This window comes from Cenococcum geophilum (assembly GCF_001692895.1).
Source record: "Cenococcum geophilum 1.58 unplaced genomic scaffold K441scaffold_5, whole genome shotgun sequence".
NCBI classification, from domain to species: Eukaryota; Fungi; Ascomycota; class Dothideomycetes; order Gloniales; family Gloniaceae; genus Cenococcum; species Cenococcum geophilum.
The window spans coordinates 3,656,963-3,726,220 of record NW_027137563.1 but is presented as its reverse complement, the minus strand read 5'-3'; the positions used below and the strand labels follow the sequence as shown (position 1 = coordinate 3,726,220).

The 69,258-nt window shown below is 42.3% G+C and overlaps 8 protein-coding genes across 8 annotated transcripts; 3 read left to right on the top strand and 5 right to left on the bottom strand.

The window, feature by feature from the left end:
• Positions 1-21,972: 21,972 nt before the first annotated feature.
• K441DRAFT_693282 (von Willebrand and RING finger domain-containing protein) lies at positions 21,973-26,261 on the top strand. The gene is made up of 6 exons (XM_067652638.1): positions 21,973-22,830; positions 22,883-23,582; positions 23,640-23,869; positions 23,927-24,635; positions 24,690-24,994; positions 25,045-26,261. Exons 1-6 carry the CDS (start codon positions 22,218-22,220, stop codon positions 25,908-25,910), a joined length of 3,423 nt encoding a protein of 1,140 aa, XP_067508626.1. The 5' UTR covers positions 21,973-22,217; the 3' UTR covers positions 25,911-26,261.
• A 2,724-nt stretch (positions 26,262-28,985) lies between these two features.
• Positions 28,986-30,558, bottom strand: K441DRAFT_628484 (uncharacterized protein). Its single transcript, XM_067646197.1, has 6 exons — positions 30,174-30,558; positions 29,879-30,117; positions 29,576-29,816; positions 29,397-29,421; positions 29,202-29,343; positions 28,986-29,148 (listed from the first exon to the last, which is right to left on the bottom strand). The coding sequence occupies exons 1-6, from the start codon at positions 30,441-30,443 to the stop codon at positions 29,046-29,048; spliced, it is 1,020 nt and encodes a 339-aa protein (XP_067508625.1). The 5' UTR covers positions 30,444-30,558; the 3' UTR covers positions 28,986-29,045.
• A 349-nt stretch (positions 30,559-30,907) lies between these two features.
• K441DRAFT_603383 (uncharacterized protein) lies at positions 30,908-32,629 on the bottom strand. Its single transcript, XM_067645302.1, has 4 exons — positions 32,563-32,629; positions 31,631-32,509; positions 31,172-31,581; positions 30,908-31,117 (listed from the first exon to the last, which is right to left on the bottom strand). Exons 2-4 carry the CDS (start codon positions 32,499-32,501, stop codon positions 30,965-30,967), a joined length of 1,434 nt encoding a protein of 477 aa, XP_067508624.1. The 5' UTR covers positions 32,502-32,509; positions 32,563-32,629; the 3' UTR covers positions 30,908-30,964.
• Positions 32,630-33,650: 1,021 nt separating this feature from the next.
• K441DRAFT_603380 (glycosyltransferase family 69 protein) lies at positions 33,651-35,819 on the top strand. The gene is made up of 2 exons (XM_067645301.1): positions 33,651-34,436; positions 34,486-35,819. Exons 1-2 carry the CDS (start codon positions 33,833-33,835, stop codon positions 35,511-35,513), a joined length of 1,632 nt encoding a protein of 543 aa, XP_067508623.1. The 5' UTR covers positions 33,651-33,832; the 3' UTR covers positions 35,514-35,819.
• Positions 35,820-36,130: 311 nt separating this feature from the next.
• On the top strand, positions 36,131-38,243 carry K441DRAFT_653564 (cytochrome P450). Its single transcript, XM_067647556.1, has 3 exons — positions 36,131-36,382; positions 36,453-36,868; positions 36,925-38,243. Exons 1-3 carry the CDS (start codon positions 36,175-36,177, stop codon positions 37,867-37,869), a joined length of 1,569 nt encoding a protein of 522 aa, XP_067508622.1. The 5' UTR covers positions 36,131-36,174; the 3' UTR covers positions 37,870-38,243.
• K441DRAFT_684571 (uncharacterized protein) lies at positions 38,074-39,794 on the bottom strand (the record flags this gene model as incomplete). The annotated part of the gene is made up of 3 exons (XM_067651795.1): positions 38,074-39,441; positions 39,493-39,608; positions 39,740-39,794. The coding sequence occupies 3 exons, from the start codon at positions 39,792-39,794 to the stop codon at positions 38,074-38,076; spliced, it is 1,539 nt and encodes a 512-aa protein (XP_067508621.1).
• A 269-nt stretch (positions 39,795-40,063) lies between these two features.
• On the bottom strand, positions 40,064-42,661 carry K441DRAFT_653561 (uncharacterized protein). Its single transcript, XM_067647555.1, has 6 exons — positions 42,331-42,661; positions 41,994-42,265; positions 41,675-41,941; positions 40,550-41,614; positions 40,383-40,496; positions 40,064-40,326 (listed from the first exon to the last, which is right to left on the bottom strand). The coding sequence occupies exons 1-6, from the start codon at positions 42,422-42,424 to the stop codon at positions 40,216-40,218; spliced, it is 1,923 nt and encodes a 640-aa protein (XP_067508620.1). The 5' UTR covers positions 42,425-42,661; the 3' UTR covers positions 40,064-40,215.
• A 3,117-nt stretch (positions 42,662-45,778) lies between these two features.
• K441DRAFT_703114 (HEAT repeat protein-like protein) lies at positions 45,779-51,491 on the bottom strand. The gene is made up of 9 exons (XM_067653451.1): positions 51,256-51,491; positions 50,291-51,177; positions 49,155-50,241; positions 48,865-49,107; positions 48,589-48,820; positions 48,234-48,541; positions 47,653-48,179; positions 46,798-47,606; positions 45,779-46,745 (listed from the first exon to the last, which is right to left on the bottom strand). Exons 1-9 carry the CDS (start codon positions 51,381-51,383, stop codon positions 45,894-45,896), a joined length of 5,073 nt encoding a protein of 1,690 aa, XP_067508619.1. The 5' UTR covers positions 51,384-51,491; the 3' UTR covers positions 45,779-45,893.
• Positions 51,492-69,258: the final 17,767 nt, after the last annotated feature.

Genomic DNA, 69,258 nt, shown 5'->3' with positions numbered 1-69,258 from the left:
CCACCTAATACTAAACAAGTAAGGCCTATTAACTACCCCTAAGGAAATTAACCAAAGACTAGAAAGGATCTAGGCAGCAATTAAAAATAAGCTAGAAGAGTACTGCCCAATCTTAAAACTGGGCCCCTATACGCGATATATATGGTCTATATAATGCGCAGTTCTAGTTGCCAGCTAATAATAAGTAAGAAGGAAATATATAAGTAGCCACGACCCTAAAGATAAGAGATAATATAAAGATATAAGAAACTAGCTAAAGAATACCCTAAAAAAGAAGTAAGGAATAACTGGAGACGGTTTATAAACGAGTATACTTTTAACCCAAGCCTCCCCTATAATAAGGGCCTTTAGGATATAGCGAAATAGGTAAAGAAAAAGGTAGGGCGCTTAGCAGAAGACTTATACCTACCACCCCTATAAAAAGTAGGAGAATTATAGGCCATAAACGATAATAATAAGAAGGTAAAGATCCTTATAGAAAGGTTCTTCCCCTAACCGGCTTTAGTAGACCTTAGTAATATTATAGGTAAAACACCAGTGACTTACCTGTGGGTTAACAGCGACATAATAATAGAGGAAATGGCTAGAACTATTAGCCGCCTTTTAAATAATACAGTACTAGGACTAGATAGGATTCCAAATAAGGCCCTAAAAACCTGTAGGCTACTTATAGCACCTTAGCTTATAGATGTAGCTAGAGTATACTTTACTATAGGCTACTACCCATGACTTAAAAGATCTATAACAACGGTTATCCTATAAAAAGAAGGTAAAGCAGATTACTTAATCCCAGGAAGCTACCGCCCTATTGCCTTAGAAAACACCCTTAGTAAGATCTTAGAAAGGGTAATAGCGGAATATATAGCAAATACGGCAGAGGAACACACCCTACTACCATAAAGCTAAATAGGGGCAAGAAAGAACCGCTTAACACTATTAGCACTTACGCTACTTGCTACTACCATTAAATCTACATAGGCGATGCGAAAGGACTTTATAGTATTAATGCTTAGCCTAGATATTAGTAGTGACTACAATAATATACCCTATAAGCGTCTCCTATATATCCTTAGGGTAAAGGGCTTCCTAGAATAGATTATACAATTTATCTAAGGGTTTATAGGCTAAAAAGAAATATTACTAGTCTTTAGCGGATACCAGAGCCCCCCTATTGCAGTTGTAATAGGAATACCATAAAGATTACCCCTCTTGCCTATACTCTTCCTTTTCTTTATAAGCAACCTGCTTAACTCTTTTAAGGAAGGGGCAACCTAGGGGATAGGCTTTGTTAATAATATAAACCTAATTATATACGGGCTAACAGCCGTAGAGAACTATAGAACACTAGAAAAAGCCTATAATACTTATATAGAGTGGGCAAAATGTTATAGAGTCCAATTCTCACTAGAGAAATACTAGCTAATCCATTTTATAAGAAAACGCAACTAATCTATAGATCTCTAGCATATAATTTATATTTAAGGCTTTAGGGGTTAACCAGTTTAGGGCCTAAGGGTATTAGGAGTATAGGTAGATAGTAAGCTCCGGTAGAGCGTATATACGGCGTAAGCGGCCTATAAAGGCTAAGCATAGTTTATTACTTTATCTAGGATTGTTAATTCTATATAGGGTTTATGCTTTTAAAGGTTACGCCTACTATATATAGCAGTTATCCGGCTAACTATAATATATAGATCTAGTATCTGGGCCATTAAAGAAACTAAGAAGGGCCCCCTAAAATTACTCCTTAAACCACTTTAAAAGGTCTAAATAGCCTGCCTTTAGAGTATTATAGGTGGGTATAAGCGAACGGCCACAGCACTGCTTAAGAAGGAATCCAATATTCCCCCCCTACAGTTATATATTAAAGCCGCTATAATATAAAGAACGTAAAATAAACGTAACTCTAATATTATAAAGTATATTAAGACACGCCTAAGTAAACTATGGAGGGACCCTAGGGTGCCCTATAGGAGAATAAACTAATAACCCTAAAGTAGGGAAGAGATATTAGAGAAATAGGTAAAGAAAGCAAAAGAAGAATAGTGCCGCTTTAGGGCCTAGGCCTATATAGAGAAGGAAGGGAGACGTGTAAGAGGTTAGTAAAAATAATAGTAAGATAAAGAAAGGAGCTAAAGTAGAATACGTAAGAATATTAGGAAACTATCTACCGTAATATAATACTGGTTGGACTAACGCTAGAGAGGTAAATAGGAGTTAAAGGTATAGAGGCTAACTTAGGTAAGACAAACCTAAGCTATAGCATNGTTAACGCTATAGGGGGTAAATANCTAAGGGCTCCGANAAGGCCTAATAAAGGCAGAAAATATAATAGCAATACTCTTAAGAACAGGAATAATAGGACTAAAAGATTGGCTTTACTGGGTGGGTGTCCTAGTAGGTAGCCTAAGATGCGAATATAGCTGGCTAAGACAGACACTAAAACACGTAATACTGCTATGCCCCCTACGCACTAATTAAGAAATAATACTCTTAGTAGCTGGCATAGAGAACTATAATATACTACTCTTAATATAAAAAGGCCTTAAGGCGGTTACCTAGTGGCTTATTAGTTAAAATATGCTAAATTAGTTCTAGGTTATAAGGGAAATAGTAATAGAAGGTAAGGGGGCGAGCAGTAGGTGCCCCCTAGTAACTCTATAGTAGTAGAGTAAAAGTTTATAATACTAGCGCGTCTATAGGCTTATTACGGCAGCAGTGGTTCCTAAGAAGGTTAAATAGTAAGGTAGTAGAGCACCATAGGCGACTTGTAGGCGCTAAGTAGGCGAGTCCTAAAAGGCGGGGAGATGGATTACGGGGTTTTCTTATTTTTCTTAAATAGAGTTTTCTCCCCATATATAAATAAGGAGTAGTCCGCGTAGGCCTAGTAGGGATCCAAATCGGACATTAAGTAATAAATTATTATTATATTTTCTACCTTTATTAGGCCTTCTTAGAGCCCTTAGGTATTTACCCCTTATAGCGTTAACTATACTATAGCCTAGGTTTATCTTACCTAAGTTAGCCTCTATACCTTTAACTTCTATTTACCTCTCTAGCGTTAGTCTAACCAGTATTATATTACGGTAGATAGTTTCCTAGCGTTCTTACGTGTTCTACTTTAGCTCCTTTCTCTATCTTACTATTATCTTTACTAACCTCTTATACNTCTCCCTTNCTCCTCTATATNGGCCTNGGCCCTAAAGCGGNANTATTNTTCTTCTNCTTTCTTTACCTGTTTCTCTAATATCTCTTCCCTACTTTAGGGTTATTGGTTTATTCTCCTANNGNGCACCCTAGGGTCCCTCTATAGTTTACTTAGGCGTGTNTTAATNTACTTTATAANATTAGAGTTNNGTTTATTTTATATCCTTTATATTACAGCGGCTTTAATATATAACTATAGGGGGGGAATATTAGATTCCTTCTTAAGTAGTGCTATAGCCGTTCGCTTATACCCACCTGTAATACTCTAAAGGTAGGCTATTTAGACCTTTTAAAGTGGTTTAAGGAGTAATTTAGGGGGGCCCTTTTTAGTTTCTCTAATGGCCCAAATACTGGATCTATATATTATAGTTGGCCGGACGACTGCTGTATATAGTAGGCGTAACCTCTAGAAGCATGGACCCTATATAGAATTAATAATCCTAGATAAAGCGATAAACTGTGCTTAGCCTTTATGGGCTGCTTGCGCCGTATATACGCTCCACTAGAGCTTGCTATTTACCTATACTCCTAATACCCTTAGGCCCTAAACTGGTTAACCCCTAAAGCCTTAAATGCGAATTATATACTAGAGATCTATAGATTAGTTACATTTTCTTATAAAATAGATTAGCTGGTATTTCTCTAGTAAAAATTAAACTCTATAACGTTTTGCCCATTCTATATAAGTATTATAGGCTTTCTCTAGTGTTCTGTAATTCTTTACGGCTGTTAGCCCGTATATAATTAGGTTTGTGTCGTTAACGAAGCCTATTCCCTGGGTCGCCCCTTCCTTAAAGAAGTCGAGCAGGTTGCTTATAAAGAAAAGGAAGAGTATAGGCGAGAGGGGTGATCCTTATGGTATTCCTGTTACAACTATAATGGGGGGAGGTCTTTATAATAAGCCTATATAAGATTAACTAAATTATTAATAATAGAGAGGAAAGGCTAGCTAAGGAAACTAATAAGGAACTAGTTAAACGCCTTCTTTTTACTATTTATATAGACTATAAGGATATATTCTTAAAGCCGGCCTTAAATAAGTTACCTCCCTACTAGATATATAATTATAAGATTTAATTAGAAGCTAATAACTTACTAGGCTATAGCCCCCTCTACTATTAATTAATAGATAAGCTAAAAGTAATAAAGTAGTACTTAATTAATAACCTAGATACGGATTAGCCGCTACAGCAGCAGAACACGCCCACTACTTACCCAATAAAGAAATACCCACTCCTAATTAAATCTACGGCATAATATGCCCTAGAGCGAATATATGTATCATAGCCAGAAAGCCTGTGCGACCTGGGAGGGTTGTAGTAGACTCGAAGGTGGGTCAATATATAGAAAAACGCGACACTATAATAAACCCATCAGGGGGCGACCTAACCACAACACCTAAAGGACAACGACTAGAAATGGCAAAAACTCGTAAATATCCTAAAAGACATTAAGGAAGATCTAGGGAAGGAAGAAGACGAACACCCACGCGTAGGGGTAGCGCGTGCGGCTTAATAGGTAGGATAAATCGTACGGGAGCTATGGACAAGGCACAATAGGAACTAGAACGCCGTAAAGGATAGGCTTGGCCGCATTAAGGATGCTATAAAATTATAGGGTATACTAACAACGTACATAACAAAGCCCTTATGGGCCAACGTTGCTACCGGCGCCCAACCGGCGCCCCTTTAGCGCCTCCCTAGTATAGCACCGGTGAGGTCTATAGTTAGGATCTAAATACTAGAGGTAATAGGAGCAGAGCCAGAACAGCTCCTTATATTAATTAGAGTATATATACTAAAGGTAGTGGTAGTAAAGGTCCTGCATAGCGGCGACGTAAAGGTTATACTCCCTAACTAACAGGCAAAGGACCAGGCCATTACCTAGGGAGATACCCCTAAGTATAAGATCCTCCGCTAGGACTTCCTAGTTAAAGTAATTAGAGTACCCCTTAATATATAAGTAGAAAGCGGGTGAGGCGCCATAAACTTATAACTTATCTAAAAGATTATAGAGGCCACTAGAAGACTAGTCTTAGGTATTATAATATCTAGAGTCGTATGGCGCTATAGAGTACGTACTATATATATAGGGGTATTACTAGGGTTCCAAAAGGTTAAAACACGCGGCACCCTAATAATTAACCTACTAACTTAGGAGATGTAGGCGGCAATAGTATATAAAGGAATAGTTATAGATAGCCTCTGGTATAAAGCCCGGCTATACTATAGCGCAGTCTAAATCCGCTAATGCTTTAGATGCCAATAGTGGGGCTATACCTAGAGCGCATGCGGGAGATAGGAGAGGTGCGGACGGTGCGCTAATATACACAAGATAAAGGACTGCCCCAGGAATAAGGGAGTTAGATATATAAACTGCGGTAAAGAATATAAAGCATGGCAGAAGACGGCATATAAGACCTTTAAGGTATACTTAGAATCTACTAAGACAAGATAAACCTAACTACACTAGGTCATAGCCACGCTGTGGGGAAACGTATATGAGGAGAAGGAGCTAAGTATGACAGGCAACGGCGGCTAGATAGTTATATAAAGAAAGAGATTTAGGGTACCCACTTTAATGGGGGCACCCTCTGCTTAACTAACGGTAAAGTAGAGCGTGGGACGCCCGTAAGGCAGCATTAATGCCGCCAGAGACCCATCCTAGCAAAGAATCCTAATGGCAACACCCTTAACTAAGACACCTTAGAGGCGAATGGAAGACACCTATAAGTTACTAGACTAACTAATACTATAAAAAAGATTAATATTAGTATAATATAACTACGGATACTTAAACTATAAAGTAATACATCTTTTATTTAATAGCCTAGACCTAAAAGAATATTAGATAATCGCCCTATAGGAACTGGTATATAATAGGTAGATACGCAGAATATACTAACTAAAAGGATACTACCTTCTGTATAAACTAAACCTAGCTACTCGCATATGCTTTCTAGTTAGCCATTATATTAATATATAGGTATGGAGCTACTATAATATTAGCTATAATATTAATAAACTATAACTAGTTACTGATAGGGGCTAAATTAGTATAATTAATGTGTATAACCTAAGTGATAATAAGCCCTAAATTGCTATATGGGAACTACTTTAATAGGCTATTAACATAGTAGAAGGCGAGGTAATAGTCCTAGGGGACTTTAATATATACCATATATTGTGGGGCGGGTAGTAGGCTATAACCGAAATATAGGCGGCCCACCTACTAAATGAGCTAGAAACGCGGGGCCTTGCCCTAACTACCTTAACTGGCGAACCTACTTGGAAAAGAGGAGCCTAAGAAAGTATAATTAACCTTATATTTATATAAGACTTACTTATAAACTGACTAGAGTTCTACGGACCAGAAGATATATAGGCAATTACCGCAGACTATATACCTATATGGATAGCGCTTAACGTTGCCGCACTAGCGTAGCGAACCCGCTAGAGATACGCCACTAAGAAACTTGACCAGGAAAAATATACCTAGGAAATTACTAATAGGCTAGCAGTAATACCTTAAGCATCGCTAGAAGATATCTAGAGAGCTATAGGCAACTGCCTAGAAGAATACTGCCTAAAAGCTAAACCTAGCAAACATGCCCGCCGTGAATGGTTGCTAGAGGCAGCCTAGCTACTTATGGGCGTAAGGAGGGTAAGGTGATAGTATATAGTAATAGGCGAAGCCCACTACTAATAAAGCTTTAAGGCCCTAAAAAATAGGCTTAAGAAGGTAATACGGAAAGAGGGTAGAAATAACTGGCGCCAATTTTTAGAAGAAATTACTATAGACTCCACTAAACTATATAATAAAGGACTTTGGTATATGTTAAAGTGGAGCAGGTAAGCCGCTGAAGAGACGCTAGGGGACCCCCACCTACCTATACTCCGCCGGTTAGACTAGGACTAGTATATAAATAATAATAAGGAAAAAATTAAAATACTAGTAGAAAGGTTCTTCCTAGGAGCGGGCCAAGCAGACCTTAAGGACATTAGTGGCTAACTACCCCCCCCCCCCTCCTATAGAAATAAGCTATATAATATTAGCAAAAGAAATAAAGGACGCTATATAAAAGCTTCTTATTGGTAAAGTGCCAGGGCTAGATAAGATCCTAAATAAGGTAATTAAAGCTGTGGTAGAAGCGATAGTAATACTACTGGCTAAGGCCGCAACCGCCTGTCTTTAGAGAGGCGAACTACCCAAATGCTTTAAAGCAATAACTATAGTTATCTTACGAAAGGCAAAGAAAAAAGACTACTCCCTTTTAGGAAGCTACCGCCTAATTGCCCTAGAAAATACCCTAGGAAAGCTCCTAAAAAAGATAGTTATAGAACGTATATAAGAAGCGGCGGAAGCATAGGAGCTACTACTGTGGACATAAATAGGCGCAAGAAAGAAACGATTAACCCTCTTAGCCCTCTCTCTAATTACCTTTAGTGTCTACGCGGTATGGCAAGCGTACCTAGGATGTATTATATCTATGCTAAGCCTAGACCTAAGTAGAGTCTTTAATAACGTATTATATGAGAGACTTTTATAGATCCTAAGAAATAAGGGCCTACTAGACTGGATAATTAAGTTTATCTAAGCCTTCCTAATAGGACGTACTACGAAAATTATAATTAAGGGATATAAAAGCGAGTTAATACTAACACCTATAGGTATCTTATAGGGTTTACCCCTCTTACTAATCCTATTCCTCTTCTTTATATCCGAACTACTAGAGATATTTAATAATAGCCAGGATATAATAGCCCTAGGATTTGTTAACGATATAAACCTAATCTTATAGAGAAATATAGCAGCAGAAAACTGCATTAGGCTAAACTAGGCGTATAATAGGTGTATTATATAGGCAAAACGACACGGTGCCAAATTTGCACTAGATAAATACTAGCTTATCTACTTTATAAGGAAAAGAAGGGTAGGTAATGACCTAGCCTTAATAGTAAATATCTAGGGCTGCGTAGTAAAACTAGAAGCTACCCTTAAGATCTTAGGGGTCTGGGTAGACTTTAGACTAAACTGGAACGAGTATATTACATAGGCGACCCATAGGGGAGTAGCTGCACTCTCGGCAGTATTACAAATTATTGCCTTAATATAGGGACCCTCTTTTAGACTTATACGTCTACTATATATAGCAGTTATAAGGCTAACAATACTATACGGCTCCTAGATGTGGGGCCTAGGACTAGGCGGCAAGGTGCTAGCAAAAAGCTCCCTAGCGCCACTAGCTAAGCTTTAAAACTAATGCCTGCGTAGAACCATAGGAGCCTATAAGAGAACACCGCGCGCCGTACTAAAACGCGAAGCGGTAGTTCTACCACTAGACATATATATTAATATAACTGCTATATAGAGAGCAGCTACAGTACAAGGCCACCTAGTAAAAGAAAAAATACGCTATATGTTAAAATGTATACGAGGAACGAGACTCACATAAGAAGCGAGGGCCCCTTAAAGGAGAGCCGCGCCCAAGTATACTAGCTAGGAAGCTCTCTACCTATAAGCGGTAGAGAGAGAAAAGGAAATGTAGAAACTACTAGCCCACTAGGCTAAGACCCGGCGCCATACTAGTAGAGCGCCATAACGGCGATAGAGGATAGGAGGTTACTAGCATAGATGGAGATCCACTATACTAATCGCAAGATAGGCAGACCTTAAATGGAAGCGATAATGGAAGGAGGCAGCGAAAACATAAGACATAGCCATATGGAACACCCCATAGTTGACACTAACCCTCCCCCTATATAAAGGACTGACAAAGGTAGAATCTATAGCCGCCTTCCTACTATAGATAGAGGTCTTAGGCCTAAACGCATGGCTCGTAAGCATCTATGTTCTAAATACTATACCTTAATGTACATGCGGATGGCCCACTTAGTTAGTACGCTATATACTGCTATTCTGCAGCCACCGCTTAGCAAGGGACTAGCTACTTACTAGCGTAGGCATAAATAATATTACCCAGATGCTCTCTATAAGGAGGGGCCTATATATAGTAGCAAAATAGCTTATAGGACAAGGAATCCTCTAGCAGTTCTAAATAGCATATAAGATCTAATAGGAGGACACTACAGGATACACCCCTTTCCAGCCCCTTAGCGACTGGTTACCCCCCGCCTAGCCATAGGCGGCACACTAGCAAATCGCCAGACCCTCCCACTACTCCCTCCCCCTAGATCTTCCGATATACCTAGGAAGCATGGTACGTAAGGTAGACTATAAGACACAAGGATACACTAGCTAGGCGAAGGCGGAGCGCGTAAGACTAGCTGAAAGGAAATACCTAGGTTTTTCCCCTTATAGGGATTCTTTTCCTACATAGATAGGTAGTAGCCTGCATGGACCTGAAAAGGGACCGAATCGGGCAATAAATAGAACAAATAATAATAATAATAACCTAGATAAAGGGTTTATTAAGCTAAGTTAAGCCCTTTTTACTTCCCCTATTTTATTCGTAAAAAAGCCTAATAAAGGCCTTAATTTTTATATTAACTATTAAAAGCTAAATGCTATTACTTAAAAGAACTAGTATCCTATTTCTTTAATTAATAAAACCCTTATACGTTTAAGCTAGGTAAAGATCTTTACCAAACTTAATATCCACCAAGCTTTCTACTAAATTAGGATAGACCCTATATCTAAAGATTTAATAACATTCCGTACCTATTATGGTTCCTATAAATATAAAGTTCTTTCTTTTAAACTAATAAACGGACCGGCTATATACTAAAGGTATATAAATAATATTCTTTTTAATTACCTTAATAAATTCTGCACGGTATACCTAGATAATATTCTTATATACTTAGATAACAAACTTAAGCATTAAGTTTATATTAAAAAGGTCCTAGAGAGACTACGGAACACAGGCTTATAAGTTAATATTAAGAAATATAAGTTTAGGGTAAAACATATAAAATACCTTAGGTTTATTATAACTATAGAAGGAATTAAGGTTAACCCTAAAAAGGTAAAGGTAATCTATAACTAGAAGCCCCCTTATATAATAAAAGAAATCCAATTCTTCTTTAGCTTTTATAACTTCTATTACTAGTTTATCTATAACTATAAAATTATAATAAAACCTTTTATATAACTAACTAGGAAAGATATATCTTTTATCTTTAATAATAGCTATATAGAAGCCTTTAAAGAGATAAAGGATTAGCTTATTTCTTCCCTAATCCTTTATTACTATAACTTAGACCTTAAATTAATGCCGAAAAAGGACGCCTTTAATAGGGTTATAGCGGGAATCCTATTATAGTTATATCTAGACGGCAAATAGTACCCTATAGCTTTCTTCTTAAAGATAATAGACCTAGCTAAGTGTAACTACGAAGTATATAATAAAAAAATACTAGCTATTATTTAATTACTCTCCTAATAGCGCGTAGAGCTTAAAGGTATAAACTCTTAAATTAAAAAATATATAGATTATAAAGCCCTAAAGTACTTTATAACTATAAAGCTGCCTATAAATAATAAGCCTAATAGGCTAAAATACTCTTCTAATTCTTCTTTATAATTATATATTATTCTAGTAAGTAAAACTCTAAGGCTAATGCCCTAACCTAAAGAAAATAAGATATAGGACCTTAGGATAAGCTAAAGACCTAATATTAGACGCGCGCCCTCCTTTATCTAGAATAGCTTAACTTACGGATCCTTAAGGAGCTAGACTTTTAGTAAAACGAGCTAGCACTAATAGAGGAGTCCTTAAAGGAGCTAATAGGGCTAATTAACCGCCTCCTAACTATAAACTATACGGCTAATGCCCTAAGGGCCCTTCGCGAATAAGCTATAAAAGGAAACCCTAATTTTAAGACGGAGGAAGGATTGCTTTTATACCAGAAGTGGCTTATAATCCCTAATATTAATAATCTACGGACTAAACTAATCCATAAAGCTTATTGCTAAGTCTTTACGGTATACCCTAACAAGAATAAGACCTATAAAATTATTAACTACCGCTACTATTAGCCAAGAATAGTTATAAATATTAATTAATATATATAGAACTGCGAAGACTACTAGAGAGCTATAATCCCACGGAATAAAACCCTAGGATTACTTAAGCCACTCCTAATACTAGAGCGCTCTTAGCAGTATATCTTTATAAACTTTTATAAACTACCTAAGGACCGTAACGGATACGATATAGTTATAGTTATAGTTAACCACTTTAGTAAACACCTATTCTTAATTCACTATTATAAGAACATTAATACTAAAAAGGTAGCCTAGCTATATGTCTATTATATCTATCAAATCTATAAACTATTAAATACTATTATGTCTAATTATAGGCTATAGTTTATATCGGCCTTTTAGAATAAGTTTACCCGGATTTTAAATATTAAGCTAAAGCTTTCTACAGCTTATTACCCCTAGATAGACAGTTAGATAAAGATTATAAATTAGTACCAGAACTAAAGGCTTAGGTCCTTTATTAACTATTTCTAGGATAACTAATCTAAACTATAACCCTTAATAGACTACACGCAAGCAACCCTACCCCATAACTCTATAGGGTTTACCCTAATTTAGCTAAAAATAAGATACTTACCCCGTATAAGCTTTAACTAAAAAAGGCTAGAAGAACCCTAAACTATATAAGAGAAGCTATCCTATACTAAGGCCCAATAGTACGCCAAATAATTAAAGGAAGCCTAGACGGTAGCCTATAAAACCCTAAAAAAAGCTTAAAGGTTAATAGAACAGCAGGCGAACAAACACCGTTAAGAGCCCGATTTTGCCCCTAGTAATATAGTCTAGGTTATAATAAGGAATTAGAAAACCGAACAACCTAGATATAAGCTAAACTACTAGATAGCAGGACTATATAAGGTTTTTAAAAAGATAGGCAACTCGTATAAGATAAAGCTCCCAGATTTAATTAGGGTTTACCCTATCTTCTCGCTAAATAAGTTACGGAAAGCTATAAATAACCTATTACCTAAATAAAAGAATAAGCCTCCCCTACTAGTTTAAGTAAACGGTGATAATAAATAGGAGGTTAATAAAATACTAGCCTATAAAATAGTATAGGGAACGCTAAAATACTATATCTAATAGAAGGGCTATAATCCTAACCCAACCTAGTACCCTATATAGAACTTTATAAGCTGCCCCTAAAAGCTTAAAGAATTCTATAATTAATACCCCAATACGCCTAAACCCCTAAAGTACCTAAATAAATAGATAGAATACTAGTATAATAAAAATAATAAGTTACCGGAAGAATATAGGGATAAAAACGCCCTAAAGCCCTAATACAGCTATCTGCCAAATTCTGCTATATTCTACCGTTTTCTGCCAATACCGTAAAATTTTAAATATCTAGAAACTTCGACCATAGGTTAAAGTTACCTAATTAGTTAGATCTATACTAAGACTTTTAGCGGCTACTCTTTCTAGCCTATAATTGCCCTTTATACTTAGTCTAGACGTACTTATATCCCCTTTATCTCCTTATCTTATATTTTATAATCCTATATTTATAAACCTAGTGCTACCCTATTTCTAACTAAGCCTAAGGGCAGGCTTTCTTTTAAAGAGGGGGGTAATATAACGGNGCTATNGCACGTTACCTGCNAAATTCTGCNATATTCTGCTAACCTNNNATTAGCCCGCCNAAAGCTAGCGCCTTAGCGGCTTACTCTATATATTTATTTACATCGGTCCTAGTGACCCCTTTTTCTTCTCTTTAGCTTAGTATCTTTATAATACAGCATTCTACAAGCTTTAGTTTAGAGGCATTTATACAAGCCATAATATAATTAGTGCGATACTATAGAGAATCTAGCCCTATATATTGGCGCGAAAGTAATACTAATATAGAATATCTAGGTTAAACTAGGCTTAGTAAACGGTACTGCTAGTATAGTTAAAGATGTTATATAAAAGGGACACGCGGATATTAAAAAGGATTAGCCTTAGTTACTACTAGTTATGGTAAATAGGTATAACGGACCTACCCTATTTACTTAGCAGAATAGTAAAAAGGTTATCCCTATATTTTCTATACTTTATAAGTAGGAGGGTATAAGAGGCTCTTACTTACGGCGTTAATTTCTAATTACTTTAGCTTTTACTCTTACTATATATAAAAGCTAGGGCCTAATACTTAACCAGGTAGTTTTAAATATTAAGGAAAAGAATAAAATAGCTAGGCTAACCTATATAGCAATCTTATAAGTTAAAAAGCTTTTAGGGCTTATATTTAAACGTAGGTTTAATATAAAATAATTTTAGTTATCTATAAGTAATACTAAAGAGGTATAATAAGAAGATTTTGCACGGAGGCAGTATTAACTACTTATAAACGGCTTTTCCTAATTAGGAAATTATATACTAGCTTAAAGGTAAGCGGAGAATATAGTATTAATTTTAGTTTCCTAACTTTTAAATCATCAGGATTTTTTTTTTGGGGCTCGTTGTTGCGGTTTACGGCAAATTGCCGCAAACCGTACGGTTGCGGCAGGTGGATATGGTCGATAGCAATTTGCGTAAAACGCACGTTTTGTAACAAGTTTGCAGCACCCTAATAGCAATTTACGCGTTTTATAATAAATTTATAGCACCTAATAGCAAATTGCGGCAAAATGCTACCCTATAAATAAATAGTGCGCAAACTGTACGAATTGTACAAATTGTAAAAACTGTACAAATTATAACTATATAAATTATAATTATATTATATAATAACCAAATTATTACATATTTCCATAGATTTCTGTAGTATACTTTTAAATATATTTATATTATAACTATATAAAATNTAGAGCTATCTACTTTAGGCGTTAAGGGGAAGCCTCTCGCGGAGGCTCTAAATCATCTNCCTACCTACCTGCCTGCCTGCCTGCCTGCCTACCTGCCTACCTACCTGCCTACCTACCTGCCTACCTACCTACCTGCCTACTTACCTGCCTACCTACTTACCTACCTACCTACCTACCTGTCTGTCTGTCTATACCTACCCGTCTATACCTACCTATTTATGCCTACCTATCTGTGCCTACCTGTCTATGTTACCTTGATTTAATCGATCGATTGAATCGTTTATCGTGTTCGCTGGCTGGTCGTTTAAACGGTTATCGTGTGGCTTTGGCGACGGTTGTATGGCGATAACGACGGTCGTCTAGCTCTAGCGACGGTTATCTGGCTCCGGCGACGGTCGTCTAGCTCTGACGACGGTTATCTGGCTCTGACGGTCGTCTAGCTCTAGCAACGGTCATCTAGCTCTAACGACGGTTGTCCAGCTCTGGCGACAGTCATCTGGCTCTAGCGACGGTCGTCTAGCTCTGACGATCGTCTAGCTCTAGCGACAGTCATCTAGCTCCGGCGACGGTCGTCCAGCTCTAGCGACGGTCATCTAGCTCTGGCGACGGCCGTCTAGCTCTAACGACGGTCGTCTAGCTCTAACGACGGTCGTCTAGCTCTAACGACGGTCGTCTAGCTCTAACGACGGTCGTCTAGCTCTAACGACGGTCGTCTAGCTCTGGCGACGGTTATCTGGCTCCGGCAACGGTCGTCTAGCTCTAACGACGGTCGTCTGGCTCTAACGGTCGTCTAGCTCTAGCGACGGTCATCTGGCTCCGGCGACGGTCGTCTAACTCTAGCAACGGTTATCTAGCTCCGGCGACAGTCGTCTGGCTTTAACGACGGTTATTTAGCTCTAACGGTCGTCTAGCTCTAGCGACGGTCGTCTAGCTCTGGCGACGGTCGTCTACTAGCTGTTGTTTTGGTGTCTTCCTAGGTAGGGAGGATATAAGAAAGGGTAAAAAATAAGGTGGCTACCTAGGTGTATATAGGGGGTATACTTAGCAGAGGTATGTATAGAGGCTATTAGGAATATAGCGGGGACCCAATAGTAGTGTGTCACGCGTATACACATAAAGGCTTTGTGTAGAGCTTTGTATAGAGCCTCTATATATAGAGCTTCGCGCAGAGCCTCCATATGCAGAGCTTCGCGTAGAGCCTCCGTATATAGAGCTTCGCGTAAAGCCTTGTATAGAGCTTCGCGCAGAGCCTTATATAGAGCTTCGCGTAGAGCCTTATATAAAGCTTCGCGTAAAGCCTTATATAGAGCCTCTATATATAGAGCTTTATATAGAGCTTTATAGAGCTTTATATAGAGCTTTATATAGAGCTTTATATAGAGCTTTATATAAAGCTTTATATAGAGCTTCGTGCAGAGCCTCTATATATAGAGCTTTGTATAAAGCTTCGTATAGAGCTTTATATAGAGCTTTATATAGAGCTTTATATAGAGCTTTATATAGAGCTTTATATAGAGCTTTATATAGAGCCTTATACAGAGCCTCTATACCCAAAGCTTTATATAGAGCCTCGTATAGAGCCTTATATAAAGCTTCGTGTAAAGCTTTATATAGAGCTTCGTATAGAGCTTTATATAGAGCCTCTATACGCAGAGCTTTATGTAAAGTATTATATAAAGCTTTATATAGAGCATCGTGTAGAGCTTTATGCAGAGCTTTATATAGAGCTTCGTATAGAGCCTTATATAAAGCCTCTATACCTAGAGCTTTATATAAAGCCTTATATAGAGCCTTATACAAAGCTTCGTATAAAGCTTTATATAGAGCTTTATATAGAGCTTTATATAGAGCTTTATATAAAGCTTTATATAGAGCCTCTATACGCAAAGCTTTATATAAAGCATCGTGCAAAGCTTCATATAGAGTATCGTGTAAAGCTTTATATAGAGCTTTGTATAGAGCTTCGTATAGAGCCTTATATAAAGCTTTATATAGAGCTTCGTATAGAGCTTTATATAAAGCTTCGTGTAGAGCTTTATATAGAGCTTCGTATAGAGCTTCGTATAGAGCTTCGTATAGAGCTTCGTATAGAGCTTCGTATAGAGCTTCGTATAGAGCTTTATATAAAGCTTTATATAAAGCTTTATGTAGAGCTTCGTATAGAGCTTCGTATAGAGCTTTGTATACGAATTCGTATAGAACTTTATATAGAGCCTTATACAGAGCCTTTATACACAAAGCTTTGTATAGAGCCTTATATAAAGCCTTATATAAAGCTTCGTATAAAGCTTTATATAGAGCTTTATACAGAGCTTTATATAAAGCCTTATATAGAGCTTTATATAGAGCCTCATGCAGAGCCTCTATATTAGGAAATTTTTTTTTAGGCATATTATTGCAAGCGAAAATTGGGGTCTGTAAAACCTACGTAAGTCGCAATTTTGGTAATTTATGGCGATTTGCAGCAATTTGCTACAAATATATAGATAAGGCAGGCGCGTATATAGGTAGCCTATGTGTTTATAGCAAATTGCTACAAATCGCCGCAAATTGCCAAATTTGTGACTTACGCAGGTTTTGCAGACCCCGATTTTCGTTTGCAATAACGTGCCCAAAAAAAAATTTCCTGATGATAGCTTAACCGCGAAATCTAATTTTCTAAATTTTAACCCCCCTATCTATTCTACCTTCTTACCGCTTCTGGAGCTATTAGATATACATATAATAGTATATAAGGAGAATTAGCAGTACTACTGGATTAATATTACTGCCATCTATAGCGTTAATTAATTTTTAGAATTTTTAGAATTTTTTTTCTAAAAGGCGGAAATGTCGCTTATATAAGGAGTTATGTGACCTCTAAGAATATATAGACGATTGCAATAATTCCTAACTAAGAACCCTCTTTCTAGCCTTATAGCCTTACTTAGTTACCCTAGTGGCTATATAAGGCGTTTTATATATATCTAGTAAAGCCCTCTATAAGTAGGCTTGGCTATACCTCTAATATTAATAAGATTAATAAGGGGTAGTTGATTTTTTTTTAGTTTTTTTCCCTAATTAATTTCTAGTTTTCTTTTATTTGAATTTTAGTAATCTAAAGTCTAGATTTACTACCTTATTTAAAAAGTCACTACTTTTACTACCTTTATAGTGTTTTAAGCTTCTTTACCTATTAAACAAATAGATAATTAACCCTAGTTAATAAACGTACCCGACTAATAAACAAACTAATAAATTAAATTAAAAGTTCGGAATGTCTAAATAAGGTTCTACTAAGACGCTAGCTAGACCCTAACCTAGACCCTTTCTAACCTATTAAATTCTAAAAATAATAACCCCTACTAAATTAAAAATTAACCTTATCCTTAATACGCCATCCGATTAGATTTAATAGTTCTTTATTATCTAAGATATAGCCAAAACTAATAAGGTATAGCAGTATATCGACCTATTTAAGAAGAAAGACGATCTTCTAAAGCTATAACTACTAAGTTGGCCTATACTAAGGGACATACTACCTACGGCTATATTAATAGCAAAGCTAGACCTAAACTAGCTTACTATTTATAACTAGCTCTACACCAAATATAAAAATAATTTACGCGTATACTAGAAGTAAAAACAGGCTATAAACAACACCAACAACTACATCGTTCGTACTATATTAGTAGCCTACCTTCGACTTATTAATAGCCTTAGTAGTTAGTTATATTAAATATTTAAGGCATCTCTACTACTATAGTAGCCACTACAGTAATAAAGATACCCTATATTTTAGTAAGTAATTAAGCCCATCTTATATAAGAATCTTATACTATTAGTACTTACTAAATTACGTACTTATAGGGCCTCCTTCCATCTATAAATACTCCCTCCTTTATACTTTTCTCTTTTCTTTTCTTCTTCCTTATAAGAGCTAGTAGTGCTCTAATACTCCTCCTTAGTCCCTACTAAGGGATCTATTAGTTAACGTGGCAATATAGATAGTATTAAACAAGGAGACGGGTAAGAAAGAAGACAGAAAGGACGGAGGAGCCTCTAGTAGGTGTTAGTTAAGCAACGTTAATGGCTATATTATAGCTATCTAATCTCCTATATTTATAGGCCTCCTCCTATCTATAAATACTCCCTCTATATCTTTCTTTCTTCTTTTCTTCTTCCTTATAAGAGCTAGAGGTGCTCTAATACTCCTCCTTAGTCCCTACTAAGGGATTTATTAGTTAACGTAGTAATATAAATAGTATTAGACAAGGAGATGGGTAAAAGAGAAGATAGAAAGGACGGAGGAACCTCCGGTAGGTGTTAGTCAAGTAACATTAACGGCTAGTTTTTATTACCCAAAAATTGCGTTATATAACGATATTTAGGAACGCAAATATATACCCCGTTCTATACTTATACCACTACTAAATATTTTAGATTTTATACTTAGAGCTACTTATAATAGGTATTCCTAGGAAATCTACTAGTTTAAAGCTCTATAATTAAACGTTATTAACGTTTTATAGGGGTCGTTAATTAAGCTCCCGGGACACAATTTTTAAAGTTTAATACTATACCAATATTATAACCTTCTTGCAGTAGCTAAGCCACCCCCCCCCCAAATCTCCTCCCCCTTCTCCTCTCCCTCCCATTACTCGACGCTGAGCTATTACGTTGTTACTAAGCCATTACGTCGTCGTACGTCCGAACCGTGGTTGATCGATTATGTTAAACGTCGCTACTGTGGCCGCACCGCCTCCGCCCGTTAGGGGGAGGGTCCTAGCATACAGTTATATCTCTTCTTACGCGCGTATTTAATTAAGTTGGGGTAGTAGACTTACTTTAATTCTAGCTATGCGGCGATTTAGTTATTAGGTATTAGAAATATTTAGTATATAAAGCTTTAAATTACAATTACAATTTACTATATTAGATCCTACGTAAAGGGCTCTATATTAAAGCTCTGCAGTCTAAATATATACTAAATTTATAACTAATATAATCTTTAAGCCTAGCTTAAGTAGGGCGCCTTAGTTACTGCAGTAGATCCTTACCTAGCAGTAACTAAGGCGCCTTGATCTTACTACTACTTCTAAATTAAGTAAAAGCTCTATATAGGGGGGTCCCAGGGGGTCTCCCCTTGGAAAACCTTATCTCTATATATATTAATTAAAGTCTATATAATAAAGCTCTAAGTTAAAGCTTTGGGTTAATTAATTGGCTTATTACTTATAAACTCGGGTTAAAATTTACGTTGGGGGACCAACGTTCCGCATATTTTTCGATTAGCAGAGCGCTTATACTATGTAAGAGTACATATATTGTAAGAGTATATATATTAGGTCCCGCCGCGCTTGCGACAAGTTCGCAAGCACTCTCAGTCTTTTTGGCCGTATGGCGACGTGGAGGCGGGCCACGTTACATATATTAGATCCCGCCGCGCTTGCGAACAAGTTCGCAAGCACTCCGTGTCTTTTTGGCCGAATGGCGACGTTAGGGCGGGAAACGTTACATACTACGACGCTAACACTACGACGCTAACGGACAACCCTTTTTTTAATAGCTGGAATTTTAGGTATTTTCAGTTTTTATTTAGTTGTTTTAAACTGTTAATGTGGTTATGTCTCTAGTTGAATTGTAATGCAACTGATTGCGTGCTACGACACTGCATTACATTCCATGCACTGTATGCGAGTGTTTTCGGTTTCTATACAGGCTTGATAATCGACTATGGTCTTAATTGGGTGAAAAGGTATTATGCTGCAACCCATAGTTCGCTGGGATAATTATAATTACAGAGCAAACGCAACGCGGATAGGTCGGAACGTTAGTGTTGATGTATCAATACATTCGGAACATCGCAAATGACCTGCTTCCTTTCATCGACTTGTTTCCTCGGTTTTCTAAGATGCGTAATCGCTTCCTTGTGGATCTACTAAAAACGCGCGCTTCAAATAGTTGTGGCTCAATCGAGTTCCAGCGGTCGAAACACCACGAGGGCAGTGCCTGTGCAGTAAGCGGCGGTTCCTCAACGGCGGGCCTAGCGTCGAGGGATGACTCGGGGAATTGGAGTAATTTGGGGATCAGCAGGATAACATCATAGCATCATAACATCACAGGGTAACGTCGCATGGCGGCCACGTGCAGGATTCTAACGGCGTTTGCGTTAGATTATCGGACGCTCCGTATTAGAGTTTTAGCCGAACTCAGTTAGATCAGCTCGCATTTGGTTACGGGGCAGGCACGCCAGAAAATCGCTCATATCTGCTCCCTATATTTCAAATTCTTCAACACAGCGTCTGAGCTTATGGGCGTCGCTTTTACTAGTGTTAAATAAAAGTTTTATAAATAAATAAATTTCCTTTTTGCAAATTATGCTCTAACTATAATAGGTATATCTATGTTTTTTTTAGTATATTAGATTCTTTAAGTAACTATTATCCTTATATAGATTATATCCTTATAAAGTATTATTAAAAGACAAGATATAACGTTATAGAAAATAACTTAAATTTTAAAACGCATTTTCACTAATTACATAGCCCTTCGGCCGGTAGGGTTCTACGATAATTGGACCGTGCGCGAACGCCAGAATCAAAAGTACGCGTATGATCACGGGGGCTTGATCTCATTGATTCTATTGGCCGGTACTTATGGATAACCGTAGGACCCATTTTACCAGCCGAAGGGATATCTAATGTTTGATATAAGATAGCTATAACGTAGCTACTACGTAGAGTAGGTAGAGAAGCTAAAGGCCTTTTACCTCGTGGTATTTTTAAGATACTTAGATGTGGAAAAGGTGGTGAGGTTTGGCAGTGTTGTAATAGTACGTACAGTAAAAACTAGTCAGTATGATACGGGTTGTACGTATCGTTATACCAAGGTATTGCTATACATAAAGTCATGTGTTGAGTTAATAAGCAGGAAAAAGAAGGTAGTCCGAAAAGGGCATAGGGTATCTACCTTAAAGGGCCAAATAGCTTCCCTTCCATAAAATATTTCTTCTGGTTATATCGATTTTGGTGGCAGGAACTTAAAGATATCATTAGAAGTCAGTTTATCGTAAAATATACTAAAAAAAGGTTTGATTAAGAGATGTAGATTATAATACAGAGTATATCGTTATAATCAAATATCGTACTAAAGAGTTTTTACTGTATATAGAGTTGCTAGTTTGGTGGTTTGATTTTGTGACGGGAAGCTCTCAGACGCTTCTCTGAGAATTCAGGGGGTAATAGGGAGCAGTACGCACGTGCTCCACCCCCATTCTCCATGAGATAAGCGTTAGACGATAAGGATGGAAGACGGTGCGACTAACCGACTGCGTGGTGGTGAGAAAGTCAAAATGCCATTCTTTGGGGTCTTGCTGCGGTCCCTGCTTTTCCCACGCTGCGAAGAAGACGATCGGTCCGCGCGAAGGAGGTGCTTGGGAGCAAGCTGCGGCCTGACTCGCCGCGCCGACTAGGTAGCTTAGACGACTCGCGCTGCAGAGACTACCTTGGCGGCAAGAGTCTTTGACGAGATGCCATCTGGGTGTTGAGTTTCCAGGCGTCGCTGCATGGCAAGCCGAAGCCGTGGCGATGCTTCCTCTGCGTGGCCCTGGCAGCTCTGCCGCGTTATTAACGACTCTCCAGTCTGACTCGCCCGGGCCCTGAAGACTCTTGCTGGCGCAGGTTCACGACGCTGCATAGCGGGCCAGGCGGCATGGGGTCTTTGAGCGCCAATCCTTTCTTTTACCGGCGCCGCATTCCCCCCTCCCCCAAGCATCAGGTTCAACCGCTGACCCTGCACGCCACGCAAAGCCCTTTTTGGAAACGTATTGCTGCAGGCCTGCCCCCCTTCGGGCCCCTAATCGTCTGTAAAGTTGGTAAAGTTTACTCTCCTCTAGTAGTGGCGGTCGGGATGCGAGACGAGTTGGTCGGCCGTGCTCCCTCCCCATACCTTGACCATGCACTTCCTCCGGAAAGCCGAGTACATAGAACCACCGCAATCCCCGCAGCAACTGCGCTATTGACTTGAGCGTTTGCTATTGATGCTGTAATTAACTCCACTTCCCTGCTCCACCGATATCCGCCCTAGTAGTCTAATCTAGGGTGCGCCTCCTAGTTCCCAGACTTCCCACGGCGCTGCTCCAGCGATCACGGCAACCACAGTCTCGATGCTGAAACACCGCTGAGGAAGCGAACAAAAGCCTGGTCTCTAGCTTCCACCAAGAGTTCCATGTCGAACGGGCTCCATCAACCCTCTTCCGGTCGTCATCCATCGCGAAAACACCAATATTCGAGCGAAATCAAGTCGAACCTCTACACACTCGGCCTCTTGGGCAACAAGACGAGGAAAAAGCCCACTAGAAAGCCCAAGGGTGTCGAGTTCCGGGCACCAGTAGTCCACGACAGTATTGCTCCCGCTTCGTCGTTTGTTCCACGCTTTGACCTGGCTCATATGTTGTCTTATCCAGGCTTCCGACCTCGTTCTCGCTCCTCCCAATTCTCTACCGACACAGCAAAACCCTCCGCCTCACATTCATCGAGAAGTATTTCGGCTCATTCGCCCTCCGTCCCGCGCTCGAGCAGAGGTATGGCCGGTGTGCTCGACCTGGAAAGATCTCGGACCCGGCGGGAAAGGACATTTATTGGGAGCGAATGCACCGTCTGCGAGGAACCCCTGGAACACACTCTCCGCGGCGAACGCATTCTACAGCTATCGTGTGGCCATGTCTCTCATGAAGCCTGCTTTTATGAATATATCCGTGAATTTGAATCGCAAAATTGCCCAACTTGCAATGCGCCATTGGGACTAGATACCAGCAGGGGAGGTAATGTTCTGGACCTTGGTAAGTAGTAGATTAACCCCTGTCGGTGAATCCTCGTCTGACAACTCTGCAGAGAAGCTTAGCACCATAGTCCGATCGGTGCAGCATAATGAGCCGAGAGACTCTGGGCGGACCGCACAAAATACGCTAACACCGTGGGATACCCAGACAGTACAAGATCATCCTAGGACTCGTGATGGCTCTGATTCCCAGGGCCGCCCCCAATCACAACAGCAGCATCACGATCCCAGGGACAGTCGCCAGCGGGAGAGTAGCCATAACCGCGAGAGGTCAGAGCGGATGGGATCCATGTCGCGCCAACATATGAGAAACGACAGTGGTGCAACCGGAGTGGCGTCCTCAGGAGACTACGCCGATACCCACAACCCCACCGGACGAAGACACGATTACGATGTACAGTCCATGGAAACGAGCCTTAGCAGCCCCCGAGGCCTACTCAAGAATCCTATCCCGGCACCTACCGTCACTGTGCGTAGCGAATTCCCAACTCTCAATCGTTCTCGCCAGCAGCAGAGCTTGACTTGTCTGGTAACGGTGGAAGTGCTAGAAGGGAAATGGAGGCCAGATCCAGAAGATATGCGAAGTGTACCCCCAGTGCCTTCGGTTCACCCGAGCGAGAATTATGGGAGGTCAAAATCCCCAGCTCCAAGCAGAGCTTTTGAACAAATGTACGAATCCTCTGAGGCATTGGACGAGATAACCGAAGATCTGCATTCCCGCGTAGACAATTGGCACGGCCTCGACTTTTCAAGGTATAACACTCCAGACGATTATCTTTTTTTTTCTTTTTTTTTTTCTGACTTGCGCAGGTTTGGTAAGCTTCGTCTACATGGTCATGTCCGGGTTGGAAAGGATCGTCAGTCATGGCAGGAACTGGAATGTTATCTGTTCTCTGAGATGCTCATCTGCGTGAAAGAGAAGAAAGCGGCACAACCGCCGCACTGGGATGGCACCGAGTCAGTTAACAAAAAGAGCAAATGCACTCTGAAAGGTTCTATTTTGATTAAGAAGCATCTTAAGCAAGTCGAGCATTCGTCGGGTAAGTTGTATTCGCTGCTCCTTTAGATTAACTACCGTTGACGTTAGTTCGGAATAGATGGCGCAATATTGACCCTAAGTCTCTCTGTTGTTGAATTACCCTCGTTTCATCTTCAATTCCAAAATCGTAATCAACTTGAATTATGGAGACGAGCCCTCATGGATATAAACGTGGAACCACTGCGCAGAATGCAGGATTACGACCACGATAACTCTGGGACAGACGAAGAGGACTATAGGACATCTAAAAATAAACGGGTTTCATCGGTAAACTCATCATATGGGGCAGCTAGATCGAACAACACAGCCCCAACAGAATACACAAACTCTCGTGCAGGAATGGCAGATCCAAGGCTTCCGTCTCCTATTCATGTTCCACTCGACATTGTGGTTGTGATTCCGGTATCTTCGTCTATGCAAGGGCTTAAGATAAACTTACTCCGAGATGCGCTCAGATTTCTCGTTTCAAATCTTGGAGAAAGAGATAGGATGGGCCTTGTGACTTTCGGATCTAGTGGAGGCGGCGTTCCCTTGGTTGGGATGACTAGCAAAGCCTGGAGCGGTTGGCAGAAGATTTTGGACTCCATACGCCCGGTTGGACAGAAGAGCCTTCGAGCCGACGTAGTGGAGGGTGCGAATGTAGCGATGGACTTGCTGATGCAGCGCAAATCCACCAATCCAATCTCCAGCATACTACTGATTAGCGACTCGTCAACTTCCGATGCTGAGAGCGTCGATTTTGTGGTGTCAAGAGCTGAGGCTGCTAAGTAAGTTTCAACCCTGTGAATTTATATATTAACGAAGTCACTGATCTTGTACAGGGTTACGATACATTCCTTCGGTCTAGGATTGACTCATAAACCAGACACTATGATCGAATTATCAACACGAACCAAGGCATCATACACGTATGTCAAGGATTGGATGATGCTTCGGGAGTGCGTAGCAGGATGTCTTGGGTCCCTTCAGACAACCTCGCATCAAAATGTGAAACTCAAATTGAGGCTTCCCGAGGGGTCTCCCGCCAAGTTTGTTAAGATAAGCGGTGCATTACAGATTACGAAACGAGCAACCGGACGAGACGCGGAAGCTTCTCTCGGGGACCTGCGCTTTGGAGATAAGAGAGGTATATTAATCTATTGACTAGCTATTGCACGTTTCTAACAACCATTGTAGATATTCTTGTGCAGCTGGCGATAGCACCCGACACGGCCTCGCCAGAACAACTACCTCAAGATCCTTGGGAGACGATAGTATCGGGCCTAGAAGCACTTGGGGGGCCTTTGGACCAAGACGATCAGCGGAGCCTAAGTGTGGAAGAAGTACCATTAATCCAAGCTGACCTAACGTATGGCGACATACTACGGGAAGGCACAATCTCTCATCTGCCTCGGCCATCCCTCCTAGCGATCACGATGCTGCCTTCTGTATCAAAAAAGAATTCAACTGGTCGTCCTTCTACGCCTCTTATTCCGCCCCACCCATCTGTCGTCCAGAGGCGGATGGAACTTCTAACATCTGACATGTTAACTCGGGCGCTAACTCTAGTTTCCCGTGGTCAACATGAACGCGCTCATCATCTTCTAAGTGAGACTCGAAGTATCTTAAAAGGCCTGGGTAAAGGGGGTCTGCCGCCGCTACCACCTCCAAGTAATGCGCGTGCGAGCAGTGGCCAAAATTCTAGCAGTGCTGGACAAGCGTCACCAATTACAGAGAGCTCCGAACGGCCACGGACTCCGTCGCCACATGCGGAGAATCCCTTCACTCCTGCCGCTGGGATTGATGCAACAACAATGTATGCACTCGATGCAGAACTAGAGTCATCACTGGAATGGATCAACCATCCAGCCGTGTTTGGACGGGATTCTCGAAAGGCGGTATTACAAGCTATTGGTGTAATAAGTTCGCAGCGAGGTTACACATTCCGGACTCCATCGGAATCTTTATGGGCTGAGCGAATCACGGGCATCAAACGGCTATCTGAGCGTTCTCGAGATTGGCGCGAAGCAGGGGATGGTCAAGCTCTCATGGAAGAGACTTGAAGGACAGGTATAACATGGGGCAGCTTACGACCGTGATGATCCTTGTATATCTGTAGCATATGGAAAATAAACTGGGTAAGGGAGTCTTCTGATTGCTATTTTTGGGATCAACTCTTTCTTTCTTTTTGAATTGTTTTATTGGTGTAGGTTAAAGGAGGCACGATGATACCACACAGTCGACCTTTTGCGATGGAAATTTACGACGTGCATTAGAGCGTCTCGGAAGATACCAGTGGCCACAAGCGAGTTTGATATATTCATGGATTTCGATTTATTTTGCCTCATTATCGAGCCCTCTTTTGATGGAAGGGGTTGCGTAGACCAATTGAGCGCTATCTTGTGACTATGCACGGGGGACATGATATCATTGTGACAAGAGGCCGGGCCAAATTCAAATCATGATTGAGCACACTCCCGGCGTGTTTCTGCATGCACACTAGACCTCCATAGGGCGCTGAACCAACAACGTTTGAAGGTCTCAGGAGTCAACGATATCCCAGCGGCGACGCCCTAGCGAGGGTGGAGGATTGAGATCCCCGCCGGGAAGGCCCGAGGTACAGCCCTACAACAGCCTTGCATAACTGGTCTCATGCCATTATACTGACGTCGTGCGGTTTGTATGTCACCAACTTCGAGAGACCATAGGTCCACAGTGTTTAGTATTACCACCTTTGATGGGCTTACGATGGGCTTTGGAAAGCCAGCGTTGCTTCGTCACGAATGTAAGCATACGGCTGTCCCAAGAACAAGGGTCCCGAGCGTCGAGAGCGGCTGCGGCCCTAGCATCCCGTCCCGCTCATGGCTACTAAAGCATGTGATAAGCATAGAGATAAAAAAGAAATTAAAAAAAGAACACACAGGAAGAGGCCAGGGATAGCGAGAAGCACATAGAGCTACGCTCGAGTCAACCGTGCCGGAAGGCCATAAAAAAAAGCCATGACAGAACATTGTAAATGTACCGTGCGACCACAGATTTGGTGAATCTGCAAAAGGGTATCACCGCTACCCGGTTCTGTGTGCCTGGACCTTTCCAACACTATCTACTTCCCGGGCGGGATTCACTCAATCTAGAATCCGCGGAAGTGGTGTCGAGGGATATCAGATTGCTTATTTTGCTAAAGAAGGCGCGGGTGCTCTGTGCCACGGCCCAGACAGCGGAACGGCCGCGTCTCGAGGAACCGGTATCCGAAACCCGCCCCAAACGCTGGAACCCTCCCCATTTCCTCTTTGCTACACGACAGTAGCGACATGGCGCTCTGACTGGAATAACGGAGGCACGTCGTTCGTATCACTGCCTTTGCCCGGCACCTAGGCCGGTCACAGAAGTACAAAAAGGATTTCTCAATATCAGGAGCGACAACCCTCCGGGAAGCTCAAAGGATTGACTTTTTATAGGTTACTGCAACAATGTCTGTGGCTGAGGCTTATCGAATCATAAAACCGACCCGCGTATTTGGGATGCGTGCGTCCCAAAAATTGTCCGGAATCACGGTCTTGTCATTACTACCATAGATGTAGCTACTCTGATCAGCGTATTACCCCCCTCAGTGAGGATAAGGGCATCTCGTATCTCGATATTGCCAAAATCGAAAAAGAAACCCAATACCGTTTATGCTCGGGCCCTTCGCGGGTGTCTGGGCGTGGTGCTCGTTGGAAAACAAATGCCAGCAAGCAAAAAGAAAGATGTGCGCAGCAGGTCACAAAATGCTGGAAACGGCATAGTTTTCCGTGGTTTCTTGGCCATGAAGATGTTTGGCAGAGTGGGAGGACAGTGTAACAAGTGGAGATGATTTGATGAAAGTACTGTACCCCAGCCTTTCATGGAACCCTCAAGCCCACATGCAGCATCACAGTGATTGCAAAAGTAGACTTCGCTTTTCCAAGTCAACCATATGCAATAGCCGGGGGTTTGACGCCAACGAGCTCGTTCCGAAGCCCTGTCCACCATGTCGGAATTGGGGGTTCGGTGAAATCTCGCGATTGCTCTTGCACTCCATATATCCGGGTCTGTGCATCGCGTAGGAAACTGGCCGTCGATCAAACAGCTGCCACTAGTTTGGGGACCTTCGCCATCCGGCCGCTAGGCAGAGGATGAGGGCGGGTGGAGTGGGTGACAGGCGAAGATTCCACAACGGGTGCCGAGAGACGGGCCACAATAGCTTGACCCTAGCGCACTTGTGGTGACGTTACTGGGGTACATGCAGCGTGTTAATTTAACAATATCAGCTAGACTAGGAACAACGCGTTGGTTTACCGAAAGGGGGACCACTTGACAATTGACTTCTAGACCTGGCAGCTTTGGCACCGCTCCACATCCTCACTCTTAAATTGCACGATGCTTTTCACCTCAATTGGGTCAGCTTGATTGATGGACTGACTATGAGAGCCCAAATTGTCCTTGTCACCTGTCCTTTGCTAGCTGCATATCCCGTTCGTCGCACGGGGGGAGGCTTTAGAGAGCTTCGTCTAACCCTGAGCCAATTTAAAAAACGAGGCATCGTTAAGGAGAAAAGGCAGCCGTTACGCTTCCTCACAGAAAATGGTTGATTGTCACATCGGCCCACATGAAAAGAGTCTCCCTTTGCAACAGTACTGCCCGCGGACCCTGCCATCCATAGAGCGCTGTAGACTTCCAACCTACAAATGCGCCGAGAACTACCCACAAAGCCCGAGACGTAGTGTTTTAAATATGTGATACTAATGTAGTACAGACATGCTCTTCAATTTGCTCAACTTTACTGATTCTGCATATATTACTGTTCAAAGTAACTATAATTGTAAAATGCATCCAGATATCCATTTCTGAGCCGGAGGCCCGCGCACTCCGTCTTAACGAGAGCATATTCTGGAAGATAGATGTGTGGGAATCTAGTTACTGGTTGTTTCCGGCGTTTTTGCCGCTGGCTATTTGGGTATGGATCGTCTAGTCTATACTGAATCGGGGAGTCTAAACATTGCGTCTGTCGTGAACGATTGCTTCACGGAATAAGAGTAAATGAAGGCGGACCGAATAAATTGAGGCTTAGACTCGGGAGGTTCATCAAGTAGTACCCGCGGGCGGAAAAAGTATCGTGCCCTCCAGACTACCAGCGAAGCTGACCAAAAGCTCTTCTGAAGTCATCCGCTGACCTAGGGTTAGTATTGCCCTGAAGACTTACTCTGCTGAAGGCTGAACATACCATAGCCCAAAACGCCTTGACAGTCAGATATTTCTCTTTTCTCACGCGCTTCTGGGAGCCTGGGAAAGTGTTAGTATACAAACTTGGGACAGCGATAGGATAATCTTCCTGCCATTCGCGTATTTTCTGCTGTCGATTATGGTGAGAGGGATGGGTAGAGAGAAATTGCGGGGGTTCGGCCCGTTCGCTCTCTTCCATCCGTTGCCATATTCCTACTGCTGCTTCAGGATTGTAACAACTCTGGGCCATCATCACTGAAATATATCAGGAACAAGATTGATATAGGGAAGCTCAATGGTGGTCGTACTTAGACCGATGTAGTCAGCTTCTGCCTGCGAAGCTATCAGCTCCAGTTCATGGATCTCCTACACTGTGATCATCTTCCCCGGAATGGTAGTGTCATTACGACTGAAAAATATGGCATCTATATCCTTGCACCCGAAAGAACTGATCGCCGCGCTCAGCGGGAAAGTAGGAATCACGTACCTCTTGTTTCCTGCTCCCCGGACGAGCAAACGCAATGTCCGTCAGCGTCATACTGAAGGACGGTGGGATGCCGTAGAATAGTGATATCAATTGAGTAAGGATAATGAGAAAAAGTGAGCTGCTCATTCGCTCCGCAGCATGATGTGCTAAGTTGTGCGCGATCTCGTGACCGAGGACTACAGCCAGGCCATCCTCGCCCGCGCATATCGGCAGTATGCCAGAGAAAACGAATACCTTTCCTCTATTTGGGTATAAGCCATCGCCTCACTTAGCCCCAAGAGGAGGAAACGGTATTGCACCTACCCAGGAAGGACGAAAGCGTTCTTCTGTGGATCATCAATCACATGGACCTCCCATTTCTCACCCGTTAGCCCTGATGAAGGTATAAGCCTGTCAAGGACCTTCTGAACCTGACGTGTGCGTGTATCCCATTCCGGTAGTATCTGGTCTTGGTATTCCTGCATGATAACCTGATATTGCTCTTTTGCTGTACCTTTTTCCAATTCTGGGCTCACAATATTGAAGCGGCGACGTCCGGAGACCTATTCATACCAAATTGTTAGCATTTGTCCTTCAATTAGGTAACCAGAATACATACGGGCACCACCTCAAGGTTATATACATAAAATCCTCCAACCGCGCATCCGACGCCCGTCACCTCATAGAAAAATGTCGGCCGACTCGCCCATCTTTGGAAAAATGAAGATCCCTGTTGGAATCTCTGATACCTTGAGCGCCCCCCATTGTAGGTTCTTCGTGCAACATTATGTCTAGATAGTTGGAAGAAATGTAAACGCGTAACAGGCTGGGAGGTTTGAAGTAATGGTGCTTTGATCGTTGCACTGCGAAGGATACGCGTTGGAAACATGTTGAAGGTGGGCTTAATGAATAAAGCCTACAACCATTGTGCCAAATGGGTTGCGCAAGGCGGCCGTTATGGGGACGTCCTAAAGTTGAAGTTTTGGCATTCCTTAACAGAGTTGTGGACGTGAAGCTATTAATGGGCTGGCGAGCTGGACTTAAGGACTTATCGGTTGGCTAAAATAAACTTGGAAACTTTTGCCGAGCTCCCTCGCTAAGGAGTGGGAGCGATTCTTAAAGAAAAGGGCAAGGGAGGAGCCCCAAATTTAACGTAGAAAGGAGTGGCACGCAGCTTTGAGTATGTTGTTATTCTTGCATGGACCATTTAACCAATATAATACAAAGGCCAAGCTTTAGCGGAATTCCCCTTTTGGAAGGATTAGAGCATGCAAGAGAGGTTGGAAAAGAAGCTCTCTAGCCTGAGGAACTCCCATCGGCCCATTAGTTTGCATGAACCTTGCCCCTCCCCCTCCCCCCTCCTAACCCTTTGGAACTGCCCTTTAAGTAAGACTATCGAACGATGCTACCTCAATCCTCATTGATGTGGAGGCCATTGCTGATTTCACAAGGGTCCGGAGCATCATAGATGGTGCAATGTTCCCAGTCTTCATCGTTCTGGATCTCTACTTTGAATAAGAGAGCGTCGTATACGCTGCCGAATCTAAATTCGACGTAATGACGCTATCCAATCGAGGTTAGCCAATAAATATAGAGGAAGGACCTCACATCACATACACCATTTCGATCCTTTCCCTGCACGATTCTGTCTACAGCTCGGGTCTTGCCCCGACCTCGGGCGACACTGAGGAGAGAGCTTTCTGTCCAATCTTCATCAGCACCCACAGCACGAATGCATCGTGTTGCGCCCATGTCTATCAGGCCTCGGAGCAAGTCGTTGGAAGAATTGGGGCTTGGGTCTCGATCAACAAAGATGATGCGATCCTGTCCGGGAATTTTGATTCCATTAGCAGTTGCAGCGATAAACCTTTGGCAACTGTCACCACTCATGAACTTGATAAGTGCCGTGGTTTTCCTAGGCTCGTAGCTGATTTGCTCGACCTTTCCACCCCAAACTAGGGATTGAATTGTACTGAGGTTGGACGATGAAGAAAGATTCTGCAGGATAGCAGTACGTGGTTGAGCAGCTGATACCATGTCAGTTGTTAACATCTATCCATTGAGGGGTCTACATACGATCTAGTCTCTTTTCACGTTTTGGCCATGCAGCGAACTGCTGGACCCCGAGGCTTTCGGTCTTCTTCTGAGAACCTTTCGATACATCACCTTGAGGGGATGCTTTAGGCCCAGTTGATTCTACAGTCATTTTTGTCGAAGACGTAGATGTCGCATGTCCCGCTGGTGTGGATTTATCCCTAGTGGAAGACCGAGGTGCCATGACTTCATTAGATTTTAAAGAGGCCCTTGTCAAAGCTGCAGGTGCTGCGAATTTAGGGCAATCCGAAACCATTTCCGTAGGAAATCTCTGTGTGGAATTGGTTGAGGCAATGCGTTCCGGAATTTTCGGTGAGGTGCCTAGCGTCACCTCACATACATGCCTCGCTGAAAGAGTTGATTCTGTAGAAAGGCTTAGTGCAGTAGAACGCGACTGTTGTACTTGACTGGTCTGTTGTTGGACGGAAGGAGCTATGACTACGCTAGGAGCTGTTGCTATGGCACGAGAAGGTCTCCCGGTTGGCTTGGAACCAGCAAATATCATATTACTAGCATTATGCTTACCCAGAGCTGGCGATGCGAAGTTGGTACGCGTCATGAAGGGCGTAGCTCGAGGAGGCAATTGATGCGTGCCACTCCTTGCATCTTGAGGAGAGTATACAGAAGTAGCCGTGTTAGAACTAGTAGGTCTCGATGAAGTGACTGGTAATGCAGGTCGGTTATGCAACATGGAAAAAGGCGCCGTTGCCCCATGGGCAGATGATGCGAGCAGTTCCGATGCGGCAGTGGGAGCGGGCTGAGAAGATGGGGCAAGTGCCGTAGATTGGGGACGACTGTCAACGGGAGAATGCTTTGGTGCATCGTGGAGATGAGCCCACTTGGACGCTTGCATTTTCGTGTCTATGGTTGGAGGTCAGTCGAGCCCAGTTTCACAGGAAGCCAGCTCACCTTACTTCGGTTTGGCGCAAGCTGAATGTTGCTAAGAGCCGCCTCGGCCTGTGCCTCGTCGCTTGTGTCGATCACGTCTTAGTCGTTCTACGTCAGTAGGAAGTGATGAACCGGAATCGCCGAGTTGATTGCGAAGTAAGAGCGAGTTAACCTCACCGGCTTGTTTGAGTTCCTGAAGTAAGGATATGGTGAAGTGAAGCTGGATATGATTATGAATCTCGGTTTGGAAGTAATTTGAGAGGCGAAATGAAGGACGGGCCGAAAGTTCAAGTGGCAGAATGGGAAAATAGAATTATCTGAGAAAATCGGGCAGTTTCTCTCTTGAAGCGGATTTAACTTATGAGCCTACACATCTGGCTAGGAAATGACAAGAGAGGCAAATCTTTACTTCATTTGTAATTGATTTATACTCACTCCAATATAGTTACTGCCTACATCAGAGTTTCTTGGAGTAGCTACTCCAGCGTCTACCTCACACAAGACTTCTAAAGGTGTTTTAGCAGTAATTTCCACAGTTCTCTTGAGCATCCATCCACTTGACACTGGCAAGTTCTTAGCGCTGTTTGATAGTCATGTTATCGAAGTAAGCCTATCGTACAGCCTGACACGCCCGTAGAAGGAACATGCTTCCCGCGGTCAAAGCTGTTGGTAATGTCCACCTTCAATAGTAGCAGCCATCGCTATCAAATATACGAGAAAGTCGACGTGTTCATTTCTCCGCGCTCCCATCTTTCCGCCAGTCCTGTAGCTAGCACGTTGAGAGAAGCGACAGTAACGCGGTCCGATGCTTCTAGAATGCCGACTTTTGATGTAGAGTGAGGCATATGGCAATGTCAGTGGGATTAAGGATGCCAGTTGGTGTCAAACGAGTGGAATGAGAAGGACACGAGAGTGTTTATGTACTGAACCCTCGTCTCCCCTGCAGTGAATAGTTGTTGTTAGCTAGCGGAGAAGAGCCGCGTGCGCGTTAGTTTATGTAGAACGGCCACTAACTGAAAATGCAAGATCCGCATCTGTTCTGGCTTGTCAGCGAACCTGAATTATGCGAGCTGCAGTCTTCGCGGCTATTATATGAAATAACGGAACGCTAAATCCTAGAGCATGCGCAGTCCGACCGCACTATTCTTGTTGCAAGTTCCCGTGCTGCACTGCCTCATAGTCATACCCACCCAGTCGTGCTTCTTCTCACTGACACCTTTCAACACCCATACCGGTACCATCCAGGAGTGACTACTCTCATGCAGATGCGACAGGTCGCGCATCCACATCTCGCGAATGCCTTTGATGGCATCTAGACTTCGTCGCTCGGAGCAGGACTATGAGTTGCTCCCACGATCCTCCTCAGAGTCCGGTCGCTCCCCCCACGACTTGTATGATGCTAGCTTCGATCATCCAGCACAGCGCCCTTCGCTATTACAGATACCGCCATGGCTACGCTTTCGGCGACGCCGCAGAGCAAGCAGCATTAAAAGAAATATCACGTACAGAAGGATTTCTGGCCCGCGGAGGCGCCGACGATGGGCGGCACGCTTGCTATACTGGTTAATAATTGGGCTGCCATACTTTATTGCTACCCTCATCCTTTTTGTTGCCGTATTTCGACCATCATATACCCACCGGCCGGCTCACTACGAAGAGCTCCGCGTCAGATCCTCCCTTACCTCCGTACCCGGACGAGTGAACCTACGTAATGAGAAAGTTTTTATTGCCGCTAGCATATACGATGAAGGTGGAACTCTCACTGGAGGAGCGTGGGGAGAAGCTATACTAGAACTAGTAGATCTACTTGGACCAGATAATGTATACTTGAGTGTTTATGAGAACGATCCGGATTCGTTGTCAAAGGCTGCTCTCGATGATTTTGAGAGTAAGGTGAATTGTAAGATCCCTTAAAAAACATATTACAAGCAATCCATCTAACGACCTAGGCAACGCCTCCATCATCGCCGAACATCTCTCTTTCGACAGTATTCCACGCGTAACACTCCCTTCTGGAGAAAAACGGGTCAAGCGTATAGCCCTCCTTGCCGAAGTCAGAAATCGGGCTTTACGTCCCTTGGAAGACATGAATATCACATTCGACAAATTACTCTTCGTCAACGATGTCATATTTGACCCTGTGGAGGCAGCTCAACTGCTCTTCTCCACAAACGTGGACTCCGCGGGAAGGACACAATATGGCGCAGCTTGTGCGGTGGATTTCATCAATCCATTCAAATTCTACGACAGATTTGCAACGCGAGATCTTGAAGGCAACAGTATGGGGATTCCTTTCTTTCCATGGTTTACAGATGCTGGCTCCAAGATTAGTAGACAAGACGTTCTAGATCAAAAAGATGCCGTGCGAGTTCGAAGTTGCTGGGGTGGTATGACTGCTTTCGAAGCCAAGTGGTTCCAGGATTCAGGGATGGATCGGAGGGAGCTCTCTACGAAGCGCAACAGAAGCTCTTCAACAACCTCACCACTTCGTTTCCGCTTTGAAGAAGACACATTTTGGGATTCTTCGGAATGTTGTCTCATTCACGCAGATCTCCAGTATCGTCGAAGTGGCCGTGACATTGTCGCTGATAGTGGCATTTACATGAACCCATATATCCGCGTAGCATATGACGAAAAGACCCTGGGCTGGCTCGCATTGACCCGGCGTCCAGAGCGGTTGTATTCCTTTGTCCATAACATTATGGATCACGTGGCCGGGCTACCATCCTTCAATCCTCGAAGAACCGAAGAGCCCGGCGACAGGGTCACTGAAAAGATCTGGAAATATGACGACCCCAAAATGGCGCTCTCCGGAAACATCACTACAGGGGGGTTGAAGGGTTCGTACCAGGAGGTTAATCGAACTGCTGGTCCGGGCGGTTTCTGCGGTGGCAGAAAGCTTTTGCTCATCAACGAACATCCGCAAGAAGGCGAATCGAAATGGATCAATTTACCAATTCCAATTCCTGCAGTGTGATCACTATCACACATTTACCCCATTCCTTACTTTAGACGACTATGCACGACTTTAACTTTTATGTCGACTCGGCACTGTTTTAAAACGCTTTTTTTTTTAACTTTGGGCATAGCGACGGCGTTTGTAGGATGTATAGCATTGCTATGCTGATTCTCATAAGCAGTTACCCTCTTCAGGAATTGTTTCAAAAAGAGTGTAACAACCAATGTTAGGTAGAGGTTAGAGGAAATATTAGCTACAGTGTGATTTGGAACGTGGGGCACAGTTCCTTGATTAAAACGAAAGATTCAAAGCTGTGACCAGTAACTTGCCCTCATAGTAGACTTTGAAATGGTTGAACGCGTGATGAAATGTACGTCTTGCCGGTGATGCTCGCCTCGCGCACTCGAAAGGGATTGGAGTTGCCTCTTGCAGCACTTCATACACACAGAATATGCCATTCCCAGCCCAAACACCCGTACGTCCGACTTCTTAATAATGCAGAGGCCCAACAAATTTCACATGCTAGGGTGGACTTTAGCACGTCACCAATGTATCCAATAATGTCAGACATCGATTAGCCAAAACGGCCGTCGTGGACGCCACGCGAGTATTGCTCTCCCCTTTGTAGGATCCTTCTCTCCTGTCCCTCCTGTCTCGGTGTATCACAGCAGTTGGTGTTATGGAATTGCATCTCATCCTTTCACTCGCTTTCTTAGCCATCCTCTTATATCTAATTTCCGGCGCCATCTACCGCCTCTATCTCTGCCCTATCTCTAGCTTTCCCGGTCCGCGTCTAGCTGCTTTAACCTTCTGGTACGAATTCTACTACGATGTTATTCGACGAGGGCGATATACATGGGAGATTGAGAAAATGCATAGGAAGTACGGTTCGTTGTACACATAAAAAAACCTTGCTTCCTACCGTCTCATACCAAATATCGATTTGGTGATTACCAGGTCCCATTATCCGTATAAATCCCTGCGAACTCCATACAAACGACCCAGAAATCTACGACCAAATCTACGTCGGCCCCACCAGGCGTACAGAGAAGTGGGAATGGTCCGCAAGAATGTTCGGGACAACCCTCGCTACCGTGAGCACGACTAGTCATGAATTGCACCGGCTACGCCGGTCTGCGCTTAACCCGTTATTTTCAAAGCAGTCGGTCATGAGAATAGAGCCCGTTATTCAAGAGGATATAGATAGACTTCTCAGGAGGCTTAGAGAATTCAAAAATACTCGGAAGCCGGTAAACTTAGTCGATGCTTTTACCTGTCTTTCTGCAGATATTATAGGGAGTTTTGCCTTCGGGCGTTCTTATGGCTTCTTGGAGACGCCGGATTTCAATCCAAGATGGCACGAATTCATGATGGTCTGTTTTAGAGTGCCTTATACTACGAATTCGAGGTTAATGCCCTGTGTATTTAGGACCTAAGCCGCAACAGCCATCTCATGAAGCAGTTCAGCTGGCTCTACACCGTCCTAACGGTCCTCCCACAGAGACTAGTGTCACTCCTGCACCCTCTTACAAGAGAGCTCTTCGCACTTCAATCCTCCATTGCGAGTCAAATCCGCTTGATCCAAAGTACCACACATCAAAGCACCGAGAAAGACCAAGCGGACCGGTCTCCAAGTGAGAGAAACCATCGAACACTTCTCGGCCACCTCAGCACCACGAGCCTCCTGCCGCCTCATGAACTTACTGTTCGGCGCCTTATGGATGAAGGCCTGACCCTTATTGGGGCCGGCACTGTCACCACTGCCTGGACACTATCAGTAACGGTATATTACCTCCTCTCCAATCCTACTAAACTTTCCCGACTCCGCGGTGAGCTCGCCACCCTTGCCAAATCCCTCGGTTCCCCCAATGTGATTTCCACCCACAAAGTAACCTGGCGCGCACTGGAGCAACTACCCTACTTGACGGCCGTGGTTAGCGAGGGCCTCCGCCTTAGTTACGGTATATCACACCGGCTCGCACGCATATCCCCCGATGCGCCGCTCTACTATCGCCAACACAAAATCGACCCCGGTGTGCCTGTTAGTATGACACAGATGCTGATCCACCAAAACGAATATATATTTTCAGATCCACACTCTTTCAGTCCAGAGCGGTGGCTGTCTGGATCGCCTGAAGGTTTAGCGCGTATGAAGCACTTCCTTGTCCCTTTTAGCCGCGGTACACGCCAGTGCGTCGGGATGAATCTGGCGTATGCTGAGTTATTTCTTACACTCGGTGCACTTTTTGGGGCACAGGGCGTTGAGATGGAGCTAACCGGGACATCAAGGAAGGATATTGATTGTGTGCATGATTATTTTAATCCTGCGCCCAGCAGTGACACTAAGGGTGTGAGAGTTCTGGTGCGGTCATGACATAACAGGTAAATGATCTCCAGTGAATGCTGATAACACCGGGGATGAACATAGGAAGGATAGGATAGAGTAGAACGGTGAGAAAAGCTTCAAGAACAAGATGAACAGATTTGGAGCTTCAACGCCATGCAACATAAATTTTTGACTTACAGTCCATACCGTAGATCGACTGCTGTATATCCGTATCTAAAAGAACAGCAGGAGCTACGCGGTCAAAGCTGAACTAGCTCCAAGTATACCCATACCCACAAATGCAAATACCATACATAAATTGCGACTATGCGTCAAATCCAAACTCTCGCCAAAGAGCTGGAGTGCGACACTCGCCATAATCCCGGCCGTAACCGCAAACATTGCTCCATAAACACCCTCCCCCGGTGCACTATCTCCATGCCCTGCCAATCGGAACCAAAGCGCCGCCACCCCGGCGCCTAGCGGCTGGGATGCACCTCCAAGAAGGGATGACCAGAACATAGCTTTCCACCGGCTGTTTATAGCAAGGTAAAGAGGAAGAGCCATAGCGAAGCCTTCAGTGATGTTATGAATAAACAGGGCGAGAAAAACCGAGAATCCGAGGCGCGGGTTGGCATGGTTGGTGGCATAGGTTATGAAGCCTTCGGGAAGCTTGTGGAGGGCAATGGCAATAGAGGTTTGCAGACCTATCGAGAGGAAAGCATTTGTCGGGACGTGGTGGTGGTGGGCATGTGAATGATAGGCGGAATGGGTATTGGACTGATGGGAATGCGTAGAGTGTGTAGATATGGAACTTTTGCTCCGAGTGTTGCGGAGGCCGGAGTAGAATCCGGGGTCTAGAGACCCATTGAGTGTCGTTGATATTTCATCGCTGTAGACCTCGTGGGATGGGTGGTCTGCATTGGGAGGATTGGATTGAATAGGTGCAAGAGGAGCGTTTTCGTCGACGTCAGGTAGGAGTGGTTGGCGCTCGCCTGACACGGCAGGGACATGAGGTGTCGTCACACTGATACCTGGCGGCCGTGATATGCTAAGATGTAATCTAGATCCTCCTCTTGCCTGCACTATCTTGAAACATTCTTGACCACATGGATCCGAATAGCCAAAACACTGTCCGTTTTCATCGCACAAAGCTTTTGAACCAGACACAAGCTGGGAGACTTTTGCCGAAATTTGCGTCTGTAACGAGTGTCTTCGTGACAGCGTAGGGAAGCCGGCTTCTTCCAAATTAGTACTATGAGATGGTTGCTGATGGCCACTGTTGGGTGTCTGTTGGCCAGTTTCCTGATGTGCGGGATACGATCCACTACCCCTCCATCGATGCGACATCCTCCGTCCAGCTAAATCGTTTCCTCGGTGTATATTTTTGTGAAACTCCTCATCTGGCATCTGGTGTGAATCTTCGTTATCGTGAGAATGATCACAATCAACCACTGAGTGGGGAATGTAGTGATGTAAAACACGAGAGACTACTTGAATCCCGATAACCCCAGCTAAGAAACATCCTATTAACGTCCAAGCAGCAGCTCTAGACGAAAACCCCCCTCTCTGCAAAGAAGACTTTGCTGATGGCAGCATGCTGTACAAAGAGGAGAAGATCTAGCAACGGTGAACAGGGAGCAGTATATGGATTGGATAAAGGTGACCAACCATGACACCAAAACTTAGACTTAGCGAAGAAGATAGAAACAGGTTGCTGTCCTGAATTTTGAAATGTCTTTTACCCGGTAGAAGTCGGATTAGAATATCTACGCATATTATAGATGCTTTTTCCCGCTGTTAGAGTGCTATGTGCATGGAGGGATTTTAGGTATGCCGTTCGCTCACCCCCAAAGATGCACGCTGAGGCAAAATATAATTAGCGGCCTTTGAAGAGCATGAGTCTGATGTCTCGCACCTATTCCGCTTACGGCTGTCATGATCCATCCTCGAGTGTCGTTATCCAACATCATCTTGGATCAAGACCAGGAGTTCCTTTTTCTGTGGCGTAAACGGATGGGCGTTTCCGTTGGCTCCGGACACTCAGATACTAATTACTATAAAGGTGTTAAGGATACCAAGTTTGATAATGGGGTTGAAAGGTCAAAGGATCGTTGAACGTTCAACGTTCAAGGACACCAAGCTTGGCACCGCAGTCCCTGCGATTAATAAAGTCTTGTGCTACCACCATCTGCTCGCCATCACCACTTATGTCCAAACTGTCTCCGCAAAACAGTGTATTGGTGTTTTCACTAGAAGTGATTGTAGGTTTATTCTAAATGAATAGGGCGCGAAATGGTTTACTCCAATTGAGCATTAATTATGTCTATTTGGTACACATTGTATGGTGGCCTCAAAAAGGCCTAGCCCGACCAGCGCAGCTGGTCCGAAGTCTTACATCTCAGGTTGTGGCCGCGCTTCAATATTTCGCACCTCAGCCTTAGCTTCTCCCCACGATGCTTGATTCCTCTTTGCCCAGTCAATATGACACCTGGCGAAAGCAACCTGAAGCAGTCAGTAATGATTCGAGATTAGTCAGGTGCTTGGAATCTCGAGCGTACCATGTAACGCTTCAAATCCTCTTCCTTCTCTTGCTGAAACCTCTTGAGATCTTTCATGACTCCCATACTCGCATCCTTGGTGTCCTTCTCAGCAGCCTCCAGGGCTTGCTCGAGCTATGCTAATATCAGTCTACTGTTTGACTGACGAGAATGTTTGATGTACTCACTTGCACCAAGGTTTCGCGCGTCTTCCCTATCTGATCTCTCCTTGTCCGCTCAGGGTCTACATCGGCCATGCCTTGGAAAGCATGACTTATCCTACCAAAAATCTTGCTCGTCACGAAGTTTCCACTCGGGCTCTTTTTATGACTACCAGGTGGTGAGGTGGTATCTGAGGGTGCGGGAATCCCTTGAGACGCTGAAGGCGGTTGTGTATCTCCATGTGTGGGAGGGAAGTCTGAATCTATTGATGCTGTGTCCTCCTCTCGCTTTTGCCTTTCCTGACTGTTGCGTTGTGAGCCAGAGGATACAGAACGCCTTGGTCCTGGGCTAGAATGCCCACCGGTACCACTAAGATGTTGTTCCAGCCGTCGTGCTTCCATCTCGCTCCTTTCCAGCGAATCCAAGAGGTTCTTTTTTTTCTCGAGTTCATCCTTCGTCATCTCCTCCTGGACGCGCTTGAGCACCCGATATCGGAGTACACTCCGCACTACACCCGCAAACTGCGCACTTTCCCGCATTGGCTCGGCGAAACTTGCGCTGAGTGAAGACGATAGCTCAGCCGTGGCAATGTAGGTTGAATCCACTGCCTGTCCCATCTTCTCGATAGCTGCCGCAACTGTATGTGACTGCTCCGACAGTGAAAATGCATTGTACCGAGCGCCAAGCTCAGCCATGTCCTCTCCCCAAGATGTGAGGTGTGAAAGTGTCCTTCGGTTGGCTTTTTCCATGCTTCCCTGAAGAAGTGCCTCCAATTCTCGAGATGATGCCTCAAAATTGACAAAATACGGATCGAGTTCCTCTTCGGATAGATTTTGAGAGGATGGGGGAAAGCGCCCGAAGACCTGCGGCCCTGGTGTTGTATGCGCAGCAGGTGATGGTTGAGCGGCGTAGCTAGAAGCGGTAGGTGTTCCAGTCATGGTAGTCGCAGCATTTGCTGTCCTTAATCTCGCCGAGGATGATGGGATTGGAAGGTAACTGTGAGAAACCGTTGGATTTGCTGTATCGAGCGGTGGGGCTTTCAGGACGTTCTTTGGTATCGAAGCTACCGGATGAGAGTGAAGCACTTCGCTCTGATGAACCTCTATTTAGCTTTCCCTCAAATTTTTGAAGGTAAATAGAAAATAACTAACCCAGCTTGCATTCGGGTCAAGGAACCTCCACCACACTCCGTCTTCTCGGACCTCTTTCATCCTCCTGCATCGGTTGAGAAAGACCGCTAACATTCGCTTTCTCAGTTCAATAATGCCGGCATCTTCTTTTGCCTTGGTTGGTTTTGCAGCATAGTCGGCCATTGTATGTTTCTCGGGTATAGGAGGAATAATTAAAGTCGGATGGAGGTTGACCAGTGTTGACCTGAGAGATGCGAATTCAGAATATCTTCGCCGCACTTCTAAATCCTAATATCAAAACTCAGCGAAAGCCGTCGAGAGATTCATCTGGGACTCATACGCCTGTCCTGATAGTGTATGCAATATAGCTTCCCCCACTTTCTAGATTCTTCCCAGCATAAGTAATGAGGATTGGGAGATCAGGATTTTCATAGAGTATTTGCTCAATTCGGCTGTCATAGCCACCCTTCCTTGGCTCAACACGGGCCCCCCTAGGATGGTCCTCATCGTAGTCGACATCACTCATATCTCGAGGCTGTGAAATGAACTCTGGGGATTCATTGCGGGGTGAGGAACTCGTAGACGGTGGGGTTGTCGGTCGATGGAAGCCTACTGCGCATGTCATTAGAGTTAGTTGCTCAGACCACCAATGAAGTATAAGAATAGTACAGGCTTACGTCCTGGGGGTGAGCCCATGGGAGGCGCATCCGAGCTGTTTGAATCATGACGGGCAAACGAACCGTAGGGGTTATTGTCCTCATCGTCCCACATACTGTTATGTTGTCAGAAAGATGGCGGGGTTACCTGGGTTGGAAGGATGGTGTCTGCGCTGTTAATAGCGATTGTCGTGCATGAATGAATCGTAAGGTGCCCTTGGTGGAGGTTTGACAACTTGGTGGAGCGCAAGCAGGCTGGAGAGGCGAATGACGTTCCTCAGCATCAACACGACGAACACCGAGTGCCTCGAGCATACCAAACGCTCCACAGCTATTCATACAAGTACACCCATAACCCTGGGAATATTAGGGCAGGCATATTTGGGGTCAAGTTTTCATTATCTCACTGCGCACGTGAAAACCTCATAGTCTTGCTAATTATTCCATTTCGTAACACTTGTTTACGGGCATCCCGCTGAATGACTTCCGTAACCACCCAAAGACGACACGCTCGATGGTGCCCTACCTGATACTACCTCAGCACTACCGCTCAGCCGTAAAATATCGTCCACCCCCTCACTACACCGATTAACTACTTCAAAGAGATCGATGCTCCGTCCGGGAATTTTAGTGGAGTAACTACCCACGTGTAGGCTATCTATCAGCGTTGAAAGCGCACTGGACTGTGAATGACTCCTGGGCCTTGAGGATTAGCTGCGCGAAAGTTAGGGTCAAGGAAATCAGGCTCAATGCGTGAGCCTAAAGCCACACTCTGGACTCCTGTACGTGGCGGAGTCGTTGGCACTTCGAGGCTAGTCTTTGGCAAAGAAGACTCTATTCCTAAGCCTAAACACTCCCCTTATAATTCCGGTCAGAGCAAGGCCATTTGTTCCTCATTGCTGACCTTAGGGAAAACGTACTCTTCTACGAACTCTGATCCTACACTTTCCGCCTGTGGATTTCGCGGAGAGAACTCACTCTGCAAAAGTGGCCGGATTTACGGTGCTCAGCGGTCGGCGGTCGGGGGAAAGGAGCTGCGTTCCAGTGTGAGGATCCGATGTTAAGATAACCGACTGCGACATTTGTCTTGGGCTGTTCCGTGCGTCAAAATACCATGAAGTATGCTAGGGTAGTTCGATCATTGTGATGAGAAAAACCGGGTGTCAGCAAGCCTCCGTACTAAGAAACGCTAACAGTTGAAGGACTGCCCCTTTAGATATTCAGTTCTGGGTCACGGAGGAGCTTTACTCGTTGTCAATCGCCTAATATCTAAATCTCTCAACTTCCCCCTCTGCAGTCTCGATTTAGTAAATGCATACCTCTGTTGCCCATTCCTATCGTGCTCTATCCCTCGTCTTACTATTTGTCCCGGGAGCGGACGAATTTCATCCATCTCATATTGCTGCTCAGCAGTTTTTGGGATTCCTCGAAAATTTCGGGACCGTGACTGATTGCCTTGTCGGTCGTCCCGTTTGAGGAGGGCTCTGAGGACTGGGCTCAGGAGCTCTGGTGCTGGTTCTCTCCGGCTAGTATCTTCGTAAGATTTTGTTTTGGCGTACTTGTCCGTTGCCTTGCAGACTGTGCCCGCGATTCTCATTCAAGGATGACTCAGGAGAGTCACTCTGATCATCCGGATGATCCTGTCCTACAACTCGCTGGCCAAATATTTCTTGAGGTAATTCTGCTACTTCTTCGATGTAGTTTGTGTGGGCGTGTTCAGGGGTTCTGTTTGGTTGGCGTGGCATTCCGCCGGCGTGCTGCAGTGGATTATCTAGAGGTAAGCCGGCTTCGTGGATGAAAATAAGGCGTTCAGGATAAGATGGCTGAGATTAGTGAGGAGGGTGCCAGAGATGGCGAGCAGTCCGCTCTGTATAGCTAGGCCCCAACCCCCTTCCGTGATTTCCTCTTTTTTTTGTCAACTTGTCGACCTCTTCTTCCCGTCCATTTATGGACGAAATAAATTCCAAGTGCGAATACAATAGCAACAGCAGTACCTCCACCAGCACCCATTTTTAGGAAGCGATCAGAGCTACTGATACAAAATTTTTGTGAATGGTAATATCATCACAGCTGTAGCGTCGTTATTTCAAGAGAATTGGGCCAAAAATTCCGGTTCCCTAGGAGAATTAGAATCACAAACGGTTCCGCCATTACTAAAGAAGCGTTAAATCATTGCCGAGTATTGCGGTTGTCGAATCTTCCGTTTGTTAACATTTAACGCAATCTATTCGTACCGCAAACCTGCATCGTGGTGGGCAATCAACCAACTATTTGTTACGTCGGCCATGTATATCCATGCTGTATTACTTTAGTATTACATGGTGCGTCATTTCAAATATTTTACCACGTGTACCATCCATCCCGAAAGGTTGTTATTATCATCCTTTCTCTGCTTAGGCACAGCTTACTGGTTTGTGGTTTGTAGTTTCAAGTTTGCATAAGACAAAACCGTCCTCCCTCTGCCCCCTACCACCCTCACTACACCACCTTCCAAGGTTGTTTTTCCATGTGCTCCTTCCATCACCGCACCCGAATCTCACTCTACCTGTTATCTCCCCAGCCTTAGGATTCCCTCCCCCGTAACCGCCCACCAATTCACAGCTCACCTCCAAACCCACGAACCCCCTATGCACAATACCCCTTTCAATCCAGCGCTGTCGATGGCCCCACCACCTTAAGCTTCCTCCACCACCACAATATGTCCGCTACCACTAGCGTGAGCAATCGCCCCATCATATGGCCTCTTCCGATCAAGAACTCTCCGCGTATCCCTCATCAGCCGCCCCATCATCCACCACGCAAGCAGACAGACAACGGTTACGGTAACGAAAAGGATCAGAATGATGACACTAGTGCGCTTCATCCTGGCTTTCCCACTCTGAGAATCCCTACTCGCCCTTTGATCTTGCCTTAGCTCTCCTCCAAAGAGGTGCCGGAATTCTCTCAGTTTAAGGAAGTGAGTGATCAGATGGGACCAAACACCGATCCTACTTCAGTCGGCTCACTCTTCTCGACTATAGTCTCCGGTTGGGTACTTTCGTCCGTGTACTCAGTCGTGCTGTCTGGGTACCTCCACCCGTCGTAAGGGTCGTGCTGTAGAGGAGGAGGCGGCGATGCTGGCTGACGACTGCTGGATTTGACTACCGTCTTGGTGGGTTGTTTAGAGATTGAAGCCAGCGTGGCGGTCTAGAAGATGGCCAGATATTTTAGGGAAAGACATGGCTGGCCTGTTCAAGAGAAAGAGTATGGTTAGGAGACAAGCCTCTTGATTGATTTCGCGGTATGACGGAGGCTCTATAAGGTGTTACACGGTGCTAATAGTTTTGGTGTCGTTGCACAAGAAAGGAGAATTGAACACGGAAGTTGCGGTGGGGTTCTGGTAGGCATTCAAGATATAATTTTGAACGTGTTATTCTGACAGCTGTGAATGCGAAGACGAAAAGCATTCCGTTGGCATAAGGGATTTTCCCTTCAATTTCATCAATTCACTGTGCTAAGCAACGTCATACTCGAGGACATTATGGGTCCTGGCACTAGGCCTAATTATGAGTTAAGATAGACTTTTTAACCTTGACCCCAGCATCCTAACTCCCATTAACGACCATCTCTATCTTTTCTTTTACCAACGCCAACCTTACAAGCACCGAGTACGCCAAGACCGCTTCAACTCTATCAATCCAAAGTTCATGTATCCCACTCCTTCCTGCATCCGCAAAGTCCCTCAACTTCCTCCTAATCTCTGAGCCTCTTACACTCACTTCCCTTGAGCGCATTCTCCAATTCAGCAGTACCTCCGCCCCATATATCACCCGCATACCTAGCGTAAACACTTCTGCTTTGCTGGCCCAGCCCAATGGGCCATCTATTTCCACCTTTCCTGTCGCGGCTAGAAGTGAAATACCGTCCATAACCCACTTTGTGAAATTCTGGGCAAGATTACGGGGAATGGCTTTCGAAGAGACACTTTTCAAGACACGAGACCAGATTACAATCTCCCTCGCCCCGTCAATAAATAGATTTTGTTTCTCTTGTACGAATAGTGCCGTATCTTCCTTTTGTGCACGCGCTAATGTTTCCTGAAACGAAATTTTAAACAGAGCAGTCTCTTCATCAAATCCCATAAGACGGCGCATAGCCCCATCGCACAGCTCTGGAGAATCCGGGTAAACGCGTGCAAGGTATTCGGCCAGCCGTTGGCTCGCAAGAAGAGGAATTGCATCTCTCATGCCTCGTCGATATCGTTTGCCCATGATGACTCTGGTAGCAATGCGGGAGGCGAGTTCGCGGATTTCATCATCGTCATCGTTTAGGATATCATAAACTACTAGACCAAAGCTGAGTAATGGAGATGGCATTACGACAGATTCATTCTCCATTGTCCAAATATAGCGCAATCCAGAAATGGAGAGCACGGCAGCGTGCCTTGTTGAAATTGACTAGCAAATAGCAGTTAGCTCGAATGTTCCTGTTGGAGTGGAAAGGTAATACATTTGACTCATGAAGTAACTTTTGTAGTGTACGAACGTACTGCGCTTGGTCATGAAGAATCTTTTGGTTCCAGAATTGTAGTAGCCGAAGCTGATGATCCAGAAAAAAACCTTGGAGGCGTATTGCACTTTCCATACATGAGGGAGGTCCATAGAGACACTGGGTCTTAAGACTATCGAACGTTTGGCCAGCGGAATTTCCATCTAGACCTGCGAAAAAGCCACGTCGTACTTCATCTTCACTAAGGAGATTAGCTAAAACAGATTGAGCAGTCGATCTGACCTCGAGGTCCTTTGTGTTTAGCGAGAGCCGATATATACTAACTGGTATTTCGGGGTTAAGGGTGATAACTACTTCAAAGGGCGAATGGTTAAGCATCTCTCCCAACTCGTCAAGAATTGCGCAGCAATTGTCCGGATCGGCTTCTCCAAGTTCATACAAGATGCTTTGTAACGAGTCAACCTTATTGCCTGAGGCTTCGCCCACCGTGAAATGGGCTGTGCCTGCAAGAATGAAATTAATGACCAAATAGTAGCTCATTGACCTCCAAAGAAGAGCTAACGCAGACGTGACCCCGGAGTGTTTATTGTAGCATAAGGCCTCGAATTGGGTATGGACCTCAGCGGTGAGCTGTCGAGTATTCTTATCGAGGATTTCTATCAGTTTTGGCGAAGTGGTGTTTTGCAGTATCATCGCCTTCTGGAATAAATTGATCAGGTCCAAATAAGTGGCTTTTATGAGAGGGCATGTGTTTTTTCGGAAGATATCGTCAAATCTTTCTAATAAATCCTCCATAACACAACACGCACCTGTAACAGTTAGTACGCAACGAATATTAAATGAGCTGAGCCTTACTTGTGGTGGAGCTGTGTGAAGACTCTATATGAGTTATTAGGGAGTATTTTACGCATAAAAGTAGACCATGAAACGAATTCTGCCTCTTATCCAGAGAAGATAGCATGTTTCGTATCACACTGACGCATTCTGTTTGGCGAAGTCCAGATGCGAAAGTACGTGCAGCCATGTCACGCACATGCCAGTACGGACTTCGCGTGAGATGCAGGATTAATCCACGAATTGTTTCGCGATTTGTTTCTGGAGGTGGAGCCTGTTGAAGGATTTGCAAAGCAGGAAAAACTCCCTCGGTGGCGCGAATCATAGATGTTGACACACTTTTGTGCACTTCTACTTCAGACCTGCCTCTAGAGTCCCTTGGGACAAGAAGCTTGGCCACGATCTCAAGGAGGTTTGGGTAATTGCCATAGGAGAGGCGTGAGATCTTGGCTAGCTTCTGCTCCTTCCATTTTTGAGTGTCGCTACTCCCGAGCAGTCTATCAAGCAAAGCTTTGAAAAGCATCAGGCCGCAGTTCCGAATAGGCCAACTACAAAGAATAAGTAAATTATCGTCTTCACTCATCCAGCCTTTCGTAACTTACTTCTTCGACCCTAACTTGCTTGCAGCAAGATCGAGACCTTGTCCTATATACGACTCTGAAGATTGCCCTAGTTTTGTGGTCGTAAAAATTTCTTTGAGACAGTTCAACGCATGTACCTGAGGTAGCCGGCTCTCTTGAATGTTGGAACTTTCAGCATCAGGAGATGCCTCGACAAAAAGATCTCCCATAGCTTTTCTAAAAAGTCGACCGCCAGGCTCAGCGCTTACGATGCCTGATATTAATGAAGGTATGCCGGCTGAACGGCGGGTTATCATGGAAGCCTTATTACGAATACATAGGAGCGCGTCCTGTTCAATCAGTTATCTCAGATAGAAGAGTAGGAATTCAGCCTTACTTGATACCAAAGGTTCGGCAGCTCTTGGATTGAGACATTATCCATTCCAATGCAGCGAGAGCAGCAGGCAGCAAATGTCTGTGACACTGTAGAGAATGCGCCACGATGTCGAAGTTCCGCCAGCTGAGCAAAGCATAGCTTTCCAAGAATATTGAAATCCGATGGTTCGAGAATGGAATCTCTTGACGAAGTACACACTGAAGCTTTAGATATTACGGCCCGTAGGAGAGCACTACGTTTGTAAGCAAAGTAGGGTGAACTTGATAGGTTACGCACCTTGCTTCTTTAAGAGCCCTCCACGAATAACTTAAAATATCCTTGGTATTTATCTCAAGTTCATCTTCTAATTCTTCCGGAACATGGCCTTCGGGAGCATCACTACACAGTACCTCCCTAACGCAGGACCAAATGGACTCAAGACAAACGAAGATGCGCCGGTGTATGTCCTTCCACGGCTGGATTTCCTCTCGCGAAAACGTGTTCAGCAAGGGGTAAAATTCGGGTAGATCGACGATATATCTAGCTAGCATTAGTCAAGCTACGTCAAGACGCGCCGTGATTCATACCTAAAACTAGCAAATATACCGTGTACTGGATATCCGTTAACGGCTGTTGATAAATTTCTGCTCGCGATTGCTATTGTTCTTTCCAACTGCTCTATCAAATGAATTACAACACCAGATTTGGTACTCCACCAATGCTCCTCTGTCTGCTTCATTTCTCTGTTTAATTGTAATGCGACAGCACACTGTGAGAAGGCATATTCGTACGCACGTGCTACGCCATCAGCATGATCTGCTCGGCCTGTTCGAAGCATCATTGTCTCCGCTCTTCCTATGAACTGAACAACATTTGCTAGCTCAACATACCGAAACCTCGTAGGCCCTAATACTAAAGATGAACACGTGCTGGTAGTAGGGACTCGGAGTGTCACAACTGTTAAATCTTTGCCAAATCTTTCAGACTTCAGCTTTAGATTCAACGCTGCCCCATTCCGTACATCGTCAAACGGATCGAGCATCAGGTCAAACAATAATCTAACAAGCCGAGGACTAAATACGTCCCATTGGTGTTCCCATTTTAAATATCCTTGTGCTTGCTTAGAAAGATTCCGATGTGGAATGCTGGAATCCAACCCGGACTTCAGCACGAAATTCAGTGATTTCAGTGCTAATATGTGCCGTTGATAAGATGATGTCGGCCGAAGTTCCAGGGAAAGAAACTGGAGGTACCATGAAACGAATTCTGTATGGCACTGCAACTTATCGAGGATTTCGCATGAAGACAACTCATTGCCTCTTCCGGCTACTACCCCTTGGCTGCTGATCGGCTTTGGAGAAGTCCGGTTGTTTGCAAGAGCTTTACTTAAAGTAGCGATCGATGCTCTTAAGCGGCCGAAGAGACGTTGCATGAGACTTAACAATTCTCCGCGAAAGTTTGCATCCGTTTCTGCATGGAGATGTGAAAGGTGCCGCTTTAGGCACTGAAAAGTGCCACTGGTGATTGGTCTTGTGACAGCGGTAGAAGATACGAGTAAAGAAAGGGCAGCAAGCCTTACAGCCGGTAAGGTATGGGCTAAAAGACGCCCAAATAAAATATCCGGGATTTTCAGAGCCCCTCCTTGCACTTCAACGGTTTTAAAGGTCTCGTAATCTTGGTCCGTCAGTGGCGGACTTCTATCAGGTAAGGGAGAGTAACCAACCGACATCCTCGACCAGTCCCAACTCTTTGCCTACCTGTAGGGCTGCGAACAGGAGCGTTAATTCGAAACAGCCGTTGGCAGTAAACACGCTTGGATTCGGTGAGTGGATGGTAGACTTTATTCCTAGGTGACGATCAAGTTGAAGATGACATAGAAATTGCAGATAGCCGTCCAGGCCAAGGCGAAATACTTCAGGGAAGACATGATGTTTGAATTCGTTAATCGCCTCCGGAGAATCTCGAATGCTGCCCTCTAGCGGTTCTATCCACACCGCAAGTACTCCTGTTTTCTCTTCTGCACATCTTCGCTGTGGAGTGGATTTGGTGAGGAAATTCGTGATAAGGTGACTGGCTGCGGGCGCAGTGTCATGATGCCGTACCCAAGCAAGGAATTGACGCAACAAGAGCTGGTACGCGCTCAATCCTCCATCTGGGTCGGTGCCATCCCCGGAATAATTCCGATGAATATCAACGAGCTGGTTGATTGAGATAAGATCTTTTGATATGAAGTGAGCCAGTGCTTGCAGCGCTGGCTTAATTTTCGTGCGATTTTGGTATTTGCAAATAATATCGAGAAGTCGGGATACCGCGTCATCTTGGAGGTCAGAAGATTGCGGCGGGGCGTCTTTCAAGAGCATCCCAGTTAGGACGAGTAAAACCTGTCTCATTGACTTTGCTTTCGCATTGTCTGAACGTTCGAGGAAGATTTCAAAAAGCCTTGTCCACAGATCATTCTCCCAGACAATACCGTGAAACCCCTCATCTGTAGAAAGCTGACAACGTTCAATAATGGCACAAAGTGAATTGCATGCTGCAGCACGATGTGCAGCTGAGATATTCACAAGCGCGGCCGTTTGCAAAAGGCAGTCGATGACCCCTTCCAATTGCCTGGCAATAAACAAATGTCAGTAACTAGAGGTTGCTGTCTTTGTAGTCAACTGGCCTTCAGGATTTCACAGATCTTACTTTACTTTCTCAGAACTGATGCTCTCAGAATTGTCACCATCTGGAACAAGTTTAGACACACTTTTACTGAGTGCGCGGAGAGTATCCTCATCCACAGGAACAGATCGTGAGCTTAGGGAACCAGACATCTTTTAATCGTGTTAAGGTTCTGAAAGCATAGGAATAAGTGCTAAACCATTATTATCTCAGTGCTACAGTTATGATAGTTTTGTATGGTCCATAAGAGTCTCAGAAACCATATCTGTATTTCCTATAAGCGCATCAATCAGTCTCGCATATTCATGGAGGTGGTGTATCAATAAAAAAATATTTTTGGAGGGGACGAGGCCTTACTTCACCCGACCACGCTAAGAGCTCACCTAAATCTCGCTTAATCAGGCCCACCATAAAAAATTCTGTTTATCCCGTAAAAATTTTAACGTGAGCGATAACGTAGGTGATAGGGTTATGGCGGTCGGCATAGTTATGATCAAAACTACGCACAGAGGAAATTGTTAGGAACCGTCATAACCCTATCGCTCACGTTATAACTTTAATAAAAATTATATTAAGTAGTGGTGAAGTTATTAATATATATAAAGTTAACTGATTTTGGTATAATTTTGGGTGACGGGCTGTTCGGCCGCAAATCGCCTCTACACCAATCCGCGCGCCTTTTAGTGTCACCCGTTTTGTAATTAGTGGCGGCTACTACCGTGGCTCATTTGAATCTGTAATTGAGTCGACTGTTCGGTAAGGCTCCAGATACGGGCAGTCTCTGGGCACATTCATCCCACACATTCAAGATTAGTAAGCGCTTACTAAGTTACGCACGGGCCACTATCGCGAACTTAATTTAAATAACAAAGCACTATTTACATATATAATACTCCAATATTCGGCCGTCTATTTTAATAGGATCTTTTCCCTTTTTATTACTACGCGTTCGCTTAGCCTAAGGGGACCTAATAGCAAGTATACTAGCTTTATAAGCCTTATACGCGTCTATAGAAGCTCCCTATTATAGTCGCTTTAATTTTAATGGAATAATAATCTCTTTTAGCTTGGTATCACTAGGACCCTTATTAGTATTACTTAAGATTAATATAAAATTACCACGGGCTAATTAAGTATAGGTCCTCCAAGCTCTAGTGCGCGCCGCTCTGCCAAATTAATAGAGTAGGAGAGGTGGCGGCTCTTAATAATTGTTAGATGCCAAATAGTTCGCGATAGGCTCCTTCTTACTAATATTTTGGTGAGGGTCGTCTAATATGGTACCTTGGAGTACTTCCGCGTTATTAAGCCACAAGTCGTTGTTCTTTGCTTCTAAAATAACCACCTTATCCTCTAACCCCCCTAAAACTTCGTTATATAGCACCAACGGCTCGTTAAACGGTTGCTGCTTATCCTCCTTAATATCCTTATCCTCCTTAATATCCTCATCCACCTTAATATCCTCATCTACCTTAATATCCTTTTGCTTCTGGGCCTCCTCCTACCTTTTCTTTTAGAGCTTTTACTTGGCTATTGTGAGGGGATCTTGTAGACAGGGGGCTATAAGGACACGATTGGAACAGGATAGATTGGTGAGAGAGACGAATCCTTAAGGAGGTAAGACCTTTGGGATCGTGGAGACTATATACTACGGGCACGTACCTTTGGTACGTAACCGGTGACCATCCAAGGGGCGTCCGGGGGTTGTCCTAAGGGCAACCTAAGGTGTCCGCAATAATATCCCTTACATTACCCCCCCCCTTCTTACGGTCGGCCCCCGATCGCTATTACCTTACGGTAGGGAGATTATAAGGGCTTATCCCAGAAGAGGTTCGGAGAGATATTAGAGAGGTGTTGGTATACCGCTGTATATTATCTATCTATCTAACCCCTGCTTTAAACTTCTAAAAAACCTTAATAAGGAAAAAATATAACTGGAGAAAAGACGCGAGGATTGCTAGGAGACCTATTGGAAGCCTACTAGAAGCATGCTGGTGACTACCTAGGCTAATATAGGGATTTTTATACAACTCTGCTTCTAAGCCTTTATGCCGGTCTATAATTAATCATGAGTATTATAGGTAATTTGGTGTTTTAGTATAGTTCCGTAGAACCTTTGGTATGGGATTTAACGTACGAAGCCTTGGCTTGCCGTCGTCTTTAACTGCTAAAATATGGTCTATAATCTTTTCTTATAATCCCCTACGTCACTGACGCATTGCTCCCGCATTTGCCCTTAGGTTATTAGATGCGGTTAAGGTATTAATTAGTTAGTTAAAGAGACTTGTCTCTTAAGATTTGGTGTATATGGTTTTAAATCTAGTAGTCCTATACCGTATATTTAGTGTAGCTCTACTGCCTAGCAAATAGGGACATTTTGCGATAGTAATTATAGCTATTGTATAATTATTAAAAACGTCTATAACGTTATTCTTTAATACTGTAGTATCGTTTTAGGCCTAATTTAACCTATATGCGTCTTTGATTTAACATCTTAATTGCCTTCCCCCAGCCGCGTAGTTAGTTTTTATAAGGAGGTAATGGTTAAATAACTTATACGCGTGTTTCCTTTCTTCTAAATAGCGCTATTATAACGGAGTTATATTGGTAAGGTTGCGGCTATTTACCGGAAGGGTATTGGAAGGTAAAGTATAAAGACACTTTGCTTATTAAGCTGCTCCTTTTCTTAAATACCTTACTTCTCGCCATCAACCGTCGTCCAATTTTAGACGTATCTTCAATATATTATTAAGATTTTCTTCTTTTTCATTAATAATTTAATATACCTCTTTATTCTCCTACTAACTACTCTTTTAAGCAAATTCTATAGCGTATCCTGGCCCTACCTTTATATATGGAACCCTAACCCCTACTAACCCGCAACTAGTGCTGGTCCTACCTAAATAATTTTGCCTGTATATCTTTAAAAGACTAGAAATCTAATAACAGGATTCTGGAGGCTTGTAATAAGACGCACTACGTTAGATCTAATACCTTTAGTCCTTATAATTAATGCATACGTACTAAGAGCGGTAGTTGCGTTAAGGTGAGTTTTTCTATTCTTAATAGATTTCCATTGCTAACTTTAAGCTTTAATAATAGCCTGGGCCTAAGTGGCGACGTTCCTTTAATGTCCTTAACTACTATATTGCCTGGGCTCTCTCTTATTTTAGCATAAATGCTAAACGACTTAGCTGAATTTAAGACTATGCCACGGCTATCTATACTGCCTATAATTCCTAGTAAGCTAGCTAGTAACGCCTAATATAAGAGTAAGGTTAGTATACTGAGGATAGGGTAAGGGATGGGGGTAATAAGAAGAAGGTTGCCGTCTACTATAGGAAGGAGTTCGCGTATACGCGTTAAGTTTTAAAAGAGCATAATATAATGCGGTATTAGGTAGGTTACCCTTCGGGTACCTAGCGGATAGGTAACTAACGGTTGCCGTAGCAAGGTCTTGGTGGTTTTGGACTGTGCTAGCTAGCTAACATCTCTATTTATTTTAGGCTTAAGCGTGTCTTTATTAACTATAAGCTTACGCCATAAGAGCTTTGTTGGTATTGGTTTGGACCTAATGTTAGTATTAAGCGTTTAAGAGTCTCTGCTCTAGCTATACCTTATTATCTTACCCCTGTTTTTATGCCTACTTATACGCCTACTAAGACATCTGGATCCTATTCTTGTTAGCCATCACTTGGTGGCCCGATGGATACTAATCCTACTCCTGATAATAATGGGGCGTAGTGGCTTTTTAGATTGGGCATTTGTGGTTTGGACTTTTAGGATTTGTTCTTATATATAGTAGCAATTAAGGACCTTAATTAGGTGCTTGGGAAGGCCTTGGAAGGCTTTTAGGAAGGGCTTAGAAGCCCTAGGAATAATATTTCTAGTATAAATTAATAAATAGGAATGCAATTCTAGCAAAATGCCCTATTAACTCTATGCTATATATATAAAAAGGCTAAGGACCTGTCCTACCTTAGGCTATATAGCCCTAATCCTTATGGTTTCCGGAGCTTGTCCGTTCTATATCTGATTTAACCTATTTACTCTTTTCGTGAGCTTTCTTTATAGGTTGCGATAATACTATAGTATTAGAGCGCTTTCTGCGATTTATAGATTGTAGACCTTAGTCCTAATATTCTTTTAGAATATCTTCGTAATAATTAAGGTAATCCTCTAGTTCCTATATAGAGTCCTTAGCAGGCTAGCCTAGCCATTTAACTTTAAATTAAAGCTTGTTCTTAATAGACTTATGGTATAGTATAGCTTTAACCTCGTACCGCTCGCCCACCACCTTAGGGTGTTTAATTAGGCCTAGATGGAAGTTCTTTTCTAGTAGTGGTTTATGCTATAGCTCTAGTAGGTTTATGTGAAACACTAGATGTATATAGGCTATAGATGGGGGTAGCTAGAGACAATAGGCTAGCTTACTAATTTGTTCCTTAACTTAGAAGGGACCTAGGTATCTTATATTAAGCTTCTTTGATGGTTAACAGGTCTTAATATTTGTTAAATGTAATAGAACCTTATCGCCTACTCCGAAATACTTATCCTGGTGCTTACGGTTGTATTAAAGTCTCTGCTGCTCTTAGGCATCTTATAGGCTTTACTTCGCATACTTTTATTGTTTTTTCTATTCCTGGAGGTATCCTTATACTCTCTGGTAGATGTTTTTAGACTTCCCGGTAGGATCCTATAACTAATTATGCGGCCTTAGCTAGTAATCGTTGGGTATATTATTAAACCTAAATAGTTAGACGCTATAGGCAATCTGGATTGGTGCATACTTATATAATATATATTGCTTTAAATTGTAAGCGTACTCCGTGTACGGAAGTAGCTCGCACTAGTTGTCTTACTAGTAGTTTAAATATATCTGTAGGTAAGACTCCAGTTCCTAGTTCTGGTGTTTTGTTTGCCTATCTATCTGCGGGTAGAAAGCTGTACTATAATAGTAGTCTATCTTTAAATGGAAGTATAGATCCGACTAGTACTGGCTTATAAAGACGCTGCCCCTATTAGTAATAATAGAGTGCGGCTAATTTACTTTAAGAAAGCATTTCTTCTTAATTAGGTTGGTAAGCTTTTGTGCGTTAATTGTCTTATTAATGGAAAGGTATTAGACGTACTTTAAAAACCTATTAATAAGTACGAGGACTAAATTGTATATTCGTCCTTAGCTATCTTTAGATGGCGGGAGATCCGTAATAAAGTTTATGGCGTAATGTTACTATGGCTTACTAGTAGGGGGAACTAATTTAAGTAGACCCTATAGCTTATACCTACGGATCTTGTATACTTAACACTTCTTATAATAGCTAATATACTCCTTTGCTTCTTAATTAAGCCTTAGCCAATAGTATTTACGCTAAAGTAATTCTACTATCTTTGCTTAACCATAGTGGCCGCCTAGAGGATTATCGTAATTCTTTATAAGAATCTTCTATTGTAGATTTGCTTTTTATGGCACCTAAACCTTGCTACCTCTATGTAGTAGGCCCATCGGGTTTAGTTCCTAATGGTAGCGCCTAGCAGCTTCCTTTCCGTTATATTTCTAGTCTACTTCCGTATTAAGAATAGCATAGAAAGCGTCCCTCTATTGCACCTTACGGATGAGATCCGTTAACCCTTTGGATGGTTCCTAGGTAAAAGCTATTTCGTCCTATACTGCTTTAAGTATAAGACTAGATAGTACCATGGATCTTGCAACTCTTTAATGCGTATATATTAGGAAGGCCGCTATGAAATTAAAGTCCTTTAGTTATTATAGGGCTCTAAGTTCCGATTGCTCTATGGCTTTGCTATTAGTTTAAGGGGATAGCTTAGTAATTAGGGATGGTGTATTACTAGGTTCCGAGAATATATTGGGAACGTCCTGTCTAGGTATATTTGGACCCTTATTAGTAACGGACCGGGTACTAGCCGGAACGTTAGTGGAAACTAATAGGGCTTATACCGCCTAAGACTTAGTATATGGAGCTATGGGTGTTTAAGCATCCTATACCTAGAGCTTGTTTTATAATATAGGGAGTAAGATATCTATTATCTGTTTTCCTTCTCCCGTTTTAAAGCCTTTGGTATAGTCTGGCCGTTATAACAGTCTATTAGTAGGGTTATTTTCCCCTAGCTTATATTTAATTTTAAAATTAAATTGTATAAGCTCCTCTGCCTATCTAGCTTGTTAAGGTATAAGCTCCTTTATAGTTATAAAGTAGCGTAAATTATGGTGATCTAAGAGTATATAAGTGGTATAGCTCGCGTGCTTAAGGTAATGTTGCCACTATTTAAAGCAGTTGACTATAGCCAGTAGTTCCTTATCGTGGGTATAATACCTAACTTTAGGTCCCTAGAATTTTCTGCTATAAAATGCTACTAGTCTTTAATAGAGCTAGGTAGCGTCCGGATGCCTATTAGGTTATAGTAGGATACTAGTAAGGGCAAAATTTAATATATTAGTGATTATTATTAATGGCTAATCTAGGTTAAAATGCCGCAGTAATAGAGCTTCCGTAAACTTTATATAAAGTTCCTAAAAGGCCTCCTAAACCTTTCCGGGCTATAACTATGGCTTATACTATTTAGTTAGTCCCTTCTTAGTTTTCTTCCTTACCGCCTTTAAGCTTTTTACTCCTTAGGTTGGGTCTTAGGAAGCTTTTATAATATAGTTGGATAGGTATCGGGCGACGTCTAAGTAGTTATAGATAAAGCGCCTATAGAAATTGGTAAAGCCTAGGAACACTTAAACATCCTAATAGCTCTCTAGCTCTAGCCACTTCTAAATTGTCTGCACCCGTACTAGGTCCATAACTACACCTATAGGCGTTATGATATAACCCAGGAACTTGACCTACTTAGTATTAAAGATATATTTTAACGCTTTAGCGTAGAGGCCCTAATTATCTAAACGTTCTAGTACTTTGTGGACGTGTTACTTGTATTAATTCTTGTCTTTTAAGTAGATTAAGATGTTATCCAAATAGATGACGTATATGCGGTCGACTAGTCCCCCTAAGGCTCTGTAAATATACAATTAGAATGTCGTAGGCGCATTAGCTAGCCTAAAAGGCATCACTAGATACTTAAAGTGGCTGTATTAGGTCTTAAAAGCGGTTTTCTACTTATTTCCTTCTTTAATACGGAGCCTATAATAGGCGTCTTGTAAATCTAACTTTGTAAAGATCTTTGCCCTAAATAGTCGATCTAGCATTTTACTAACTAGTAGTAGTAGGTAATGGTTCTTAATTATAATCTTATTAAGACCGCGATAGTTTATATATAGCCTTATAGTTCTATTTGGTTTTGGGATAAAGAGGATCGGCGCGCCTAATGGTAACTTACTGGGCTGGATCCATCCCTTTTCTAGTAAGCTATTAAGGTACTCCTATAGGATCTTAAGCTCTTTACGCGAGAGGTTGTAAATAGAAAGGTTTGGTGGTTATTTACCTTCTTTTAGATTAATTACGTGATCGTACTCTGAGTTCTATGGTAGGACTTTAGCTCTCCTGCCTGAAAATACCCTTAGTAAGTCCCTTAGGCCTACTGGAATATTTAATAAATTGGGGTCGCGTTTGTTCTCCGCGTTATTATTAAGTAGGTCCCGGAGCTCCCTTAGAATACTTGCGGGCAGCGTTATATGCTATAGTAGTTGCTTATATATAGTTGCCACCGTATATTAAACCGTTTTATATAGTAGCTAATAGAGGGTAGGGAACTCCTTAACGTAGCGTTTGAGGTACTGTAGTATACTCTTTGCATATTGCTTGAGCTAGAGTAACCCATGGCGGTTAAAGTATCTTATAAGATCCTTAAGATTGCTGCCTCCCTGTAATGTCTCCGCGACTTATCCGGTAGTTCCCTATAGGGTCTCTATTATAGAGGGGTTATTACCTATACTAAGCTCTATACCTATCTTGCTATTAAATAGGGGTTAGATCTGATACTTCTTTAGGTATAGAGCGTATACTATTTTGCCTAGGGCTATATTTTTAGAATGTCCTTTAGGCTTGTTAGTAATATGCGCCCTTCCGAATTTTTATTATTCTATTATTTAAAGGCTCCTGTTTTAAAGTGTATCTTAAGATCTACTTTTGTAAGCCAAGGGTATCTAAGGATAAGGTTGTAACCTATGAAGTTAGCCGCCTAGAAGGGTTACGGGCCGACCGCCTTAGTATAGTTATATATATTGGCTACTAACACTATAAGCTTATGGGTACTATATAGCTTAATCTAATACTTATTTAGGAAGCCTATAATAGGTTTTCGCCACCTTTATAATAGGATAAGTTTATGCTCTTTTACCAAATTATATTGTATGAGATTGATTTCGGCGCCGCTGTTGTATAGTGCTTAGAACTGTTATATCTTACCCATAGGGAGTGTTATTTCTAGCTTAATAGTAATATAGAGAGTCTCTTTTTTTATATCTTGCCCTAGTTATAGCCAGAAGAGGTCCGTAACTAGGGCTTTTCTTTTTTTAGATTGTTAGTGCGGTTATTGCCCTACTTGTTTTTCTAATAAGATCTGCCTTTAGAGTTTTCTCTTAACTTCTTAGAGTGTTTCTATAAAGGTGCTAGATGGGTGTTAGGTTGGCCCTAGAAGTCTTTCCCGTTATTTAAGGTTCCTAACTTTAACCCTTTTAAAGTTCTCTTTAAGAACGGCTTCTTTAAAGGTTAGGTCTGCCCTATATTACTACTAAAGTGCCCGCGCTTTTAGTGACCCCCTAGCTTCCTACTGGAAGAGGTCTAGTTCCTTACTATGTCTTTAGCGTTTAGAACTGCTCGTTTAAAATCCGTATATATAGTGATCCGCAATAGGGCTCCCACGCGCTTTATTTTGTCACGAATTGCTAGCTTAATTCTAGCCTAGATAAACCCGATCTTCTCCTTCTTATAGATGCTACCGTCCTTGTTTTTAAAGGGCTCTAGATTTATCTATTAAGCATAAGTTTCTACGAAGTTTATAAACTGGCGGAAGTTATGGCGGTTTAGCTATGTCCCATTCTAGAATAGCTTTATATTATTATATTATATAATATACGGATCTTAAGTCTATTTCTTTAGGAAGGTTTACAGCTATAGCTATATAGTAATTTGCTTTTTATTAAGCTAATTAAGTGTAATCTAGTTTAGTGATTGGTCTTTAATCTTGCTAATAATCTAGCGTATACGCTCTTTGGTATTATCTCGTATTATTAGTATCTTAAAGAAGTTGTCTACCTTACGAACCCAATCGTCTAACTGTTAGGCGTTAGGTCTATAGCGGAGTTCTAAATTACTAGAGGCCTTAGCTAGTTAGTCTATATCCTTTTTCTATTTATAGCGTAAATAACTCTCTAAGTTTTCTACACCTCTTTAGGTAGGTACTAGGTAGCTCCTAGGAAGCCCTTAGCCTTAACTAGGTTATAAAAGAATTTACCTGGCTTAGATTAGACCCTACTAGATCTAGATTTACCCTTAAAGGGTTTTAATATGTTTATTAGTAGCTTCCTCCCGTATAGCTTTTAAGAGCCTTATAATAGCTTCCCAATATCTATTTTAAAGGAGATTAGTATAGGGCTCTTAACCTTCCAAACTTGGGCCTAGGGAGGCTTCTACTATAGAGGTAGTGTTAGTACTAGTAGCTGGTATAAGCTTCCCAATAAGGCTTAGGTCCTAAGTTAGTAATTGGCTTAGATTACCTAAAGGGGTAGGCCCGCTTAGCTCGTAAGCAGTTTATGCACCGCTACTATGCTAATTGTAGGCCGGTGGTCTTCCGGGAGGGTTCCGGTTGGTTCCCTAGTTAGACGCGTTAGTATATTCCTCTGGCATTTTTAGCTTAGGGGAAGATCTTAGAGTTGCCTCTGGCGCTTAATCTTCCGATTAGCCTAGGTGGGGCTAGAGGGGTTCCGGTTGCTTTCTGGTAGCGTTATAACCGTTATAGAGGGTATCTACGTTTTCCTTAGCGGTGACTATAGGTATGCGAGAGTCTTCGAGCTCCTAGAGCATCTAGGTATTGGGGCTCGTTCGGCCGTCTTGCCTAGAGGGTTATATTATCGCAATCTCTTACTATTAGAGGGACCTTTCTGCCTTTACGCAACGGCTTTCTATAAGGTATCCGTGGGGTTTCCATTTAGGTTATTGCGAGATTTTTAAGGGAGAATGGTGGTTATAAATAAAAGATATAGATAAATAATCTGGTCCTTAGAGCCAACTACCCTTTTAAAAAAGAGTAGAAAGGATTTAAATGTAAGGGGATCTTATAGATAGGGGGCTATAAGGACACAATTAGAACAGGATAGATTGGTAAGAGAGACGAATCCTTAAGGAGGTAAGACCTTTGGGATCGTGGAGACTATATACTACGGGCACGTGCCTCCGGTACGTGATTGGCGACTATCTAAGGGGCGTCCGGGGGTTGTCCTAAGGGCAACCCGAGGTGTCCGCAATAATATCCCTTACAGCTATATCGGCAGCACGTTTAGCAATCTTAGCACTTATTTTACCCCGCTAGTTGGCCTTACTATACTTCTTTTTAGGTAGTAGCTGCCAGCGAGCCTTTTAAGGAACCTTAAATGGAGCGCCCTTAAGTAGCGATTGAAGCTCTACCTGTTTAATTAAAATAGCCATTTAGGCTACCTTAAAGTCTTTAAATTTATTAGCAAGCTCGCCTATTTTTTTAGTAGAAAGGTCCTTAATAATATTAAGGAGGCGGAGAACTAATAGCTAGATCCTAGTAAGAGCTTCCAGGTGCTTTAGCAGAGGGTTACCCTTAAACACTATATCCTTAATATATTGCGGCTGCCAATCTAGAGCGGTAATTAGCTTTATTATAATACACTAGCGAGGGTGGATTAAAGCTAGTAATATAGGAAGCCTCTATATTAAGTACTAAATAAGCATATAATAATAGGGGAGGCCATATCGGTAGGGGTCCTCACAGTCGCAGTCGTCCTACTTCTACTCCCAATCGGCCCACTCCTACTTTTCCTTATTTATTAAAGCTCTTACGCCACACATGGAGTTAAAGATTCACTAAAGCGCGTAGTATGTCACTATACCGTTAACCTGCGCGAAGTGGTGTTAAAAGAGGTCTAGGGTAATAATTCAGGGGAGGGATATTTTGGATATATATTCGGATTTAATTAACTTCTTATATAGTATTAAAATCTACCTCTTTAGCTTAATTATAGCATTATTAAGGCTTAATTGATAATTGGTAAAGCATTTTAATCTTCTGTTAATACCCTTGCCTTATTAGCTTGCTACTATACCTAAATTTGGAAGGTATCTAGTGAGGGAGTAAGCGGTTAAAGAAGAGTTAACGTTAAAATAAGGTTTTTAAGCTGGAGAGTAGGATGCTTAAAGGCATCTTAGAAATAAGCTTTACTATAGGCCGGCCTATAGTAAAACTTATTTCTAGGATATTTCTAAGTATTTTACTTCCTAGCTTAAAATAAAACTTACCTAATATAGTAGGTAATTATCTAGCTCTCCTTTTTAATATATATAGTCTAAAACTATACCTTATTACACGGGTGTAGCTTATCTAGAACTACCTTTTAATTAACTTTAAGCTCTACTACCGTTTTAGATTTTAGGTAGGGCCAAAATAGTTCCTTTACTACCTTCCTCTCTTCCGCCAAGTAGCCGTACGGCCTCTTAACCTTTGTCTAGATCCCCTCATTAATCCGCTTTTTTATTGCCTTTGCAGCATACCACTAGCAGTACTAGAGAATAACTATAATTAACTGCCCTACTAATAAGGCGGCTGCAAGGCCCTTACTAAAATTAGCAATAATAACTTTAGGTGGCCGTTTCCAAAGTTTCTGCTAAGTAGACTCTAGTAAAAAGGTCTAATCTAGCTAAGACTCGCTCTTAATAAATGACTATATTACTAGAAAAGAGGACCCTATATTAGTAACGCTAGTAATAATAGCTAATAGGAGCTTAGATTAACTGGTATTAAATATAGTATCTATTTAGCAGCCAAAGTCGGTAATAAACCTCTGCGCTAAATCTACCTAGATAGGAAGCCAGAATATAAGCTGCTAGAGACTCCGGGTAATTAGACGACCTAATTCTAGATTAATTATATAGGTATATTAAGACCGGTACTTAAATCTATGCTAGTGGAGAAGTAGCTTAAGCGCGCCAAGTGCTCGCGGCTGGCCCTTAGCTCCACTAGAAGGGCCGCTTAACGATCGCGTTAAGCTATAGTATTTCTTCTTACTTATGTATAACTCTTGGGCAGAAAGCTAACGCTATATAGTAAAATAGGTCTCTCAAGTTGCCCTAAGAGCGTAGGCTTCTGCGGCTACCTCTTTAGCCTCTAGTAGTCGATCCTAATAGCCAATATAAGCAAGGGGATTTGTAATAAAGTCGTATTCTAGAGCCTTTAGAGCCTCTAAAGCCTCTAGATTAGAGTACTTAGCATATATAATAGTCGCTACCCATCTTTTAATATTACCTATATAGCCAGGAAGCTTCTTTTAGGCCACCTAAATACACCAGCCGCAGTTCTTTTAGTGTACCTTAGTAGCCTCTCGCTGCTAGTTGCTATTCTTACTATAAAAGTTATCTAACTTACGGTAATTCCGGGTGTGCTTACTATAGTGTTTACAGCCAAAGATATAGTATAGCCGTAGGGTAGTTTTATTACTAGAGGACAGTATAATAATAAAGAAGCCTTTGCTAAAAGCATAGTCCTAGTACCGGTTAAACGCGGCGTTAATATCCTTAAAGATCTCGCCCTTATACGGCTCTAGAAGGTAGTAGGCGGGTATAGAATTAACTATATTTTTTACTACTAGAGCTAGGTCCTAGTATAACCGGGGGTTCGGCTACCACTCTAGACGTTAGATCTTAACTTTTAGTGACGGCGATTAAAGCCATAGTAGAAGAGGATTATTTATATTATATACCAAAGCAGTAAAAGCAGCGTGATATTTATAACGGCTAGGGGGTAGAGTTATAGGAGGGGGTAGAGGAGAGAACGACTCCTATATAGAGGCCTGCGTTAAGCTCTCTACAACCACCTAACAATTATACACTATACGCTATAGCTGGCGAAACTAGGATAGAGTTGACGGAGCCTAAGGAACCTTATACTAAGTAGCCGGAATAGCCTAATAAAGGGGGGATAGAATATCAAGGATTTTAATAGGGTTGCTCTGGCGGTTACCAGGTTTTCGCACTAGGGTAGTAGAGGTAGTATAGGCAGCAAAGGCAGTATAGGTAGTAGGGCGACGCTATAGGAGCTTATTAACGTCAGGAAGAGTCAAATTAATATTAAACAAAGAGCTATCGGCTATATTATATAGTAGGAAGCTAATATAGGCTTTGCAAGGTGTAGATTTAGAGCAACTTTATAGTAGAAAACTTCTAAAAACTTGCCGTTAAAGCCGTCCGATTTGGCGTTATATCTTTAAGCCTAGCACTAATGTTTACTTTATAAGCTATTTAGGACTTTTAGTCTGCATAATAAGCTATTAATTCCATGCCCTAGACTAGTCTATTTACTGCGTAGTTATATAGATATTCTATAGTGTAAGTTACGGTAAGGACATGCTTTTTTAAAGTTCTTCCGCATTCTTAATAGTGGCCCGTGCGTAACTTAGTAAGCGCTTACTAATCTTAAATGTATAGGATAAATGTTTGTCTTGTTCCCAGACCTTCTTACCAAGGCTTACCTTGCCAAGCCGCTAGCCGCTTTTGGTAAGACCTTCGTTAGAAGGTCTAGTACACGGTTCGGATTTTTATTAGTCCCGCGCGGGGCATTTAGGCCTATATACACCTACTTTAAGCCAAATTATCTTAACTTCTATAGCTCCCTAAGCTATTCCTGATGGCCAGAATTACCAAATTAAACCTAGTAAAGAAGACTACGTTGCCCAATTTGCCCAATTCCAATTTGTTATCTCGTTGTTGCGCTTAACGCCCCCAAGTCATAGCAGCCGCACCTCTCCCACAACTACCGCCGCCCTCTTCCTACCGTAGCCAGAGTACCTAAACCAATAAGCCAGCTTTAAATAAAAATTAAGGACTATAAGTCTTTTATTTAGAATGCGAAAGAGTTAACTTAATATTAGAACAGCTGTATAAGCACCGCTAGGGCATTATAACTTTTATTAAGTATTATATAACCGCTTCTAGCCCTTTTAATTATAATACGCCAGAGCGACGTATAAATAGGCTATAGAAGGCAATATTTAAAGAGCCAGAAGTTAAGGAACGGCTTATAGTATATAGTGATCGCCAGCTAAGAAGGCTCTATTAAGAACCTCTATATAAGCAGATAGAGCAAGAGTTAGAGGATCTTATACGCCTAAAAAAAGAGAATAGAGTTATTATTCCTAGCAGGCTTAAATAATTTAACGCCAAAGAACCAGTTAAAAAGCTTAAGCTTAATACGATTACTGCTAATATATAGTGCCTTGCTCTAACGCTATAAAGCTTCCTTATAGCTTTAGTTTAGCAAAGGCCATATACTAATTCTCGTAATATCACGCCTTACTATAATAAGCTCTTTATGGTGTGCGCAATCCTAGCGAACATATAAGCCCCTTAAGCTAGCTACCAGTTCCATACTACTTTAGGGGTTTATTTACACAATATAGGTGTTAAAAGAAGGTGTATTGCGCTTCTTTATAAGTTAGGAGTTATAATATCGTATATCAGTTTTACTAAAATACAAAAGGAACTAGAGGAAGTTAGTAGGGTATATACTTCCATACTTAAGGGTTTAGATAAGACGCCTCCGTTACTGCGAGCGGAGGGTATAGTTAAGGTATTTTAGCTATAGATCGCGCACTTAAGGCTTCTTAGTTATTGCTAGTATAATAAATAGTAACTTTCTTATAGCGCATAATTAAGGTAACTACTTTAAAGAACCGGAACCAGCTAACGGTTATATATAATAACTTTAACTAGAATAAAAGGGTTTAATATAAGACTACACTAAATACTAATAAGCACCTCTCCGCTACTACTTCTAAGCTTATACTTAACCCTAAGTTTCCATATAACGGTCTTTATACTTCTATACTTAAACCTACGGAATAGCTTACTTATAGCGTGATCTTTAATTATCCTAGTAATTAGGCAGATAGCTATACAGAACAGTACTAGTTATATTAGATTGCTAAGGCTATTATATATATAATACCAAAAGTTAAAGAGCTTAATATTGTTGCAGACTTCTGGCCCAATATGCCTATTATAGATTATCTCCTTCCACGAAAGCTACGCTACTTTGCATTAGGTCTAATTCTAGAGAATAAGGGCACTCTAGAGGGCACGTATAGTATTCTTAGGAATATATTTAGTGGCAATAACGGCGAATACGGGTTTTAAGAGGGCCAGCTGGGGTATAAGGAAGGATCCTTTAACAATAGTAAATTAGTCTTAATTAATGGCGATTAGAAGACCATAGGCCTCCTCTAATCTATATAGCAAGAGCGTTATCTTAAAGAGCGTTACTATAAATAGCTAAAATGGTTTCTTCCTGTGGCTAGATTGTTCTATTAGCGAACTAACTATATAGATATAATACACGACATTTACGGCGGACCATCCAACTGCTTTAAATTGTTAGATTATAGCAAGGTCTACCTTAGCGCGTATTAGGGTTATAGGACGCCGTTCCATTATAAAGAGGAGGTCATAATTAAGTCCTTTAACGCCCGAATTACTGCCTACTTCCTTAGTCTTTTTCCTTAAAATATTAAGGACTAGGGTAATAAGGGGGTTAATAATTAGATTACTGGACAAGATATTAAAAGAGGTAATAAAACGGCAGTAGTAAGAGTAAGATTCCTTACTACCTTACAGCGTATTTAAGAGGAGTTCTTNTNGCCNAGCTAACGGTCCTATNGTAATAAACTAGTTAATAAGGTATTCTAAAACTATGTTTAATTTATATAAGATATAGAGGTCTACCTTATATTAAAGTTTGCTATTAAGTACGCTAATATTAGGCTTATTAAACGGGTGATTATTTACTACTATCTTCTCTTTACTGGCAGTATAAAGAGTTAATATACATAGTTAGCTTTATACCTTACTAGATTGCTCATAACTAAAGCCGCAGATTAAGTCCTTTAAAGATTATTACTTGCTAGCATGTTGGTTAATTATAGAGGCCAGCAAGATAGTTAGTTTAAGATAAATTGACTTAATAAATATCACAACCTTATTCTTAAGCTTCTTCTTTAAGGCTGATGGTGAACTAGTTTAAATGTGACAGAGTTATTTACTTAAGTGTTACTTACCGCTAGTTACTACCTAGAGCTGCGGTATGCTATAGAGGACGCGTTTAGCCAGTTTAACAGCACATATCATACGCCAGCTAACGCAGCTACTAATGTATATCATCTTACGCTTAAGCTATTAACTACTATCACAAGGCGGCCTAGCGAATGAAAGAGTCACCTTAGCTGCAAGGATATTGTTAATATTGGAACCTAAAGGCTCTCTAGGGGTTTAAAGGAAGGACAGCCTATAAAGCTACCTTCTAAATCAGCCTTATCACAATCAGAACCTTCTAGAGCTAGAAAGCAAAGAATTCCAAAGCAACCAGCTTACTACGACTCGCTTATTAATGGCTTTAATGCAAAGCTGCAAGGGCGTATTCCTATAGTAGAAGGCCTTAACAATATTAACGCAGATAAGCCTAAGACAACACTAATTAATACCTTACTTAATAGAGCTGCACTTAATACCTAATCTTATAGACTTCCTATCTAGTTCTAGTATTATATGCGCGGCTATTATCTAGCCAATAAAGAATACTTTAATAAGACAAAGAATACCCGTAAAAGTAAGCTTAAGCCTAGAGAGCTTATGCCGGTATAGGATGCAAAAAAGGCAAAGGATATATCGCAATAGTAAAAGCTACAGCCAAAATGGCAGGGCCCCCTCCGGATTAAAAGGTTATTAGAAAAAGGGTTCTATAAAATTAAGGACCTTAATAGCACTAAAGTAGGAGGCACCCTATATAGGAATCGGTCGAAACGGTTTTATATACAAGATCCTAAGGGGATTAGACCAGAAGACCGTATAAATAAAAGCAACTATAATATAGAAGAAGTCTTTACAGAAGAAGAAGCACCTAAAGAGGAGGCTATAGCAGCGTCTCTTTTTTCTAACTACACCACAATCTTACCGCATCTTAAGGATCACATAACCCTACTAAAAAGGTAGTCTTTTATAAAGATTCTTCTATAAACAGGCTGTTACTTAAGACACCTATTACTATAAGCAGCAACTTATTTACTTTCTTCTCTCTACCTTTATAATAAATACGCAAAGCAACTATAAGGATTAGAGTCTTCTACTACACTCCTACCTTATCCCACTGGCACGAGGAATTAGGAAAAGAATTTAGCTCTTTAAAGCTGGTTTTAAATCCTCTATCTTGGCAACTACTCTTATAAGGAATAACTACACACGCGGTCTTCTTCCTTCCACCTTTATTACTAATAACTATCTCTTATAAGTATTTTACATTTTTACGTTCTATAATTTTCGAATTAATATTTTCGTTTCCTTTTAAGTTAAGAGAAGAGCTACTTTACTTTAAGAAGTCTTAGTTAAGCATATTAGAGGTTAGAGACAGGCATTATCTAAGTCTTATTTATTCTTTTAAAAAATAGTTAATGTTAAAGTTATTGTTATGTAAATGTCTTAGCAAGGAAAATCTAACTAATTAGATAACTTTAACCGGCGGTTAAAGTTCCTTAATATCTTAAGATTTCATATAACGACCCTTTTAATTCACCTTTTTGGTAAATACCACAAGATCTTTATTTTAACTTCCTGTTATCCTATTATCCTGTCATTCTGTTACCCTATCTCATTTAATTATACGCGCCCGTTTACCTTTCTTTACGTTAAAAAGCACTATTATTACCCTTCTCTTAAATTGCCTATTACGCACGCGGAATTTTACTGCAAAAATGCCTAGAACTATAGAACTCCGCTTAAAAGGAAGGCCGCCGCCTCTGCCTCCTACGCCTCCACCTCCTACTATCCGGTTAATAGCCCTTATATA

What these genes read in the sequence shown, in the direction of transcription:
- K441DRAFT_693282 (XM_067652638.1), top strand. Translation starts at nt 22,218, where the DNA reads ATGTCGAACGGGCTCCATCAACCCTCTTCCGGTCGTCATCCATCGCGA. An exon ending in CACGGCCTCGACTTTTCAAG is followed by an intron (nt 23,583 to 23,639) that starts GTATAACACTCC and finishes TGACTTGCGCAG; the next exon opens with GTTTGGTAAGCTTCGTCTAC. An exon ending in TCAAGAGCTGAGGCTGCTAA is followed by an intron (nt 24,636 to 24,689) that starts GTAAGTTTCAAC and finishes GATCTTGTACAG; the next exon opens with GGTTACGATACATTCCTTCG.
- K441DRAFT_653561 (XM_067647555.1), bottom strand. Translation starts at nt 42,424, where the DNA reads ATGTGGGACGATGAGGACAATAACCCCTACGGTTCGTTTGCCCGTCAT. An exon ending in TTGACCCGAATGCAAGCTGG is followed by an intron (nt 41,615 to 41,674) that starts GTTAGTTATTTT and finishes GAGGTTCATCAG; the next exon opens with AGCGAAGTGCTTCACTCTCA. An exon ending in AGGATTTGAAGCGTTACATG is followed by an intron (nt 40,327 to 40,382) that starts GTACGCTCGAGA and finishes TGACTGCTTCAG; the next exon opens with GTTGCTTTCGCCAGGTGTCA.
- K441DRAFT_603380 (XM_067645301.1), top strand. Translation starts at nt 33,833, where the DNA reads ATGCCTTTGATGGCATCTAGACTTCGTCGCTCGGAGCAGGACTATGAG. An exon ending in TTTTGAGAGTAAGGTGAATT is followed by an intron (nt 34,437 to 34,485) that starts GTAAGATCCCTT and finishes CTAACGACCTAG; the next exon opens with GCAACGCCTCCATCATCGCC.
- K441DRAFT_628484 (XM_067646197.1), bottom strand. Translation starts at nt 30,443, where the DNA reads ATGTTTCCAACGCGTATCCTTCGCAGTGCAACGATCAAAGCACCATTA. An exon ending in ATAACCTTGAGGTGGTGCCC is followed by an intron (nt 30,118 to 30,173) that starts GTATGTATTCTG and finishes TGGTATGAATAG; the next exon opens with GTCTCCGGACGTCGCCGCTT. An exon ending in AGCTGACTACATCGGTCTAA is followed by an intron (nt 29,344 to 29,396) that starts GTACGACCACCA and finishes GATATATTTCAG; the next exon opens with TGATGATGGCCCAGAGTTGT.
- K441DRAFT_703114 (XM_067653451.1), bottom strand. Translation starts at nt 51,383, where the DNA reads ATGTCTGGTTCCCTAAGCTCACGATCTGTTCCTGTGGATGAGGATACT. An exon ending in ATCAGTTCTGAGAAAGTAAA is followed by an intron (nt 51,178 to 51,255) that starts GTAAGATCTGTG and finishes GTTTATTGCCAG; the next exon opens with GCAATTGGAAGGGGTCATCG. An exon ending in TTCACACAGCTCCACCACAA is followed by an intron (nt 47,607 to 47,652) that starts GTAAGGCTCAGC and finishes TAACTGTTACAG; the next exon opens with GTGCGTGTTGTGTTATGGAG.
- K441DRAFT_653564 (XM_067647556.1), top strand. Translation starts at nt 36,175, where the DNA reads ATGGAATTGCATCTCATCCTTTCACTCGCTTTCTTAGCCATCCTCTTA. An exon ending in GAAAATGCATAGGAAGTACG is followed by an intron (nt 36,383 to 36,452) that starts GTTCGTTGTACA and finishes GGTGATTACCAG; the next exon opens with GTCCCATTATCCGTATAAAT. An exon ending in GATGGCACGAATTCATGATG is followed by an intron (nt 36,869 to 36,924) that starts GTCTGTTTTAGA and finishes CTGTGTATTTAG; the next exon opens with GACCTAAGCCGCAACAGCCA.
- K441DRAFT_603383 (XM_067645302.1), bottom strand. Translation starts at nt 32,501, where the DNA reads ATGCAAGCGTCCAAGTGGGCTCATCTCCACGATGCACCAAAGCATTCT. An exon ending in ACGTGAAAAGAGACTAGATC is followed by an intron (nt 31,582 to 31,630) that starts GTATGTAGACCC and finishes ACATGGTATCAG; the next exon opens with CTGCTCAACCACGTACTGCT. An exon ending in AGGGAAAGGATCGAAATGGT is followed by an intron (nt 31,118 to 31,171) that starts GTATGTGATGTG and finishes TCGATTGGATAG; the next exon opens with CGTCATTACGTCGAATTTAG.